Source organism: Lactuca virosa, chromosome 5 (genome assembly GCF_052849685.1).
Source record: "Lactuca virosa cultivar CGN04683 chromosome 5, Lactuca_virosa_CGN04683_v6, whole genome shotgun sequence".
Classification (NCBI taxonomy): Eukaryota; Viridiplantae; Streptophyta; class Magnoliopsida; order Asterales; family Asteraceae; genus Lactuca; species Lactuca virosa.
Window position 1 is genome coordinate 61,196,965 of NC_136430.1, and position 72,089 is coordinate 61,269,053.

The window sequence follows — 72,089 nt, forward strand, 5'->3', positions numbered from 1 at the left end:
TCCAACAATATAAAGAGTAACCAATGAAATTTTAACCTGAAAGAAGGCCTTCGCAATAACCACATATGATTCCTCTTTAAATCAACCACATCTGATTCCTCTTTAAATCACACAATTGATTACGCATACTGTGATTCTAGTTGCAGACCCGGTTGAATCGTTTTCCAAGATCTGCTTCTAACCGACACCTCCATATATCAAGATCAGCTTCTTCCTCCGATTTCATCATCAAGATCGTCATCTTACAACAATTGAAATAAGACCTAAAAGTGACAAAATCAAACAAAAAATTGCTTCCAAATCGATTAAACAAATAAAACAAAATTAAAGAACATAACCTTTCCTGGGGTTTCAAAAATCAAAACCTAATTTCAGCCAATTTTCTTTGATATGAAACCATAGAGAGGATCTTTTGATTTTTTTGATATTCACAAAGATGATGCAGTGAAATAGGGCTCAGACATGATCGTTCGAAGAAAAAATAAGGTTCAAATTAGAAGAATGAATATGGTAAGCAATTAATTCATTCCAAACGATAAATATGGAATCAAATCAAATTAAAATAGGATATCAGTTATAGATATCACATGAGCTGGAGATGTAATCGACAGTGTTATATGACGGCGGGGCAAAATGGAATTTTACATTGAATGAAAATCGATGCTGCAAGTGACACGTAGCATAAAGAAATCTATTATTATTATTATTATTATTAAGATAGGTAGATTTGTGGTGTCACTGCTTGCTGATTTAGTTATTATGTGTGGTTAAATTTTTTCTATGCATTGGAAGATTTGGTTTATTTGTAGTGTAATTGCTTGCTGATTTAGCTATTAAGTGTGGTTAATTCTTTTCTATACATTTGAAGATTTGGTTACTTGATGTTTGGTAGGGGTGTTCATGTAGCGGTTTTGATTGAATAGTAATAAAATTGTGAACCGTGATAATGAGACGGATACCTTGCTAGTACTAATCGTAACTGAACCGAATTGCTAAAAAAACCGAACCGAACCGAACTGGATAAAGACGGATAACCACGGTTCGGTTCACGGGTATCTGTTAAATATAAAAAATAGAAATCAATCAAAACTACAAATTACATTTCAACAAAAAAATTTCTGAAAATAAAAAACTAACAAAAAAAATCAATGCTTGCTAATATACACATACATTTAGATTTACGCATGAAAATGTATTATATTTAAACCACAATAATTTTTTTATATTTAAGATACAATCAAATCTATGTACGGTTTAATGATCGAGAAACTACTTCAATTCAAAGGAATCAATAATATATATATATATATATATATATATATATATATACTAATTTATAAAAGAAATCCTATTATTTTTATAAATAGATCCAATAAAATAATAATAATTTTTAAGACCTTCGAGTCTCTAAACATAAAGTACAACTAATCGTGAATAAAATAATATTATAATTTGAATGAGATTTTTACTTAGTCAATCAAAGCCTCATTTCTCGGTTCTCTCCATCTCCAGATTTTGAGCTGTACCTCTCAACGCCTTTCTCCGGTATATCCAACTTCCTCCCACCTGACTTTCACTCTCCCTTTCTTCTCTCTACAAACCCTAAGCTGCCTCCACCACTGCCAACATCGATCGCCTCATCCGCCACCACCTTTACGTCTTACCGCAGTCACCCACCTCACGACCACCTACTCCACCATTTCCGTCGTCGTACTACCGTAGAAATCTTCTTTCCCTGCTAAGTGGTCGTCTTCTCCTTCTCACAAACCACCGACCTCCAGATGCGTCGTACCATCTCTAGCCACTTGAATCAGCATGCTCCCGACGATTCCCTTTCTCCCCCTTAATAGAAACCCTAATCGTTCGAAACCTAGATCCGGAGGTTAATGGCCGATGAGTTTCTGTATCAGAGCTACCTCAATCTGGAGGTTGAAGACCCAAAAGCAAAGCAATCTATTAACACCACTATCCGCCACATCTATTATTATCATTAGACAGCACCATCGGCAACACCAACCATCATAATTGTGACCATCATTAAAGATCGCTGCACCAACAACATTATACCACCTATAGTCTCCTTGTCGAAACCATCACCACCAACACAACTCTTCCCATCTCTATATCGCTAAAAAATCAGGATGAGAACCACCATTACTCACAACAACCTTCAACTGTCACCACAATCCACCGGTGTCGCCTTTACCGATTCCACCACGCCTCCCTCTATGTCTTCTTCTATATATAAACGTATGTAACTTATCCAATGCTCACCATTTATTTGACGCTCTCTTTCTGTACTCTAGAAATTAGAAAGATACATGTGAAAGACACAAACCGCCATCGCCACCGCTGCAGAATACATCATCTCGCGATTATATATCTTCCCAGTCGATCTACACAAGTAAGTTATACATCTATTTTTTTTCCTTCCTTAATGAAGACAGAGACAGTTTAGGATTTTTATGTTTTTCTTATTTGGTTCATGTTTATTGAATGTATTTCGTGTTTCTCTAGGGGATTTTGAGTTTTTAGATTCAAATCGAACAGGGGATTGTCGTTTCTAACATTCAAATCGAACAGGTTCATATTTCAAGTTTCCCTAATCCACAGACTCTGAACGAGAAAAAAGATAACAAAAGGCTTCCTTTTGTTTTATGTAGAATCGCAGACGGAGGAAAGAAAAGAAACTTGGTGACCAAACATAAAGCCTAACCGTTAGGTTTTGCTTTTGATTTCTCTATTTCTTTTTGCTTTTTTGGTGACAAAGTTGGGTGAAGACATATCAGGAGGAGGTGGATCTGTGAGATGAATTGAAGGGTTGTTTTATTTTTAATCTTTTCATCTGTATGAATTTTCAAATCAGAACCCATGGAATTTTTGTTGTTCGTTTTGTGATTTTCCAGGTAGTGACAAAACTGTATAAGGAACTGGTGTTCTCTTTGGGGAAAATGCACAACCATGGTATATATTGAACTACACATAATGAGTTACAATATATGAATTTAAACCCTTTTTCAGTTTGATTGTTTTGTGTATGTGTACAGGATCTGTTGATTAGGTCGCTGGCAAATTATAGGGTCACGGTTCAGAGGCTACTAAAAAACACAATGCTGCTAAATAATCTTGTCAACTAAGGTCAGCTATTTTGAATTACAATATGTTTTTAGGAATGGTAGCCGGTTCATGATTTTATCTAAATTATAGACTACTATCTATTTTATTTTATAATTGGTCTTCAGTTCTTAATAGGTGTTTGTGTTAAAGGAATTGAAGATTTTGAAACAAAAGAAGCATAAGGATTATAAAAACCTTTTTCTTTATCTAATTTGAAGGCAGTTATTATGAGTAAAATGTATATTGTTATTAACCATTAACTTACTATTACTAACAAATTGGCTCCTGTTTCTTTTGTAGTTATCATTAAATGCGATTTGTTTGTTTGTTGGTGCTATATTAATGGTAGTTTCTCCATTCCTTTATTTCTACTGATAAACTTCGCTCTTTTGTGATTGATTTTTTTAAAACTGTAGATGTCTCAAAACATAGAAACGAATCTTTCAAAGTAAGTAGTTCTTAGGATTAATACTATACATACATTTTGTAAATCATTTTCTTATCTTAACCCAACTTTGCTGTCAAACATATATTTAATCTTCAGTTCCACAGTTTTAGCGGGACAAGGTGGAAGGCTTATGGAAAATAGAATAGATGATGTATTTGTTTTATAGAAAAATAGTAGATGGTGAAAATTGGCAAATGATGGTATTGAAAATGTACATTTTTAGGAGAGAGATAGATACAGGTGATGTATAATCATGGGCTGCTTGTACATATGGTTCTAAAATAAACACAAGGGTGAAATTTGTATATTATATACGGTTAAATGTCAACATTTACGTGCTGAATGCTTGATTTCCTCTTGTGAGTTAAATACAGAGTATGTTGCTATGAAATTGTGATGATAGTTTTATCTTTTGAAGCATTTATTTACTTATTGTGAGTTCGATACGAAGTATGTTGCTAAGAAATTGTGATGATAATTTTATCTTTTGAAGCATTTGTTTACTTAGGTGGAATGCTATCAGTTTTATAACGACTGCCATTGGTGAGATTTTTAAATTTTAAAAATCATATAAATATCAAAGCAACTAAATGACTTATTGATCCTTATAATAATTAGATTACACCCTTCCTTTTGTCATCATCTCTTTACTAAGATCTATTATTTTATTATAAAACTATTCTTATAATATTAAAAAAAATCATATTATCGTATTTAGTATAAAGTGGAAAATAAAAACAATACATTGATTTTTATAAATAATTAACGATATAACAATCCCAGTTGTGCTTAATTATTATAGATCTACAAGTGAATATTTAAAATTAAAACTAAAATATAAATCATTGTTTTTTTGTAATAAAATTTGATTAAAAATGTATCGGATAAGTTATAATTTTATAATATGAACTTAAAACTAATGAAAAATATAAATAATTACATTTCAAAATATACAAAATAATAATATTTTATTATAGTTATTGATACAAAGATAATGTCATCAGTTCATCAACTTACACTTTTTACAAACCCATAAAATAAACATATTTTTAAGTTTTTCGTGGATTTCAAACAAAATTGTGAATTCACGTAGTGAATAATAGTGAATTATTATGAGTTACGTAAACAAATCCATTAATTTTAATAGTTTCAAAATTATGAGTAAAATAGTACATATTATTGATGTTTTCCAATGAGCTAAAATTACTGTAAAAAGGATTTTAAAATTTTTTATAATCTCTAAAGTATGATACCTAAAATAAACCAAAACAACAGTTTTAAGGTGTAAAAGATAATTATTCTCCGAAATAAAACTGATCATCAACAACCGCATTGCATATTATTTAAAATATGACATGTTTTCCATATAGAACTAAACGACGGAAAAAACATTCCTCGAAAAAAAAACTATTCATCGAAAAAAATTAACCGAGGAAATAACTACAAAGTTATCCAAGGAGATGAAACCTGCATTGCATGTTCTTTGGTGCATTACATGTTTTCAAAATGAATTTAATCACCACAAATGAATTTTCACCAAAAAAAGTTAAGATGTTATGGTTATTTGGAGTTATCATTATGTCTGATTAATTGCAGTCTGCAACGAAGTGACATAATAATGGATTTATCAGCGTTTGAGAATTTTAATAACTAAAGAATTATTAATATTTTAAACTTGGTTAATACGTAATGTTTTTATGGTTTGTTTTGATAACCGCAAAGAAACTATTCACCAAAATAAATTAATCACCGTTGTATATTATTCGTCGCCGCCGCTTTGCGCGGGTACACGACTAGTATATATATATATATATATATATATATATATATATATATATATATATATATATATATATATATATGACGGTTTGGTTCGGGTATCCGCGGATATCTAAATATCCAAACCGAAACCGACCCATAGGTACCTAATTTTTTCGTTTTCGGTTTTTTTCGGTTTTGGGTTGACTAGATCGGCTCGGTTTTTCGGTTTTTTTTCACACCCCTAATGTTTGGTGATGATGTAGTATACAGTGAATTTCAAATTCCAAAAGGAGTTTGGTTGAATAATAGTAAATTGGTTCGTTTAATAAAGTTTTTTTTTTTTTGTTGAATAAAGAGTTTGGAAAGGGTGTTAGATCCATTGTACAACATCTTTTGGTCCAAAGTGATTCACCATCCTTATTAAGCATGCTTATGGTCTCCACCAAGTTGGAAAACATAGATGATGTGGGGGATGTTTGTTAGTATTCAATTCTTATTAATTAAGTTAAATATAATCAAATTACATTTTGTGAACTCTTTTTTATTTATTACCTAAATTTTTTATGTGTCTCAAGTAGGTCCTTAAATACATCATACCAACAACACCTATCATTTTGTTGTTTTTTTAATGGTAAACATCATACCAACAATACCTGTCATTTTGTTGTTTTTTTTTAAATGGTAAACATCATCAACTTCGATAATGTTTGTGCATAAATGTAATTTGTTTTTTGAATGTTTGAGAATTTGTCACAATTTGTATTCTTTTTGATGTTTTTGCTAAGTGTATGTTTGAAAAGAAAAAAAAAATTGTAATGGTACATCTACCCTTACTAATAAAACAATTGTTTCAATAGTACACATGAGCCTTCCACATCAGCATATGCCACTTGTCATCCCATGAGCCATTTCCTACAAAATCGGTTTGCATTTGATAAGCCACTAAATTTAAAATTGAATTGATACCGATTTCAAAATCTTTTTAAATTGGAAACTATACAATTATCCATTCAATTCAGGAAAAAGATATCATTAACTTATTTTGAATTTGAAATCGGTATAATATTAGCCAATAAGTTAGGAACTATTGTTATCTTCTCAAAAAATTAATACCGATACCCTATCTGATTCCTTTCTTTCTTCGAGGTACCAGACTCCAAAATTGCTATCGCTTTCCACATCTGTGAGGTAGCAGTAGCAGGTTTAATACGGATTCTGCATTGATTCAATTGATTAATTCTCCATCAGGCAATGTATTAATGTTTTAGTTAATCATTTATATATATATATATATATATATATATATATATATATATATATATATATATATATATATATATATATATATATATATAAAGTGTAATATGTGTTTTGATTAATCGTTTCTGGGAAACATAAACTCTTCATCTTATAAATGTATCAAGAAGTTCGCACCATGTACATATTCCGATTCATTCAGCGTACTGCTGCACTGAATACAAAAAAGAATCAATCAAATCGAGCATGGTAGTAGTACTTTGAGATTTAAAGTTTTAAAGACATGATTAATGGAAACCAGTATATACAACACGGTTTAAGGAAACACGTTGCTAAGAATTGATCAGTTGGAATGTATATAGTTATTACATGAAACCAAGAATAATATTATTTGTGCACAATTGGTCTAATCATAAACTTGAAATTTGTGGCTCATTGCTACTACTTAATGGTTTGAAAGTGAAAGTGAAGAAGAAACTATAATAGAAATTAGGCTAAATACTGAATGGGATCTGTTAAAACCATGTAACATCTCCGTTTTTATAATTTAACTCCATGTAACCTCCTTCCCTTTAATAGCGTTTATTTGGGCCTAAATACAACATTTTATATCACCCTACTTTCCAGAAAAATATCATTTTATAGCATCTTACTATAAAAAGCGTAAACCATCAATAGAGATAGCATGTTACATTTAAATAAGTTACTGTTAAGCTTATTCTATAAGTTCAATCAAATTTTATGCAATTGCAACATTCTACTTTCATTTCCCTTTTAAAAGATCTACACATTACACCAATTACAAAATTCTATTTATGTCAACAAGTAATTCGAATATGGGTTTGGAATGGTTATTGTTCAAAACTGTTAATAGCATTCTATTTTTGAGTTACCTGTGGGGTGTTTGTTTGTGACTGTTGTTTCTTTGTTTGTGACTGTTGTTTCTGTATGAGCAGGGGCAGATGGTCATTTTTTGTTAACTTTAAACTTTTTGTATTTCAATATTACTGTACCTGCCATAATGATGAAGCATAAAAAGTTGTTAATGAAATACTATTGGTCATTTAGTTAATACATGTTAGTTTGTGAATGAGCAGAGGCATATTGGTCATTTATACAGTTTGTATGTGTGTGTGTTTTCCAAATTTACAAAAATGGTCCCATTTTAATTATTTACCATAATAGTCCCTGTTTTTACACTTTTACACATTTGTTCCATGTTTGACATATTTACGTTAAGGGTCATTGATTTTACATTTTTACACGTTTGGTCCCTTTTTGACATTTTAAAAGAATGGTTTGTGTCTCTTTTTGACAGATTTACAACAAAGGTTCCTTTTTTTACTTGTTTACTAGATTGGTCCCTGATTTGACAGTTTTACACATTTGATCCATATTGTAAATAATTACATGAATGGCCCCTCTTATCGGCAGAAAAATAACATATTTGGTCCATTTTTGTCGTATTTACAAAAATGGTCATGTTTGATTCATAAATTTAAAACTACAGAATGTATTTCACTAAAATATTATCCATTTTAATTTCTTGAGTATATACAATCAACAAAATTGGCCTAATTTTTAGCATTTTTGCATTTCATGAATTTGAAATTATTTTTTTCTGAAAATTTTAAAAGTACCTTATGATTTCTTGAAGCAACCAGTCTTTAAGATACCGTGTCCGGAGAAATTGCAAGCTATCATCTTCAAAGAGATTGGTCCTGCATATTTAACATGTAATGTTTGATCCCGTAAACACTTTTATGTTCATAATATCAAGAAAAAAAAGGAAAAATTACTATGAGCTGGGTTGAATCTTACCTTCGTCGAAGCCATAAAACTTTCAATTTCAAAATCTCCGTCCTCAATTCCAACTGACGCCAAACGTTTTCTCTGTGTTTTTAATTTTATATGTACTGTACCACCCCAATTTTCATATATAGATTATATAACAAATAATCGTTCCAACATCTCCCAAGATCAATTAAGAACTTACTTATAGACTAAACTACAGCGGAAACAAAATAAAATAAAATAAAATATAGTCTTCAACTGAACAGCTTCGGGTGTTACGTCTTTGCGGAACTCCTTTGTCGTCTTGTTGATCAATCCTTCTCCCTAGCCTTCTTACTGCCACTTTTTAAATAGTTTCCTGGATTGCGCACATTTAAAGTTTCTAAAAGGGTAAGCCTACGGCCTAGTGAGTTCGTGTTGCACATACATGTCCATCACTTAATAAAAACAAATAGTTTTATCATATATCTTCAATAAATCATACAACAAATATATCACCGGATGACCTAATTTAGGGGAAAGATTAATTATCCAGAGAAAGAACCAAAGGTTCATTTCCCTTCTCTTTGAGACAACTCATCATCCATTGTACTCAAGTTTTTAAATATCCAAGGAAATGAGTATGATTCTCAATTCCCATCCCCGCCGATCACACACATCCGTCATGCTCACGGCGATTAAACACCCACCCATTCCCGCTAAACATGCCATCCAAAAACACACTCAGTAGATAACATATCCAAAATTAACATTTACATGCAACCATACTTATCGTAAAACATATTGTAATAAATAAATAAATAATGCATAATAAACCACATGATAAACATTTATGTGCGAGCAACCACAGAACAAGCAAAAAAACTCACCTTGTTGGTGTTAGTCTTAACCGGATGTCGTCACGTTACCCGCAGACATGCACCCTACGTTTAACCAACATTTATTTTCTAAGGCTTAATCCTATAAACATCTTATGTGTTTGTTTTGGTTCCATCACACATATATCTCCTTCGGCCAACCAATAATTATTTCATCATATTAATTAGAATGTTCGTAACAACTTTAATAAAAATATTATTATCTTTTTCTTCATTTTCTTTTCATGTCGACATTCCCATTTAATGAGGTTTTACCCGTAAAAGATTTAATACTCAAATGTCAAAATAACTAAACCTTAAAACAAAGACTTTGTTTGAATAATAACAATAAGTAATATTAACATCAATATAAAATAGCAAATTTAAAATAACAACCATTTATGTAATGGTGTAGAAAACTGAAAATTGCCAAATTATAAAAACTGAAGGGGCTATTTTATATCTTTTGTTATGATACACAAGTAACACATTTGTTACCTATTTGTGAAAACTAAAATTGCCAACTTATCAACAATAGTGGGACCATTTATGTAAATATCATTTTAATCATTTGAAACATCAAGAAAACCGTTTCAACAGAAAGATCCAGATTCTTTTCTTCTTTATCAGAACAATAAAAACGTTTTCGACCATTTTATCACAGTAAAACTTAAAAACTGTTGTCAAATAAAATTTATAAAACCACCATTAATCATCTCCATTTCATACTAACATATTCATATACTAAATCTTGAATAATTTATTATAAAGCAAGTTTAAATTCACCTTTTCTTTTACCAAAATATAACATTTGTTTTTCACCAAATTCGATCATTCCTTGGCCGAAAAGAGACATAGGATTAAACCAAAATACATACTCAAATCCTATAAACCTACTCAAACAACTTGATCAAGCTTAAATCGAAGAGACATACCTTAATTTCTCAAATAGCTCCGAAAACCTTCACGAACTTCAAACCCCGATTTCTATTTTGTTTCTCCAACCTTTCTTGCAATTTTTGTGGGCATTCCACTCTATTTCTCGTGCCTTTTATATTGCCCAAGTTTGTAACCTTTCTAGTTAACCCAAAAGTCCAAATTTATGACTCTAATCAAGTGATGAGTTTTGGAATTAAAATTCCATAATTTCTCTATTTACTCCTAATTAATTTATTAATCATAATTATAATAATATATTTATACCATATATTTATATATTTATTTTAATTTGAGTTATCACAAACTTCCCCCCTTCGAAAAATTCTGTCCTCGGAATTTGAACGAACAACCAAATAAGGGTATTTTGTCTTCTTATCCCATATGTTTCCCCATGTCGTTACTTTCACTACTTTCACCGAGCTTTCATGAGTTGTATCTCCACATTCCTTAACTTCTTGACCAGATAACCCATTTCTCGTTGTAAACTCTTCCAAAATGATGACATGAAACTAAGGTTCTAATCATAAATAGACAATTGAACCATCTTATCAACATACAACTTAACTAACATTTCCATCACGTATATTTCACCCGATGACACAGTTTAAGGGAGCATTTTATATATCCAGAGAAAGAACCAATGGTCCGCTTCCCTTCCCACTTGGCACGACCCGTTCGTTGTGCTCAAGCATTTAAATATCCAAGGAAATGAGTAACGTCTCAATTTCCAATCTCCCGCCGGTCACACCACACCCGTTATGTTCCCGACTATCATACACCCATGTCCTCATTAAATGTGTCATCATATATTAGGAAAACAATTCTAAAAACTTTCCACTTCTCCTCTACCGAGGATTCTTTCCGACTCTTCTTCAGTCCACCCATTACACCGAAGGTTACATCAATCCTCATCAAATAAATCTTACTTGGTTCCTTCCTTACATACGACTTAGTGAATAAGTGACAACGTTAATCTTCCATAATTTGTAACTATCTTACACCTTCTTTGACTCTTGGTAATCCATGTGCATATATATCGTCCCCTCTTTTGTTTTTCTAGACGAACACTACTAGTGCACCCCATGGTGATGTACTATGTCGAATAAAACCTTATCAAGCATATCTTGCAACTACTATTAAATTCTTTCATCCTTGTTGGTGTACTCTCTCACTGTCACATTTCCTTGTTCCAGCCTCAAGAATTCTTCCTTCAATTGCTTGATCGTCGTTCGAGGACAAAACATCTCTCTAAAGATTCTTGCACACTCATCCCATGACATCCTATTGATTGTATCTGACACCCTAACTGCTTTTACCCTCCCCATCAGTATAAAGCCTCATTTTTAAACATCATCACGAAATAAACCATATTGTCCTTATTTGCACAATTATCGGAATCAAATGTTTCCTCTATCTCTATTATCCACGTTGATGATAGGATAGGATCAACGTCCCTGCGACACGTTCGTGGTTTACAAGTCATGAACGTCTTGTAACAATTACCTCATCATTTGTCGTTTACATCTTTCTGTGATCGTAGTTCAACACTAGGGTCATAAATTGAAACCGGCATACCATATCCATAGCCTTCCTCTTCATCAACCCTGTTACAACCGTTCACATTCTATAGTGCATCTCGGTTCTGAACATTTACATTCGACAATGTAGCTTGTATATCCTGGGCAATCTCGTCGATTAATTATTCTCGAGTAACCATATTTGTTGCACGACCTTGTCCGCAATCTTAACCCCGACCACGACCTCGATTGGAGTTAGAGCTCAGTTTCACCAATTGTGCTTGTACCGGTGCTATGATGACTCCTAGACCTCTTCCCCTACACCTACCTCTATCTCGACCCTAACCGCGCTAACAACTGGAAGTAGGGTTTACAAGAGTCTCTAGTACTTCTTCGGGTGCAGCAACATCGACTCCAAATTGGAATGTCTTCCCGCTCTAGTGTTACCTTAGTAAGCCTCCCTAATATCCTTGAGGACACGATGCCTACTAGTAAGATATGGTCTAAATTAGTTGCTAGGTTACCTCTCGCTCCTTCCGTCTAAGCTTAAGTGTTTACGGAAACACCTAATCTGCTTAAACAACGCTCTGATACCAACTTGTAACACCCCAATTTTCATATATAGATTATATAACAAATAATTGTTCCAACATCTCCCAAGATCGATTAAGAACTTACTTATAGACTAAACTACAGCGGAAGCAAAATAAAATAAAATAAAATAAAATATAGTCTTCAACCGAAGAGCTTCAGGTGTTACGTCTTTGCGGAACTCCTTTGTCGTCTTGTTGATCAATCCTTCTCCCTAGCCTTCTTATTGCCACTTTTTAAATAGTTTCCTGGGTTGCGTACATTTAAAGTTTCTAAAAGGGTAAGCCTAGGGCCTAGTGAGTTCGTGTTGCACATACATGTCCATCACTTAAAAAAAACAAATAGTTTTATCATATATCTTCAATAAATCATACAACAAATATATCACCGGATGACCTAATTTAGGGGAAAGATTAATTATCCAGAGAAAGAACCAAAGGTTCATTTCCCTTCTCTTTGAGACAACTCATCATCTATTGTACTTAAGTTTTTAAATATCCAAGGAAATGAGTATGATTCTCAATTCTCATCCCCGCCGATCACACACATCCGTCATGCTCACGACGATTAAACACCCACCCATTCCCGCTAAACATGTCATCCAAAAACACACCCAGTAGATAACATATCCAAAATTAACATTTACATGCAACCATACTTATCGTAAAACATATTGTAATAAATAAATAAATAATGCATAATAAACCACATGATAAACATTTATGTGCGAGCAACCACAGAACAAGCAAAAAAAACTCACCTTGTTGGTGTTAGTCTTAACCGGATGTCGTCACGTTACCCGCAGACATGCACCCTACGTTTAACCAACATTTATTTTCTAAGGCTTAATCCTATAAACATCTTATGTGTTTGTTTTGGTTCCATCACACATATGTCTCCTTCGGCCAACCAATAATTATTTCATCATATTAATTAGAATGTTCGTAACAACTTTAATAAAAATATTATTATCTTTTTCTTCATTTTCTTTTCATGTCGTCATTCCCATTTAATGAGGTTACCCGTAAAAGATTTAATACTCAAATGTCAAAATAACTAAACCTTAAAACAAAGACTTTGTTTGAATAATAACAATAAGTAATATTAACATCAATATAAAGCAGCAAATTTAAAATAACAACCATTTATGTAATGGTGTAGAAAACTGAAAATTGCCAAATTATAAAAACTGAAGGGCTATTTTATATCTTTTGTTATGATACACAAGTAACACATTTGTTACCTATTTGTGAAAACTAAAATTGCCAACTTATCAACAATAGTGGGACCATTTATGTAAATATCATTTTAATCATTTGAAACATCAAGAAAACCGTTTCAAAAAGATCCAAATTCTTTCTTCTTTACCAGAACAATAAAAACTTTTTCGACCATTTTATCACAGTAAAACTTAAAAACTGTTGTCAAATAAAATTTATAAAACCACCATTAATCATCTCCATTTCATACTAACATATTCATATACTAAATCTTGAATAATTTATTATAAAGCAAGTTTAAATTCACCTTTTCTTTTACCAAAACATAACATTTGTTTTTCACCAAATTCGATCATTCCTTGGCCGAAAAGAGACATAGGATTAAACCAAAATACATACTCAAATCCTATAAACCTACTCAAACAACTTGATCAAGCTTAAATCGAAGAGACATACCTTAATTTTTCAAATAGTTCTGAAAACCTTCACGAACTTCAAACCCCGATTTCTATTTTGTTTCTCCAACCTTTCTTGCAATTTTGTGGGCATTCCACTCTATTTCTCGTGCCTTTTATATTGCCCAAGTTTGTAACCTTTCTAGTCAACCCAAAAGTCCAAATTTATAGATTATATAACAAATAATCGTTCCAACATCTCCCAAGATCAATTAAGAACTTACTTATAGACTAAACTACAGCGGAAGCAAAATAAAATAAAATAAAATATATTCTTCAACTGAAGAGCTTCGGGTGTTACGTCTTTGCGGAACTCCTTTGTCGTCTTGTTGATCAATCCTTCTCCCTAGCCTTCTTACTGCCACTTTTTAAATAGTTTCCTGGATTGCGCACATTTAAAGTTTCTAAAAGGGTAAGCGTAGGGCCTAGTGAGTTCGTGTTGCACATAAATGTCCATCACTTAAAAAAACAAATAGTTTTATCATATATCTTCAATAAATCATACAACAAATATATCACCGGATGGCCTAATTTAGGGAAAGATTAATTATCCAGAGAAAGAACCAAATGTTCATTTCCCTTCTCTTTGAGACAACTCATCATCCATTGTACTCAAGTTTTTAAATATCCAAGGAAATGAGTATGATTCTCAATTCCCATCCCCGCCGATCACACACATCCGTCATGCTCACGGCGATTAAACACTTACCCATTCCCGCTAAACATGTCATCCAAAAACACACCCAGTAGATAACAAATCCAAAATTAACATTTACATGCAACCATACTTATCGTAAAACATATTGTAATAAATAAATAAATAATGCATAATAAACCACATGATAAACATTTATGTGCGAGCAACCACAGAACACGAAAAAAAAACTCACCTTGTTGGTGTTAGTCTTAACCGGATGTCGTCACGTTACCCGCATACATGCACCCTACGTTTAACCAACATTTATTTTCTAAGGCTTAATCCTATAAACATCTTATGTGTTTGTTTTGGTTCCATCACACATATGTCTCCTTCGGCCAACCAATAATTATTTCATCATATTAATTAGAATGTGCGTAACAACTTTAATAAAAATATTATTATCTTTTTCTTCATTTTCTTTTCATGTCGCCATTCCCATTTAATGAGGTTTTACCCGTAAAAGATTTAATACTCAAATGTCAAAATAACTAAACCTTAAAACAAAGACTTTGTTTGAATAATAACAATAAGTAATATTAACATCAATATAAAGTAGCAAATTTAAAATAACAACCATTTATGTAATGGTGTAGAAAACTGAAAATTGCCAAATTATAAAAACTGAAGGGGCTATTTTATATCTTTTGTTATGATACACAAGTAACACATTTGTTACCTATTTGTGAAAACTAAAATTGCCAACTTATCAACAATAGTGGGACCATTTATGTAAATATCATTTTAATCATTTGAAACATCAAGAAAACCGTTTCAACAGAAAGATCCAGATTCTTTTCTTCTTTATCAGAACAATAAAAACGTTTTCGACCATTTTATCACAGTAAAACTTAAAAACTGTTGTCAAATAAAATTTATAAAACCACCATTAATCATCTCCATTTCATACTAACATATTCATATACTAAATCTTGAATAATTTATTATAAAGCAAGTTTAAATTCACCTTTTCTTTTACCAAAACATAACATTTGTTTTTCACCAAATTCGATCATTCCTTGGCCGAAAAGAGACATAGGATTAAACCAAAATACATACTCAAATCCTATAAACCTACTCAAACAACTTGATCAAGCTTAAATCGAAGAGACATACCTTAATTTCTCAAATAGCTCCGAAAACCTTCACGAACTTCAAACCCCGATTTCTATTTTGTTTCTCCAACCTTTCTTGTAATTTTTATAGGCATTCCACTCTATTTCCCGTACCTTTTATATTGCACAAGTTTGTAACATTTCTAGTTAACCCAAAAGTCCAAATTTATGACTCTAATCAAGTGATGGGTTTTGGAATTAAAATTCCATAATTTCTCTGTTTACTCCTAATTAATTTATTAATCATAATTATAATAATATATTTATACCATATATTTATATATTTTGTTTAATTTGAGTTATCACATTTACGAAATAGAATCCAATCATTCCAAGATGTTGATCTTTAATCGAAGAATGTTGAGATTGATTGTAGTTTAAGAATGTTCATCGATCATTTGTATCCGGTGGTACAGTACAAAGAAATTGCCGATAGGGTTATGATGTATAAGATAGTGCAACAATTTGGGGGTATAGGATACTACTTCTAATTTTGACAAAATCAATCAATAAATAAATATGGATGTTTTATTTTATTATTTAATTTTTAATTTTTATAAATATATAAAATGACTAATTATTATAATGTCAATATTTGTTAATAAATTTTGTGTAACTGATTGAAGATGGTCACTAGTTGTGGTGGTTCATCATATTTTTTTTAATTTTCTTTACGCATGAATAGTATCCTATATATTATAAAAATAAGTTCACATATTTATTTTGAAGCGTTCACTATAAACTCATATAACACTCTTAAATCTTAATTAACTTATTTTCTTATACAAACTTATAAACTAACATGGATTCTATTTATGCTAAAAAGCGGCGAAAAAAGGAAATTATATTTAGATAACCGAAAAGTGAAAAATAAAACTATCGTATTAAAGAGTCAAAGTTCATCTAATTAACTCACAAATAAAAAATGTCTAATATATCTTGAAAAATAATTTTATATATTTATTTGAGTCAATAATTATAATTTTACATAAATAAAAAGAAACCCAAATATTCTAATTAACAGTTTATTTAAAACAATTAATTAAAAATTATGAGTTATTCTTATAAAAATTTAATTATAAATATCAACCTGATTTTCATGGGCTATAACATTGTAAATAAATATTTATCTAAATAGTTGTCTCATTTTCTCCTAAAAGCTATTTAAATTAGCATTTGTATTACAATTTTTTTTATAAAATAATTTCTTTACCTTGTATTTACAAACAATTTTTTTTTTATTTTGATTTTTCTTTTGTTAAGAGCTAAAATTAAAAGCTTCTAAACATTTTGACAAACTTATTTTTAAACATGTTTATATCTACTCTAATAAATGAAAGTTTTTACGTATGTTATATATCTACTCTAATAAATGAAAGTTTTTTTTGTCACATATCACACTGTCATTCAATTTGTCAAATGTTATTTTTTGGTTATTTTGAATTAATTTCTTTTCCACATGTCATTTCATAGGTTTTTCTATTTTAATAAATTCTACATAATACTTTAATGTAATAAATACGATAAATATAGTAATAAATGAATATCAATTTCATTAATGTGTTTACCTTTTTATTTCAAAATTCACAAATTAAAGTTCATTAGTTTATTTTGTTTATTTATTTAAATTTAAAAGATAAAAAAAATTATAATAATTCATTATTTTTCTTATATTTTTATAAATGCAAAGTTCTTAAATATTAAGACTTTTATATTTAATTTTTTTTAATTAACTCATGTAATACATGAGTCTTATACCTAGTTAAGAAATAAAATATTGAAAACTTTAACACCCGAAAAATAATGAATATTTATCTAAATAGTTGACTATTTTAGTATTTAGATTGATGATTTATGTATAGAGCTTTTTTTTTTTTTTTTTTGAAAATTTAAGAATTACAAAATATAAAGCTTCATGTAGGAACTTGTTATACAAAAGAGACTTGTTAAAAAAACAGAAACTTATCGCAAAGATGACGGTTACAATGTACAATGTTCACTCCTAAAGCTTCAATCTTTTGCTTCCCAAATATCCACCACCTTTAATTTACGATACAATCTTTTGCTTCCCAAAAATCCACCGCCTTTAATTTACGAACTAGATGTATTTCAAGAAAGTCATGAGTATAACTTTACTACTAAGTGTAAGTGTGTGTATGGTTCGTGCCTTCATGGATTCCAAAATTCCAAAGGCAGGGTAAATGCCATAAAAGCTTTAAGTTATCGGTTTTGGTTTATTTTACTAAAATCCTAATTTAGGTCAATTAATGCCACAAATTTGTAACATGCTTTTTTTTAATTTTATTATTTTTGCAAATTTATCCGGTAAAATTGAATTTTTTTTGTCAAACTTGACGACTTTAATGAACCAGAAAACCAAATTTAAGGACTTTTATTACCAGATAAAACCAAACATTTCTGCCAAACATAAGGGTTTTAATAACCTATATGTTAAATTGAAAAAAAAAAGTTGCAAATATCCGATTTTAACGAACTTAAAATTTGCAAAAAGGTAAAACCGACAAAAACTTAAAAACCTAAGTATTTTTAGATCATTATCCCTCAAAGAAACTTGGAGTATCTAAAATGCAAATTCTAGTAAAATTTAAAGGAATTGAAATTCTTATAATTCCATTAAATTCCATGTCGAAAAGAATTGACATTCTTTGACAAGGTACATAGATTATAAATTCCATTCCTTATATTTATTATGAATACAAAAACACCCTCCAACCATCTTTTTATTTTTATTTTAATAATGATTCATCAAACCAAAAAATAAAATGAATACGCTAAAAAAGTGTTTGTGTATTTAAAAAGCGTTTTTTTAAAAGAGCTTTTTAGATAGAAAAAAATAAAGCTTTTAAAAAGCTGGAAAATCCTAACTTTTAAAAAGCTGGAAAATAATTGATTTTTAGCTTTTTAGTCATTTTACTCTTAAAAAACAACTTTTCTTATCCAAACACTTTTTAAAAACGGTTTTTCCTAAAAATCATAAGCTAATAAGCATTTTTTTCTTAAAAATCACTTTTGTGATAAAAAAGCTAACCTAAACATATTCTAAATTCCATGTGGGAAGGATTTTTTTTGTTTTAGTCATTATTCCGAACCAAAAAATTAAAAGAATTAGAATTCTTATAATTCCATTAAATTTTATGTAGAAAGGAATCGACATTCTTTGGCAAAAGATAAAGATTTTTTAAATTATATTCCTTATATTTATTATAAAGATATAAATACCCTTCCATCTCATTTTTATTTTAGTCACGCTACATCAAACCAAAATTATTAGAACAAATTATTGGAATCCTCTTTGTGATTTGCCAAAATTTTGTGTTTGGACCATAGCCTTTTTTTGCACTCGGACTATCTCTATGGTTTCGTTTTGTTGTGTGGTTTTTTTCAATTTTTCTTTTTTATTTTGTAATATTTATTAATTATAGAAAACATATTAAATGATTTAGAATAATTGGGATCCACCACTATCACCACCTTACTAAAGGAAGCGGTAACCGCCACCCTTTTCCCTCCAATTGTAACGCCCCAAATTTCAAATATAAATGTAACTTAACATAGTCCCAAAATTTCCAAAAATCAAGATTCAAATACAAATGTAATTATTAATAATAATAGCGGAAGCAAATAGAAATTTAATTAAACACTTGGTGCGCTACGTCTTCCTCAAAACTTGTCGCCTTCTTCAAGTCTGAACTTTATCCTTTCCATTCCCGCTGCCACTTGCTACGTTATTTCCTGGGTTGCGTGCATTTAAAGATTCTAATGGGTAAGCCTTGGGCCTAGTGAGTTCGTGGTTTTCATGCATACCGACGTCAATAAAATAAAAATAATGCAACAATTTATCAATATAATTCTTTTCATTTCTTTCCACCCTTGATGACACATTAGGGAACTACTGTCATTTTCAGGGAACAAGTCCCTCCGCCGGGCACAACAAATATGCTTACGGCTAGATAAACAGAGCGTAAACTCTCCGCCGCGTACTAACACCCTATACGACGACTAATAATAAGACCGTGTAAATACACCTGTTCCCTATATGTCACCCACAATTTCCACCCTTTTATATGAAATAAATCACAAAATTTCACACAAATATTCATAGCAATAACAACAGTAACATATAATTGCAAATAATTTAGAATCAACTTTTCATGCAAGCAACCACAAAATTCACACGAAACTCACCTTGTTGGCGTTTAGGTCTTAACCAAAGCTTGACACGCTACAAGCACCCTACATTCCACCAACAAATTTTCCTAAGGCAACAATCCTAGAAAAACATCCTATGCGATCATTTTGGTTCCGATATTCACGTGTTTCGTTCGACCAAAATAGTGATTGTTATTTAAATATGTTGAATACGATGTTTATAATAACCTTATCGAAATATATATATAATTAAATAACAAGGTTTCACCTTTAATCGTTAATATTGGAAAATACTTAATATAACAATAAATAATGTATTTCTTCGAAAAAATGGTATTTCCATAATCTTAACGCATTTGAACAAAAGAAAAGAAAACATATGGTAAACATCTTTTGTACGTTCCAAATTAACCATTTGTAAGTTGGAAATAAAGAAATGGCAAGTCATAAGAAAACAAAGGACCACATATGTAATATGTAGTTTCGAAGAATGAGTCAGGTGAGAGACTTTGACCAACTAAGTTTGACACTCTTTATGCATTTTTTATTATTATTTCTTTTTTTTTCTTAATGTTATACCAACAAGCAGCCCGACGTCTTCTTCTTCTTAACCCGTTCACTGTTTCTTTTCCACCATTTTTACAGAAAAACTGAAGCTTTTGATTTAACCCAATATAATGGCAAATAAATATGTAAAATCACTTCTAATTATCTCCATATCGTATAAACATATACCCATAAACAATTTTCAGTAATTCACCAAGGTAAGGCATTATTCATTTTTTTTCAAGAACTTAACATTCTAATTTTTTTTATCAATTGAATCACTATTGGCCCCAACAGAAACGTGATATGGAACCAAAACACATAATAGAATCAGACAAACCTAATCAAGCAACTTAATCAAGCTTAAATCGAGTGGTCATACCTTAATTTCAAGAAGAACTCCAAAAATCTTTAACAACTTCCACACCCGATTTCTCCTTCGAATCTCAGTCGTTTCTTGCAATTCCAGTGGGGTTTCCACTCTACTTTTCGAGCTATATATAATGCCTAAGTCTAAAACCGACGAAACCCTTTCATTTGCTCGTATTTAACTGGCCCAATCAAGGTGACGGTTTTGATCATTAAGCCTCATAATTTGTATATAATTAACCCATTAATTGTGAACTAATCCTCTTTCTTTTAAATTGATATAATCAGATTATATATATTACATATATTTTTTGACACAAGTTATTACAAACTTCCCCCCTTAGAAAAATTTCGTCCTCGGAATTTTGAATTAAGCAAATAACTGAGGGTATTTAGTCTTCATATCTCGCTCGGTTTCCCATGTCGCATCCGAACCTTTATGATACTTCCACTGAACTTTCACCAATGGTATCTCAACATTTCTTAACTTTCTGACCTTTCGATCTATAATTGTGACAGGTTCTTCTGTATATCGCAGCTTCTCATCAACCTTAATTTCTTGAAGTGGCACTTCCATGGCGGCATCCGCCAAACACTTCTTTAGATTAGAGACATGGAACGTGCTATGAATGCCCTGCATTTCCCTTGGTAGCTCCAATCGATAGGCTACTTCTCCAACTCGTTCCTTTATTATAAAGGGTCCAACGTAGCGAGGACTTAACTTCCCCCGCTTACCAAAACGAACAACGCCCTTCCATGGGGACACCTTTAACATAACTTTATCACCAACCTGAAACACTATTGGCTTTCTCCGCTTATCTGCATAACTTTTCTGCCGATCCTAAGCAACCTTAATGTTATCCCTAATCACTTGGATTTTGTCGGTAGTTTGCTGAACAAGTTCAGGTCCAGCCAACTGTTTCTCCCCCACCTCATTCCAACATAATGGAGTTCTACACTTCCTGCCATATAGAGCCTCATATGGTGCGACTTTTATACTTGCATGATAGCTATTGTTGTAGGCAAACTCAATTAACGGAAAATGAGTTTCCCACGACCCTCCAAAATCAATAACACAAGACCTTAACATGTCTTCCAAGGTCTGTATTGTCCGTTCACTTTGCCCATCTGTTTGCGGGTGGTATGTCGTGCTCAATTTTACTCGAGTACCCATTTCTCGTTGGAAGCTACCCCAAAATGTCGACGTAAAACGACTATCCCGATCCGAAATAATAGACAGTGGAACTCCATGCAGTTTCACTATCTCGTCAACGTACAATTTAGCTAACCTTTCCAACGGGTATGTCTCCTTAATCGGAAGGAAGTGCGCCGATTTAGTTAATCTATCCACAACTACCCAAATCGCGTCATAACCTTTCGGTGTCCTTGGTAACTTAGTTACAAAGTCCATCGTGATGTGATCCCATTTCCACACTGGAATCTCCATCGACTGTAACTGTCCATAAGGCCTTTGGTGCTCAGCCTTCACCTTCAAGCACGTCACACACCTTTCAACAAAATGTGCTATATCCTTTTTCATCCCTGGCCACCAGTAAGATTTTCGTAGGTCTTGATACATCTTGTTTGTTCCCGGATGGATTGAGTACTTCGACAGGTGCGCTTCCTTGAGAAGTAGGTTACGCACTTCACCCACTCGTGGTACCCAAACCCTTCCTTGGAAACACTTCAAGCCACGACTATCCTTTTCCAATGACTGTAGTACTCCCACCACTCCTTCACTTTTCCACTTCTCTTCCCTTGATGCCTCCTCCTGACTCTTCCTCAAATCATCTAGTAAGCTGGTGGTTACGTTCATTTTCATCATTCGAATCTTAGGTGGTTCTCTTCTTTCCTTACGACTTAATGCATCAGCTACCACATTTTCCTTCCCTGGATGGTACAATATCTCACAATCATAATCTTTTAATAGCTCCATCCACCGTTGTTGTCTCATGTTCAAATCTTTCTGATCAAACAAGTATTTCAGACTCTTATGATCAGTGAAGATCTGACACCTTGTCCCATACAAATAGTGTCTCCAAATCTTTAAAGCGAACACTACTGCAGCCAACTCCATATCATGCGTTGGGTATTTACGCTCGTGAGCCTTTAACTGTCGTGAGGCATAAGCAATCACCTTACCGTTTTGCATCAAAACACACCCCAAGCCTAACTTTGATGCATCACTATAAACAACAAAGCCATCATTGCCTTCTGGTAAAGATAATACTGGTGCACTGCTAAGCTTTTCCTTTAAGACGTTAAAGGCATTATCTTGCTCTGGCTTCCATTCGAACTTCACATTTTTCCTTGTCAGAGTAGTTAGCGGTGCAGCTATGCGCGAGAAGTCTTGTATAAACCTTCGATAGTATCCTGCCAACCCAAGAAAACTTCGAACTTCTGATGGGGTTCTTGGTGGTTCCCACTTCTCAATCTTTACTGGGTCCACCTTGATACCATGTTCGTTTACAACATGTCCCAAAAACTGGACTTCCCGAAGCCAAAACTCGCACTTCGAAAATTTGGCAAATAATTTTTCTTTCCTCAATAAACTAAGTGTTAGCCGCAGATGTTGCTCATGGTCTGCCTTACTTTTAGAGTATATCAATACGTCATCGATAAATACAATTACAAACTTGTCTAGGTATGGCTTGCACACCTGGTTCATCAGATCCATGAATGCAGCTGGTGCATTGGTCAAACCAAATGGCATTACTAAAAACTCGTAATGACCATACCTAGTTCGAAAGGCTGTCTTCGACACATCTTCTTCTCTGACTTTCAGCTGGTGATACCCCGACCGCAAATCGATCTTTGAGAAGTAACTTGCCCCCTGGAGTTGATCGAATAGGTCATCAATTCTCGGTAATGGATACCGGTTCTTTATAGTCACCTTGTTTAACTCCCTGTAGTCAATGCACATTCGCATTGTCCCATCCTTCTTCTTGACGAATAGTACTGGTGCACCCCACGGTGAGGTACTGGGCCGAATAAAACCCTTGTCGAGCAAATCTTGCAACTGAGCCATCAACTCCTTCATTTCGGTTGGTGCTAACCGATAGGGCGCACGAGCTATCGGTGCTACTCCTGGGGTAAGATCGATTCGAAACTCCACTTGCCTATCCGGTGGCAAGCTAGTTAGGTCATCAGGGAACACATCTTGGAACTCGCGTACAACTGGTATATGTGTTATTTCAGGCTTGTCCTGCTTGGCATCGAGAACATATGCCCAATAACTTTGACACCCTTTCTTTAGATAACGAGTTGCCTTAGTCACTGATATCAAAATAGAGTCCTTAACTCGCCGATCACCGTAAATCTTTACCATTCCTTTTTCTGGCACCCAAACTTGAACAATCCTATTTTCACAATCTATAATCGCTTGGTTTTTCGACAACCAATCCATCCCTATAACAATATCAAAATCACCTAGGGCTATAGGTAATAATTTTAACGGTAGCACACTACCTTCTATTTCGATAGAGCAATCATCATATTCCTCTCTTACTACTACCCAATGATCGTCAGCAGTTTCAATTTCTAAGGTATGTTCTAGAGTCTTTGCATTTCTACCCAGGTTTTTGCAAAAAGTAGTAGACACAAAAGATCTATTTGCACCAGAATCAAATAACACCCTAGCATGAATTGAGTTTACTAGGAAAGTACCTGTCACCACATCCGGGGTCTCCTGAGCCTCCTGAGCCGTCATGCGAAAAGCTCTAGCTTTTGGTCTACCGGTGTCAGCCTTTTTATCCGCCGACCGATTGTCTGTTATTCTGCCTTGATTGTTGTTACCTTTACTCTTGGGACATTCCGACTTAATGTGGTTAGGGGATCCACACCCGTAACATACCCTTCCTGTCTTACATTCTGTGGCTATGTGCCCTGGCTTCCCACACTTGTAGCAAACTTTCTGATTCATGTTACACTCCCCCTTATGATAACGGTTGCATTTCGGACATTGCTTTACTCCAGAGCTTTGATCAACCTTACGTTCTTGTCCTGAAGTCTTGCCTTTCTTCGGATCATTATTCGTACCATCCCATTTTCTTTTCCCCAAAGCCCTGTCTTCACCTTGACGATTCTTCTCACGTTCGCGACCTTCTGCAGCATCAACTGCAGACTGGAAAGTACCCGGTTTTTGAATTTGCACAAATTCACGGATAGCTGTTCTCAATCCCCATATATAGCGTTCCACCCTTCTTTCTTCTGTAGAAACGTAAAATTCGGCAAACCTAGCTTTCTCTGTGAACTTAGTGGTGTACTCTCGCACAGTCATATTCCCCTGTTCCAACCTCAAGAATTCTTCCTCCAACTGTTTAACCGCTGTACGAGGGCAAAACTTTTCTTTAAAAATTCTTAGGAACTCATCCCATGACATATTCTTGGCCGCCTCACGCCCCCTAACCTCCTTCACCATTCCCCACCAATGTATTGCCTCCCCCTTTAGCATTGTCGCAGCATAAATCACCTTGTCCTCATCCGCACACTTGCTAGTATCGAACGTTCCCTCAATCTCCATGATCCATGTTGATGACAAAACGGGATCAATTTCTCCGTTAAAAATGGGTGGCTTGCAGTTCATGAACGTCTTGTAACTACAACCCCGCCGATCGTGGTTGCCATGATGCCTTGTGGGTTGTGCAATACTTGGTTCACGACTCATATTTGGTGTACTGTACTCGTAGTCCTCTTCACCTCTTCCCAAGTTACCTTCATACTCACCCATTATTGCTTCTCGTGCCTGAGCAATTACATCTGGTAAGGTGTCTCGAATTGCTCGAGCAATCTCATCAGCCAACTCCTCTCTAGTGATCGTGTTTGCCGCACGACCCCTTCCACGACCTCGACCTCGACCGCGGTGGGATCCAGAGCTACCATGGGCCGATTGTACAGGTATCGGTGCTGTAACAGCCCCTCGGCCTCTTCCTCTACCCCTACCTCTTCCTTGGCCCCGTCCACGACTAGCGTTTGGGTTCAGTGGGGTTTCTGGAACATCTCCTGGTGCTCTAACATAAGCTCCAATTGGGATGCGTTCTTCCTCCGGAGTGACCCTAGTGAACCTCCCAGATCTTCATGAAGACATATCAACTACATATTTATGTTTATAACACAATAAGTATAACAAACATAAATTTTATTCCAAATTATTAAAACTTCAAAAATAGACATATGTCTTGTTCACATCAAGTCACTCAAGCCAACAACCAAGAGAAATAATAAAAAAAAAGACAAATCATTGCACTCCTACTTTCTAATTTTTAAAAACGATGTCATCATATTTCAATATCCTCTTTCCCTCCTTCAAGTACCTCCTTATCTTTTTAGCTTTTCGATCTCCGGGACCACTTTGAATGACCAGCACCTCGGCCTGAGGTGGTTCTCTTCCAACCACCTTATCTAGGAATCCGTAAGTCGCGGCCTTGGCTTGTTTTGCCCGAGCCACAAACCCTTCCCACAACTTAGTGATAGTGGGTTTCCTTAGCTCCAACACCTCCTGTTCCAACCTTCGTATCTTGCGTTTACTTTTCTCAACAGCATCAACCCTTATTTGGTTCTCCTGTACGAGCCTTGACCTATGTTCATCTATCCCTTCAATCTTTCTTTTCAAACTATGAATCTCGAGTTGTGCCTGTGGCATTTCATCTTTATAAAGTCACTCCCAATAGGTACCAGGACTAGTTGGCGTGTACTCCACATAGGGCATATGGAACGTTTCGTATCTTTGTTCCACATGGTACTCCACGTGATTTCCCTCGGGTTCCTCTTCGGGGTCTTCTTCGGGTTCCTCATCAGGGTCTTCTTCGGGCTCCTCCTCAGGATCTTCTTCGGGCTCCACCTCGGATTCCACATCCTCGTCTTCTTCATCCCGTTCAGAGAGGCTGAGTGGAGTCGTTGGTTCCAGACTGCCTTCCGAATCAGAGAGCTCTAACTCGGCCTTCAACTTCTCGTGGGGAAGTAACCCACTAGTACCCTCAACTGACACCCCACCATCGACGATTGCCTTTCCACGATCCATAGTACCTACAAACGAGACGCATTCCAGATTAGGCGATGTACCGCTCCTCCCGTTTAAGCTTAGGCGTCAATTCAACGACTAATCTGCTTAAACAACTCTCTGATACCAACTTGTAACGCCCCAAATTTCAAATATAAATGTAACTTAACATAGTCCCAAAATTTCCAAAAATCAAGATTCAAATACAAATGTAATTATTAATAATAATAGCGGAAGCAAATAGAAATTTAATTAAACACTTGGTGCGCTACGTCTTCCTCAAAACTTGTCGCCTTCTTCAAGTCTGAACTTTATCCTTTCCATTCCCGCTGCCACTTGCTACGTTATTTCCTGGGTTGCGTGCATTTAAAGATTCTAATGGGTAAGCCTTGGGCCTAGTGAGTTCGTGGTTTTCATGCATACTGACGTCAATAAAATAAAAATAATGCAACAATTTATCAATATAATTCTTTTCATTTCTTTCCACCCTTGATGACACATTAGGGAACTACTGTCATTTTCAGGGAACAAGTCCCTCCGCCGGGCACAACAAATATGCTTACGGCTAGATAAACAGAGCGTAAGCTCTCCGCCGCGTACTAACACCCTGTACGACGACTAATAATAAGACCGTGTAAATACACCTGTTCCCTATATGTCACCCACCATTTCCACCATTTTATATGAAATAAATCACAAAATTTCACACAAATATTCATAGCAATAACAACAGTAACATATAATTGCAAATAATTTAGAATCAACTTTTCATGCAAGCAACCACAAAATTCACACGAAACTCACCTTGTTGGCGTTTAGGTCTTAACCAAAGCTTGACACGCTACAAGCACCCTACATTCCACCAATAAATTTTCCTAAGGCAACAATCCTAGAAAAACATCCTATGCGATCATTTTGGTTCCGATATCCACGTGTTTCGTTCGACCAAAATAGTGATTGTTATTTAAATATGTTGAATACGATGTTTATAATAACCTTCTCGAAATATATATATAATTAAATAACAAGGTTTCACCTTTAATCGTTAATATTGGAAAATACTTAATATAACAATAAATAATGTATTTCTTCGAAAAAATGGTATTTCCATAATCTTAACGCATTTGAACAAAAGAAAAGAAAACATATGGTAAACATCTTTTGTACGTTCCAAATTAACCATTTGTAAGTTGGAAATAAAGAAATGACAAGTCATAAGAAAACAAAGGACCACATATGTAATATGTAGTTTCGAAGAATGAGTCAGGTGAGAGACTTTGACCAACTACGTTTGACACTCTTTATGCATTTTTTATTATTATTTCTTTTTTTTCTTAATGTTATACCAACAAGCAGCCCGACGTCTTCTTCTTCTTAACCCGTTCACTGTTTCTTTTCCACCATTTTTACAGAAAAACTGAAGCTTTTGATTTAACCCAATATAATGGCAAATAAATATGTAAAATCACTTCTAATTATCTCCATATCGTATAAACATATACCCATAAACAATTTTCAGTAATTCACCAAGGTAAGGCATTATTCATTTTTTTTCAAGAACTTAACATTCTAATTTTTTTTATCAATTGAATCACTATTGGCCCCAACAGAAATGTGATATGGAACCAAAACACATAATAGAATCAGACAAACCTAATCAAGCAACTTAATCAAGCTTAAATCGAGTGGTCATACCTTAATTTCAAGAAGAACTCCGAAAATCTTTAACAACTTCCACACCCGATTTCTCCTTCGAATCTCAGTCGTTTCTTGCAATTCCAGTGGGGTTTCCACTCTACTTTTCGAGCTATATATAATGTCTAAGTCTAAAACCGACGAAACCCTTTCATTTGCTCGTATTTAACTGGCCCAATCAAGGTGACGGTTTTGATCATTAAGCCTCATAATTTGTATATAATTAACCCATTAATTGTGAACTAATCCTCTTTCTTTTAAATTCATATAATCAGATTATATATATTACATATATTTTTTGACACAAGTTATTACACCAATAACCACCACCCTTTTTCCTTTTGGCAACCACCACCCTTCACCTCAGGAACTCACCATATGTGTTCCTATTTCGAATTTTAGAAATAACCAAACACCATAATCATAAACAAACCAAACCACCCAAATCAAACATCAAACACCAAACCTGTGTTCCAGAAATTGAAATTGATATCAAAACCAAACTTGTTTCCTTATTCGAATTTTAGAAATCAAAACAAACACCACAATAAAAAACAAACCAACCAAACACCAAACATCAGTTATAGAAATGAAAATCGAAATCAATTGTGTCCTTATTTCGAATTTTTGAAATCAAAATCAAACCTAGGATCGATCTACATAGCTAGGGATGTACACACATGGGGTTGTGAGGCGGAGTAGATGCAAATCAGAGTAGATAATGGTGGTTGTCACTAACATTTCCAACGAGAGAAGGAGGATTCAGAAAAGCTTTGGGTTGCACACATAAAATCATCCAACCTCAAACCTGGAAATCAAATAACCCTTCTGGTATGATGACGACTTGAGGTACATTGTGACATCCCCATTTTCGAGGCCAGAAAAGACCGATTTTGTTTATGCTTTATAAAAATCAGAGTACTTGTTTTAATAAAAATGTTGCGGAATTTGTTCCCAGTAAAACATGATAAATACGTTATCAAAGCATTTCCGAAGAAATGTATTTTTTTTATTCATTTTAAAACACTTGGGATGTCTTGGTCAATACAGAAACATAAGCATAAACATAACTTACATTCATTTTCACTAGTGATTTATATCTCCTTAATCTCTCAGTGTATTGTAACTTCGTATCGACACCTGTGATACAAATAAGCTTGAGTGGGTCAGGTTGGGAAACCTGGTGAGTACATAGGGATTTCAATCCCACAATGTTATATCATATAATTTAGAACTCACAAAATATACAATTTCACCATATATATACATAAGCAACTCTTACCCCACCCCGTTAATCCTTACAACGAAACTATCCATACTCTCAGACCTTAAATTTTACCTCTTACTTAACCCATACTCTCGGATCTAATTCATGCTCTCGGATAAATAATTGTGCCCATTCCATACTCTCGGATTAGGGACAAGTGTCTATGTGAAATCCATTCTCCCGGATTAACGACGGATGACTATGTCCTATCCATACTCCCGGACTGAGGACGACTGACTGTGTCTTAATCCATACTCCCGGACTAAGGACAACTGACTATGTCTTAATCCATACTCCCAGATTAATGACAGTTGGCTATGTCCAATCCATACTCTCGGACTAGGGACAATGACTATGTCTAATCCATGCTCCCGGATCAATGACATATACTAAAGTTCTATTCTCTGAGTATAACTCACTCGTACTCGTAAGAAAATACTACCAAATATTCCTCATAATTAATTTAGGTTTACTCTTTATCCTAAATCATCATATATAATCAGGTATGATCTTTAACACGTATTTCAGGCAACATCAAATAACTCATACATAAACATATATTTAATACTTCAATCAATACTTGTATTAAAATTATGTTCATGAAAGGGACTATGCACTCACCTGATAAGGTGGTGACTCGGTACTCGGACGACACTTCGTTTACTTTAAACAACTCCTTTGACAGAACCTAGTATCATTACCACTAGAGTTTAGTCTAATGCTCGACGAGACTAATTAATAGTCTAACTATTATTACTATTATATAAGCGTTAACACAATACTTTTCACTCACTATGTACAGGTAGGGGCCAGACATGGAACATCGGAGGGCAGGATCATTTTGGCATATAGCACTTCTGAAATCCAGCAACCCAAGCGGCCCTCCAAACCAGATTCCCCGTACCGCGAGTGGTTAATTAGATATTATAACGACACTTATATAACTCATAATAATAGCCCAAATATTTATTATAAGGTCCTAATAACATTACTATATTTAAATAAAAACTATATTTAAAATAGTGTAGACTTATCTTACCTATGAGGAGGTTTGGATAGAAGCTGAGCTCTGCAGGGGCAGAACTTCCTAGCCGAAAGCTCTTCTTCTCGAAGCCGTCGAGCGCTCCGGGGCTTTCTTCTAGCGCTAGGGGAGTTTTGGGAGGTTTAGAGAGAGAGAGAGAGAGAGAGAGAGAGAGAGAGAGAGAGAGAGTAGAGAGAGAAGGGTGGAGGTGTGAAGAAATGAGGGTGGAAGGGGTTGTATTTATAGGGTGAAGTATGGCTGAAGTTGGTGCCACATGTCACCATCTTGTGGCAAGCCTTGGGGAGAAAACAATGGCCAAGATTGTGCCACGTCACCCCTTTTGCCGCAGCACCCTGCCGACTTCTAAACCCCGTAACTTTTGCATACGAGCTCCGTTTCCGACGTTCTTTATATCCACGCGTAGGTAAAAAAAGATCTACAACTTTACTTTTGACTCCGTCGGCTAATTCCCAACTGATCTTAAATTTAACAGTATGAGGAGATTATACTGTTAAATGACTGCGGAAAATTCGTAACTCTTTCATACAGACTCCGTTTTCATCTGTCTTTTTATCGTTGACTTCCTATTAATGAGATATGCAACTCTCATGTAGGTCACGTAGGCCAAAAACCGCTCGATCTAAAATTCGAGTTTCGGGCCGTGCACTGCCATGCCAAATCTTAGAAAATTCATAACTTCCTCATACGAAGTCAGATTTGGGCGTTCTTTTTATGCACGCTCTCGGTTTAACGTATACTACAACTTTTGTTTAGATCGCTAAGGCCAAAAAGTCCTCTATCGTAAATTCACTATTTACGTCTCCCGGTGCCGTGCCGGTTTTGCCGTAAAACTTCAACGGGCCATAACTTCTTCGTTATAACTCGGATTTCTGCGTTCTTTATATATACGGAACCCTTGTAACATATACTACCACTTGGTTAAGATTAATCCTTCTAATAATATTCCATCAATAACTCATTTTTGATGCTTATTGTCTCTAAATTGACTAGCCCGAATCTACGGGCGTTACATACATGTTCGATGTCAGATTTAGAGGTGTAGGTGCTTCGGTGGCAAGGGAAGAAACCTGGAAATGGATGGTGAAAAATCGATGGTGTGCATCTGGGTTCCCAAAATCCTTGAGCAAAAAATGAAATTGTTGTAGCTGATGTATATGAATGAAATTTTTGTGGGCGACGTGCAGAGGTGGAGAAGAACAACATAGTTGCAGATTTCGACGACTTTAGAGTTGCAGGTTTCCGGTGGATTTAGGGGTGTAGGCTTCCAATGGTGGTGTTTACATGCTCGCTGATGGTGGTGACTTTAGAATCGCATGTTTCTGGCGGCGGCTCCGACAAGGACTTCAGGGTAGATCGGTGCTTTACGGTTGAGTTTAGAGGGAGAGATATGGTGAGCTTACAAGTTACAATCGATGGCTTCAAATCTAGAAGGGAAGGGGTGGGTTGGGGGTTTGGAGATGCGTGGGGCCCAAGTTTTTTTAATAATATCTAAAATAATTTTATGAAATAATCTTTAATTTTAAATATATAAAAAATCCGATAAGGATATAATAGTCATTCCATGTCTATCAGGGACGAAAATCGCACCAAAAAGAAACTATAGGGACGGTCTGAATGCAAAAAAAAATAGAGACTAAACACGTAATTTGGCCAAACCATTGTGACGATTTTAGTAATTTGTTCAAATTATTATCATCATTTCTCTGACACCCACCCATCCACCAACCCTTACACCAATGTCGCCCTATAACCGCACCTCACACCTATACCCACAAGCTCACCTCATCCTAACACCCAAACTCATAAACATACACCCTACTCACATCCACCCACCTACACTTCATCCCTACACCCATCCAGGCATCCAACTCTCACACCCACCCCCACCTCCCCACCCCATTTTACCTATATAATACACCACCTTCAACCTCACCCTACCTAAATGGCCACACCCACCCACTCTTAAACACACATTGCCCTCACCCAACTTTAACGTCTACATCCATACATACACTCCTTCCCCGTCAACCGCCAACCCTCACCCTCCCTCATATCCACCCTAAACCTACACTCACACTTACTCGTTTACTTCCACAAGCTCACATAAGTTTGAACGGATAAAAGTTTATTTAATGAAAGTTTATAATTTATTAAAATAAATATAAATTATAAAAAATTAAGAAACGAACATGTCGGTCATATTACAACATTGACTTTCTAATTCTTTTGACAAATCCGCAAATCAAACAAAAAAAAAACAGATTTTATTCCATATCAGTGGTTACATATTTCAATTCCTTCAAATTTTGTGAGAATCTCTCTGACACCAACCTTTGTTTATACAAACATAAGAATAATAGTCCTTTTGTATATGTTTATAAATTAAACTACTCAAAAGCTATATGCAATAGAGTTAAGACACTTTATATATATACCATGCCTAAATGTCATTTGGTTCTAGAAGGAAATGCATTTTTGTCATTTTTCTTATATCGCTTAGACAAAATTGCAAATATGGTTCATGTCGTTTGTTATTTTCTTTGAGGTAAGGTATAAAGCTATTTAAAATTGTAGAGATAGTCTAGTTTAATTGTGGATTTAGTCCCTATTAAAATTAAAAAGACTAGATTGGATGGTGATTGGCGATCCCACCGAAAGCGTTGACGCCGTTAGAAGGGTTTTTGTAGTTTTTGTATATTTCCGATGTTAATAGATAATATAAATTTATAGTGTTATTTTTAGGTAGCAGGTGAAATCCCAAGTATCCCTGGGTTTATAATGAACAAAAATAAAGAATGCGAAGTGAATGGCAAGGTTGTTGGTGCTAATTCAAAATAGAGTGTGTTATACATGTGCTTTAGTCAACATGTTTTGACATACAACTGGAATTCAGATTGTATATTTAAATATCATTTTTCATGTTATCGGTTTGCATCATTGGAGTCCGGTTTTACATTTACGGTAAATATTTTGTAACAACTATATGATAGAATTATGATGTAAAATCATAATAAACATGAAGATTCTTATGGAAGCCTTTTATATCTTTATTCTTTATGATGATACTGGAACTCTTCTTCGCGTATGAATACTAGCTTGATTAATAAAATAAAATCTATGAAATCCTTTTTTCAAGACACTCTCATCCTTTATGTTCTCTACAAGTTTATAATCACATTTCTAGGATTGATGAGGGATACTCGCATAATAGTATAATACATTCATGCAGATTTAGGTATGTGTGAATAATAAACACAAATCGTAAATTTCACATGTTTTACGTTGAAACTAAAAGTTGAGCAAATTATAAAAAAAAAATGAAAATTAGGAGAATATATGATAAATGACAGACGTACACGATGGGTTTTGGCCCCACGCTGAGCTCGTTTTGTCTAATTTTATTCAGAGTTAAAAGTTGTTGGAATAACTCGATATCTGGAAGAGAGATCAGATGGCAGAAGTAATTGAACATACTTTGAAACTCGACCAAAAAGTATCCATAATCACCGGCGGAGCAAGCGGAATCGGAGAAGCGACAGCGCGTCTCTTCGCCAAACACGGCGCACTTATCGTAATCGCCGACATCCAAGACGAACAAGGTCAACAAGTAGCCGATTCCATCGGTTCAGAACGATGCACCTATTTCCACTGTGACGTCGCCGATGAACAGCAAGTGATCGCCGTCGTTAATTTCACCGTTAATTCATACGGTAGACTAGACATCATGTTCAGCAACGCCGGAATTCTCAGCACCTCCAAACAGACGGTTTTAGATCTCGATCTAACACAATTCGACCGCCTTTACGCCGTCAACGCCCGTGGAACTGCCGCATGCGTGAAGCATGCAGCGCGTGCAATGGTGGAGAAACGCGTGAGAGGAAACATCATCTGCACGGCGAGCGTCGCCGCCTCAAGAGGAGGGAGTTCACGGACGGACTACGTGATGGCGAAGCATGCGGTGGTTGGATTGGTGCGATCGGCGAGCAAGCAGCTCGGTGTGCACGGAATAAGAGTGAATTGCGTTTCGCCGTCAGCTGTTGTGACGTCGCTGTCGAAGAGATCGCCGGAGGCTGCGAAGAAGACAATGGAGCTATATGAGACATTGTCGAGCTTGAAAGGGATCGAATTGACTGTAGATCGTGTAGCGGAAGCTGTGTTGTTTCTGGCCTCAGAAAGTTCATCCTATATCACCGGCCACGATCTAGCGGTGGACGGTGGCCTGACAAAACTTCCGGACGCAGATGATCTGAATTGATCATGTACAAAATTTGATGCGGAGCGTACTTAGTACTTACGTGTCGTAGCTCTTTACTAATAAAAATATAATTACTAAAGATATTCTTAGTTACGATTATTAATTTATTATTCACATTGATGTTTGAAGCGAGGGGTTAACATCGAGAAAATAGAAAATAATACAATTATTTGTCACGTCAAAGTAAAAAATTCGGGGAATTTTTCAATAAACTTTTAAAATTTTGGCCATTTCAACGAAAAATCATTTGTAAAGTTGTTTTTTTAAACTAAATACAAGACAATTTAAATGCAACAATTTTCGATCAAAATTCGTAACTCAATATGAAAATAAACGGATTTGGGTTGAAAATTTTGACCCGTCAATCCGTTTATTTCATGGATTGGGTGAGTTACCGTTTCGCAGGTCATTCCGTCATCCCGACTATATATATATATATATATATATATATATATATATATATATATATATTAAAAAAACTAAAATTTTATTTATAAATTAAAGGATTATAGTCAATATACGACGTGCCCTAAGTGACTAAGTCTTAAGACTCCTAACCCCAAACCAAATTCTCGATTCAAAGTTCCAGACGTCAGGAAAGTCAAAATTGAAAAAACACATAAATCTGGGTTTCTTGAAGGTCTGGGTGTAGCCATGGATTATAGTCACCGGTTCATTTTATGTAATGAGATTTGTAACACCCTGTTCGGGATCATTTTGTGATTCAGGACCATTGCCCGGAAGTCGATTGTGTAAAGGCTTTGGGCCTTAAAGAGGCGATGTTTAGACCTTTTGGAAGGAGGTAATGATGGTTATGAGATTTAAACATCTGAATTAGGGGTGAGCAAAAACCGAACCGCAAACCGAAAAACCGCAAAACCGAGACCGAAAAACCGAAACCGAAATAAAAACCGACGGTGCGGTTTCTACCTTTGCAAAAACCGAAAGTTTTCGGTGCGGTGCGGTTTCGAGTTTTGAAAAAACCGCAAAAAAACCGAACCGCACCGATATATATATATATATATATATATATATATATATATATATATATGTGTGTGTGTGTGTGTGTGTGTGTGTGTGTGTGTAAAAGAATAAATTTTGTGAAATCATATGTGTGTAAACTAAGAGATCATAAATCTTGTTGTATGTAAAAGAATACAATAAATTAATTATATATAGTGGATTTAAAATAATATATATGTGTAGTGTGTGCAAAATAATAAAAGAAAATGTGTAAAAAAAATGCAACAAACCAATTTATTTTTCGGTTAAAAAACCGAAACCGCACCGAAAGAACCGCAAAACCGCAAGAAAAACCGCAAAACCGCACCGAAACAAAACCGCAAAGTTCGGTTTTTCATTATGTATAACCGCAACTTGCGGTTTGTGGTTCGATTAAGTCCAAAAACCGCACCGAACCGCACGATGCTCACTCCTAATCTGAATTGTGTTTTGGAGTCAAAGGGTAAAACGGAAAAAGTCATAGGCCGGGTTCTTGCATGAAATATGAATTTTTTTCGAGAAGCTTTTGGTCCAAGATATTTAGATGATATTGTAGAGTTCTTCAATACCTTTCCGTGGATATAAAGTTCGTCGAAAACGGAGTTGGAACGAAGAAGTTATGACCGTTTGAAGTTAAGACAGTTTTGGGATGAGCCGCGTATGATGGGCGTACTTAACGTGTATGTTGGGCGTATTAGGGCATCCCTAGTACACTGGGTGTAAATTGAGTACGTTGGGCGTACACGATCAGTGCTCAAACCCTATTTTCGTGGTTTGATCCCTATTTAAACTCCTTAACTCCTCAAACCCATTCCATTCTCAACCTCCACCTCTCCAACACCCTCTCTTGTAACCATAACCCTAGATTGAGCCTTGTGAGCAAAAAGAAAGTGTTTTTAAGTGCTTTGGAATGCTCTTGGTGCACCTTGGAGAAGAAGGAACTCATTGAAGAAGTGTTGGTTGCATTGGAGCTTGTAGATCCAGACTTGCTCACCATGATCTTTCTTCTAGCGGTATAAAGTTTGAATCTTGATGATGAAATTGTTAGATCTAGCTAGTTTTGGGTGTTATGAGCTTTTGGTCACTTTAAGTGCATAAAGTTTAGATCTTTAAAGTTTGTGACCTTGTTATGGATAAAGTTGGAACTTAATCCATCTAAACATCATTTTGATTCAGATATGAAGGTTGGAGACTTGTACTTAATGGATTAAGTTGAAAAAGATGCACTTTTGGATCCCTTTGAGACTTAAAGACTAGATCTTGTTTGTTTGGACCATTCTAATGGATAAAGTTGGAAACTTTATCCATTATGGAGCTATTATGAACCATAAAAATGTGATCTTGGCCCTTCTATCCCTTCCATACAAGAGTTGTGATGTCTTATTGGGTTAAGAACTTATGGTATTGGACATTAAGCACTTTATAGCCATGCAAAAGTCATAAAGTTGGAAACTTTATGACTTAGGACATCATTTTGGGCTTGGATATGAGTTTTAGACGTTACAACTTGGTATCAGAGCCTTGGTTTGAGGGATTCGGACACACTTTTGGGTATGTATGAACTCACACTGAAGAATTGGTAATCTTTTGAAAGAAAATAAGTTTCTAAAAAGATTTTTTGTAAAGAAAATAAGTTTCTGAAAAGATTTTTATAAACAAAAAGGGGGTGTGATGCGTGCAATCAGCCGAGCTCAAGTAAGTGATTCCTAGAATACGCATACATGTTGATATGATATATGATGTTCAAATGCTAGGATAAAGCTAGGGATACTTTCAGGAATTGCATGATAGATCGGCCTGATATGTGATGCCTTGTAGCCTAGGAAGCATTGGATGCTATGATTGGGAATATGTATTGGTAACAACAATCGCTAAGTGTATGCTTTAAAAGTTGTATACGGTTAGGATCATATAGCCCTAGAATGATTGATTTGGCCTTATTTCCTGTTCCTTGTCTGGTTGTGGTCCTAGAGTAGAATCTTTTACTCGATAGTCTATTTGATCCTAGATTGTGTATAATTTGCATGCATAAGGCAAGCGAGAGTAAGATTAGAAGTTCCTAGCATGGTAGTAACAAGTGAGTGTGGGATGCCCTTTGTTTGTTTTATGGCTTGGAGTTTTACTGTACGGATGCTACTTGCTTTGTGCTTTGTGGAACTCTTAGTGATGTTAGTTAATTATTAAGTGAATATGTTCAACCACATGTTGTAAGGGTTAAATTATCTCAGAGCTATGGATTTGACTCTATTGTCAACTCTTGTCTGAGTCCAACCGTTGTAGGGTTGAGTCTTTTACTCGAAGGATTATCTAAGCTTTGTTACATGTGATTGTATTCATGAAGTGGTTAGCTGACATTATTGTGAGTTTTTCAGGAGCTGATGGCAGGGTGAGGTCGGGAACCTAGGAGAGCCTAGGAAGTGCTTTAGCGGGTTGGGTTGCACTGTTTATGTAACACCCGCAGATTTGGGCTAGTCATCTAAAATATAATAAGCGTTAAAAATGATTTTTTTAAAAGACTATATAGGATAAATAATCTTAAACAAAGTAATAGTTATGGTCAACAATTGTAACTAATTTGATTTAATAAAGAAGAATTATATGAATATTATGTGTTTCATGATTATTATAATATGATAAAATAGGAAAAATCAGTCGAATCGTCCGTAAATCGTAAAATAAGTTCGCCAAAACATATATATATATATATATATATATATATATATATATATATCTATATATATATATATATATATATATATATATATATATATATATATATATATATATATATATATATATATATATATAAAGTACACGTCTTCCCGAACCCAAAAATATAAATGTCGTACAAATCCGACTCCGTATGAATTAGATATGATTTTATAATATATAAAACTCAGCCGTGCACAACGAATGTATGACGTAAAAAAGCTACGATAAGAATGATTGACTTTTAGCTAAAGCCACCAAAAAGAAAACCGTAGTACTCTTTAAAATAAGAATTTTAAGAAAAAGAATGTCAAAATCGGAATCCGGACGAGAGAGTTATAATTTTAGCAAAATCATTTAGTTTTATTAAAATATGGACGAAAAAATAATGTCAAAATTAGCCGACGGAGTCTAGACAAAAGTTGTAGATCTCGTTGATAGCTACACATGGATATAAAGAACGTCAAAAACGGAGTTCGTATAAACGAGTTATAATTTATAATAGCATATTTACATATTAAAATAAAGTATAAATCATATATATGTATACATATATATACATATGTATATATCATTAGAAAGGTATTGATGATGTGATCATTATAATACTAGTGTTGAGTACTTTCGACATTAGTTTACTACAAATATCGTTAAATCTATTTAAAATAGTATCATAAAGGGGTGTTTAGTCATTTAAGTAACTATAGATGGTGGTTTTTGAAAATTCAATTACTATAAATAAGAGCCTTTAGGCTCTTATATTTCTTGCACCATTCTCTTGACTCAAGAGTCTTTCTCTTCTTATTCCCCGAGCATTTTAGTCCCTCGTGATTCGACTTATCTTTCTGTAGTTTTAGTATAGTAAGGTGAGCGTTGAAGCGCTGCAATACCTTTTTTAGAAATATTCAACAACGAAGTTCTGCCCCTGCACAACCCGACTCCTAGCTAAAACCCATTTGTAAGTAAGTTATGCTAACCCTACTTTAAGTATAACTTATGTTTAAGTTCATTATCGTTATTATGAACCTATAAACAATATATGTGCTAAGTATTATAAATTATACAAAGTGTTGTTATAATACCTTTTAACTGCTCACGGTACGGGGAATCTCGTTTGAAGGGCCGCATACGGTTGTTGGATTTCAGAACAGCTTAAATGCGAAAATGGTCCTACCATCCGGTGTTTCATGGCTGGCCCCTGTTTGTACACAGTGGTTGAAAAATATTGTTTAACACTTATAAAACAATATCTCTCGTAAATAGTTGCAATAAATATTAGACTAAAATCTAGCGGTAATGATACTAGGTTTCATCGAAGGAAAATAAAATTGTTAGAAGCGAAACGCTGTCCGAGTTTAGAGTGATCACTTTAACAAGTGAGTGCATAGTTACTTTCATCTTACACATAGATATGAAGTATTTAATATTAATATGTGCTATATGTGCTTATTATATGTGTTCCTGATATCTATGCTAGATGAACGATTTATACCTGTTTTACTTGATTTAAAATGTATATGTATTTTTATACATATAAATATATTGGGTAAAGATGGGTAGATGAAAGGCGAGATGAAAGATGATGAGAATACTTGACCTTAACTATGATCCAGTCATCTAGCAGAGTATAAATGACGACACAAACTATTCTAGACAGTCCGGTGGAACGCTAGCAGGCTCGCAACATGTAGGTGTTTTTGAACTATTTGTTCACCAGATGTACTCTAAAAACCCTGGTAGCTATGAACTTAGTGCCTTATGAATGGATGTTGGCAGCTATGGATTTAGTGCCCTATAGATGATCACTGGCAGTTATGGACTTAGTGTCTTACAAATGAACGTTGGCAGCTATGGATTTAGTGCCTAATAGATAACATCGACAACTATGGACTTAGTGCCTATTAGATAAACCCTGGCAGCGATGGACTTCGTGTATATTCCTTAGGACAATCCTTAGGAATAAATATGGAAGAATAAATGATTCTTAGGGTAGATCCTTAAGAATAAAGAAGATAATGGGGATGAGTAATCGTGTTAATTGTTCGACATGAAGTATGTGAAGAAACAAATTAACTATATTATTGTGGGTTGAAAACTTTATGTACTCACCAGGTTTCCCAACCTGACCCACTCAGTTTATTTTTATCACAGGTATTGATGTGAAGATATTACACTAAGAGATTAAATGAGATGTAAATCATTAGTGTAAATGAATGTAAGGTCTGTTTATGCTTATGTTTCTGTATTGACAATGACATCCCAATGTTTTAATATAAATAATATACATTTCTTCGGAAATGCTCTGATAATATATTTATCATGTTTTTCTGGGAACAAATTCCACATTATTGTTCTTCAAAAAGGAGACTCTGATTTTTAAATAAGCATAAATAAAATTTTTAAAATGACCGTGAATTTAGGGATGTCATAGTTGGTATCAAAACATTAGTTTAAGTGAACTAGGAATAAAGATTTATTTCTAGACTTAAACTTAGAATGCTAAGCGATGATTGTGAGGAGTGTGTCTAATATATTTTAGGTAGTATACCTGAATAGACACAAACACTAGCTTATTTAGGGAAGATGCCTAAAATGTTTTTATATGCTAGATGATTTATGATGCTATCGTTGCTCAGATCTATGGTCTGTTGCCGACCGGATCTAGAAATTTTATGTGTTCGGATTTCTAAACGTTTATATACGGTATTAGAACTGGCATGTAATTTTTCAGAGTGATAAGGAGATTTATACGTCTATCATAAATAAAACTTTCCCTATCTTAACTTTCATCACTGCACACTGAACGTCTGATTTGGTGTATAGATCGACATGGTGGGAACTCGAAGCGGATTCAGAAACGCTAATAGGAACGCTAATGCTAATTAACAGCCTGTGATTGAGTGTGCACTAGAGGTAGCAGCTGCACCCGAGCCAATCACGATGGTAGGAGTCCAGACAATGATTCGGGTTATGATGGCCGAGTAAAGGGAGGAGATGAGACAAACGCTGCTTAGTAATAGGGATGAACCTACCGTGCGTGTTGTGCATCCCGAACTGAATGAAGAACTATCAGATGAGGGAAACGACAACCGTACTGTGATTCAAGTTGGACCCCGAGTGGTCTGGAGGAACGACCCGGACAGAGGGATTGTCAGGGATGGGCGTATGTATAATAACTTATTTGGTGCCAAACCACCAAGTCTTTCTGGAAGCCTAAAGCCAGTGGAAATTATGGACTGGATATCCAAGATGGAAAATGGTATTTGAAAGCTGTAACTGCAGCGATAAGCAAAAGACCGTATTTGCAGTCAGATAACTAAAGACCGGAGTTTTAAGTTGGTGGAAGTTGTTGGCAGATACAATGCCGCGGGGAGAAGCCTTGCGGATGTCTTGGGAAGCATTCATGGAGCAGTTGAAAATGCAATACTGCTCAGAGATAGATCTGATAGATCTAAACAACGAGTTTCAGAACCTGAAGAAAGGGAAGATGAGTGCTGATGAGTATGCCACCGCATTCACCGAGAGGATGAAGCTATTCCCCTACTTGGTGCCTACTGAACTCTCCAAGATAGATAGGTCTACTAATGGATTGCCAACAAACTTTGGCCCAACGGTCAAAATGGCAACTACTTTGAAGACAACCGTTAGAGCAGCCAAGAATGTTGAGACCCAGATAGGGAAAAGGGTCTGGAGAGAACTGAAATTGGCGAAAAGAGGAAATTTGAGGAGTCTTCGAGATACGACAAGAAAAATAGGTTCCTGAAGTCTGACCCCAACAACAAAAGGTATGGGGATAGTAATGAAGAAAGTGGTGTGACAAGTGCAGAAGGAAGCACATTGGGAGATGCTCTAAAGAGGTGACCTGCTTCAAATGCGGGAAAATTGGTCACTATGTCGGCGAATGCATGACCAAGAGAGAAGCATGCTTTATGTGTGGCGAAGAAGGACACTTCAAGCAAGATTGCCCAAATAGGGAAGGAGCGACAAAGCCAAACGTACCACCAAAGCAAAAGGTAAGAGCATTCCAAATGATCCTTAATGAGGCAGGTGACAATTATCAGGAGTAAGGATCTATATATCTGAAGACCGATCTATAAATTAGCCATATAGATAGTATCATGTGGTGTAGCCTAATATAAGAGGCATATTATAGGTTGAACTCGAATGTCTATGTAATCGTTTCAAGAAATAATATAAACCTTAGTTGTCCGATGTGTTAAATGACTATGTGAAATACTTGTATGGTGACTTGGAGGAATACGAGACAATACTTGGGACAAGTACGAGTAGGTGTGAAATGTAGTAGAGGCCTATACTACCGGAAGCACAGGACTCACACTTGGATCAGGGAAAGTCACAAGGTTACCAAGGCGCTAGTAATTGATTCCATTTTGTTCATGTTTGTCGTTACCATCGTTTCAGTAATGACTAAGAGGATGATTATTATTTTGAACCTAATGGTTATATCAAACCGAGTTCGGCTACGATAAGTATTGTACGTGGTTCAAAGAACCAAGTTCGATGTAGCATCCGACTAAATCCAGAAGATTGAAGTAAAAGATAATCGAAGCGATTAATAGAAGTATCGTGATCGCCGTTAAAGTAAGAAGCTTATAGCTAGAAGTGCTACATGCTAGAATGTGATTATATCACATTAGAACATGAAGGAAGGTCTTTTCCATTCTAGAATCTGACTTAAAAAGACCCGAGTCTAAGCGTTGCATCATACGATGAGAGGTCATTAGAACAGGGCCCATCGGGCTGTTACCATAATCGAAGTAAAGACCTTATCTTAAGTTAAGTATGTTTAAGAAGAAGCAGGAGTCTCCAATAAGGACCGAGTTTGTAACTCGAAGGTTACGATTGCAAGTACAACATAGGATAAAGAGTAGGTGCAAGATTGCGCACCGCCAGCAGTCAAGGAGTCCTAGAGTTAGATACTCATTTGAAACGACATAAAAATTACGATTACCACCTAGGATGGAAAGGTAACGTACGGAGTCATTATACAAGCCCTGTTTTGTTGATGATTTCGGGATGTAATCATCCTCAGGGGAGATAATTGTAACACCCGCAGATTCGGACTAGTCAATTAAGATATAATAAGCGTTAAAAATGATTTTTTTTAAAAATTATATAAGATAAATAATCTTAACCAAAATAATAGTTATGGTCAACAATTGTAACCTAATTGATTTAATAAAGAAGAATTATGTGAATATTATGTGTTTCATGATTATTATAATATAATAAAATAGGAAAAAATCAATCGAATCGTCCGTAAATCGTAAAAATAAGTTCGCCAAAACACACACACACACACACACACACACACATACATATATATATATATATATATATATATATATATATATATATATATATATATATATATATATATATATATATATAATTTAGAAAGTACACATCTTCCCGATCCCGAAAATATAAATTTCGTATAAATCCGACTCCGTATGAATTAGATATGATTTTTATAAAATATAAAAGTCAGTCGTGCACAACGAATTTTTAACGTAAAAAGCTACGAAAAGAATGATTGACTTTTAGCTAAAGCCACTAAAAATAAAATCATAGTACTCTTTAAAATAAGAATTTTGAGAAAAAGAATGTCAAAAATGGAGTCCGTACGAGAGAGTTATAATTTTAGTAAAATCATTTAGTTTTATAAAAATATGGACGAAAAAATAAAGTTAAAATTAGCCGACAGAGTCTAAACGAAAGTTGTAGATCTCGTCGATAGCTACACATGGATATAAAGAACGTCAAAAATGGAGTTCGTATGAACGAGTTATAATTTATAATAGCATATTTACATATTAAAATAAAGTATAAATCATATATACGTACGTCTATATATATATATATATATATATATATATATATATATATATATATATATATATATCATTAGAAAGGTATTGATGATGCGGTCGTTATAAGACTAGTGTTGAGTACTTTCGACATTAGTTTAGTACAAATATCGTTAAATCTATTTAAAATAGTATTATAAAGGGGTGTTTAGTCATTTAAGTAACTATAGATGGTAGTTTTTGAGAATTCAGTTACTATAAATAAGAGCCTCTAGGCGCTCATATTTCTTGCATCATTCTCTTGATTCAAGAGTCTTTCTCGTCTTATCCCCCAAACATTTCGTACCCTCGTGATTCGAGTTCTTTTTCTATAGTTTTAGTATAGTAAGGTGAGCGTTGAAGCGTTGCAAGAATCTTTTTTAGAAAGATTCAACGATGAAGTTCTGCCCCAGCAGAGCCCGAATTCTAGCTAAAACCCCATTGTAAGTAAGTTATGCTAACCCTACTTTAAGTATAACTTATGTTTAAGTTCATTATCGTTATTATGAACCTATAAACAATATATGTGCTAAGTATTATAAATTATACAAAGTGTTGTTATAATACCTTTTTACTACTCACGGTACGGGGAATTTGGTTTGAAGGGCCGCATAGGGTTGTTGGATTTCAGAATAGCTTAAATGCAAAAATGGTCCTGCCCTCCGGTGTTTCATGGCTGACCCCTGTCTGTACATAGTGGTTGAAAAGTATTGTTTAACACTTATAAAACAATATCTCTCATAAATAGTCACAATAAATATTAGACTAAAATCTAGCGGTAATGGTACTAGGTTTTGTTGAAGGAAAATAAAATTGTTAGAAGCGAAGCGCTGCCCGAGTTTGGAGTCATCACTTTAACAAGTGAGTGCATAGTTACTTTCATATTACACATAGATATGAAGTATTTAGTATTAATACGTGCTATATGTGCTTATTATCTGTGTTCCTGATATCTATGCTAGAGGAACGATTTATACATGTTTTACGTGATTTAAAATGTATATGTATTTTTATACCTATAAATTTATTGGGTAAAGATGGGTAGATGAAAAATGAGATGAATGATGAGAGATGAAAGATGATATAGATGATGATAGGTGAAAGATGATGAGAAGCCTTGACTTTAACGATGATCTAGTCATCTAGCAGTGTATAGATGACGACCATAGACTATTCTAGACAGTCTAGTGGAACGCTAGCAGGCTCGCAACCTGTAGGTGTTTTTGAACTATGTGTTCACCAGATGTACTCTAAGAACCCTGGCAGCTATTGACTTAGTGCCTTATGAATGGACGTTGGCAGCTATGGATTTAGTGCCCTATAGATGGTCATTGGTAGTTGTGGACTTAGTGCCTTACAAATAAATGTTGGCAGCTATGGATTTAGTGCCTAATAGATAACATCGGAAACTATGGACTTATTGCCTGTTAGATAAACCCTGGCAGCGATGGACTTCGTGCCTATTCCTTAGGACAATCCTTAGGAATAAATATGGAAGAATAGATGATTCTTTGGTTAGATCCTTAAGAATGGAGAAGATAATGGGGATGGGTAATCGGTTTAATTGTTCGACATGAAGTAGGTGAAGAAACAAATTAACTATATTATTATGGGTTGAAAACCCTATGTACTCACCAGGTTTCCCAACCTGACCCACTCAGTTTTTTTATCACAGATATTGATGTGAAGATACATTACACCGAGAGATTAAAGGAGATGTAAATCATTAGTGTAAATGAATGTAAGGTCTGTTTATGCTTATATTTCTGTATTGACGATAGCATCCCAATGTTTTAATATAAATAAAATACATTTCTTCGGAAATGCTTTGATAATATATTTATCATGTTTTATTGGGAACAAATTCCGCATTATTGTTCTTCAAAAAGGATGCTCTGATTTTTAAATAAGCGTAAATAAAAATTTTAAAATGACCGTGAATTTGGTGATGTCACAGTTTAGCAAGTACTTGGAGTATCGATTTGAGAAGGTGACTAGGAGGATTCAGGATAAATCTTGAGGAAATTTGGGTAGGTATGGAAGGTAGTATTGGGCTCGTACTACTAAAAGCACAGGATTCATACTCGAATCGAGGGGAGTCACGGAGAATCTAGGAAGCCTGTGGGAAGAGGATTTTCTTAGTATGTTCTGATTATTGTATGGTTGCTTTTCAGTATGGTGATGAGCACTCGTGGAGGAGGTTCAGGCTCTGGTTCAGGCTCAGGTGATGTGATAGGATTAAATCCTTAATGATCGAATAAATTAAAAACAGGTAAACAAGAACACGATGTGATCAAACTGGTGCTGAATGATTAACCGTCACGCCTCAGAAGAACTCGATGAAGAATTGCTTATGTAGTGGAGTAAAATAGGGTTACAAAGATAATTATGAAAGTTAACTAAAATACGTAGCATGCATGCACCTTAAATACTATAACCCTAGCAGCAAATACGAGTGGACAGGCCCAACTTGTTTATACAAAATGGACTAATCAAAACAGGCCCAATGACGCAACATTAAATCTTCAACAATCTCCCCTTTTGCGTTAATTGAGACTATAGCCATTTAGTTTTTGATTCGCTTCTGCACTTCGTAGACTTTGGGAATGAAGATCAACAACACCTTGCGAACTTGAATATACCATGTGATCACATCCGTGAAACACTTCACGTCATCCTTGTGGTTGCCCTTAAACTTCGCAACCAGCTCCAAAATAAACTTTAGACAAGTAGTAGTAAACAAGTGTTTGTCTTCGAGATGAAAGTATAACTTGCGTCGATCTACTCCTGGTTGATCTCTAGACGTGTATACCACAAACCATCCTTCCTTGTAAATTTTTCCTGGCTTGAGCTTCTCGAAGTTTTTCGGAGCTTCCTTTGGCACAACACTTGGTTTCTGCCTCAAAACAGTGGCAATATCCACATCCATCATTCCAACTTCCTGAATATATGACTTGATCAAAAGTTGAAGATGGGATATCACAGGCTCGTACTTCTCCTTCTGTCTTAACAGAATATTATATATCACCATCCAGTCATGGGGGTTCAAGCAAGGCAGGTCTGCGAGAGTGAATTCGTAGGCTTGACGTGCTGATCCTCTCGCAACTTTAAACTTCACATTAGGGAAGCTTTCGGTCTGGATCGGCCAAGTGACCTTCACAGCAACAATCTTGCTCGCACTCCAAGTTTCGAACTGGGGCTTCATGTGCTTCAGGTAGAAGGCAAACAACACTTGATCCACAGTGCTGTCTGTGAAAGGTACATTAGCAACCTTTACAAAGGCACGAAACCTGAATGCCTTTGGTGTGATTGGTAGGTCCAATTGCGAATGATGTGTATTTTGGATTTCAAAAGAAGCAATTGGATCCAACCAATACTGGCTTGGCATATCCACGACTTGGTTTTGAAGGCGCTTTAGGGTCCACTTAGGAAATAATAGCATTTTGCTTTTAAGAGTGGCCTGAGCTTCCTTTTCAGCTCTTTCTTTCTCTTCTGCCTCTCTGACAATGCGAGCATGTTCGTCTATCTCTGCCTCACGAGCCTTCTGCCTTTTGATCTCAACTTCATCAGGCTCTTCATCTTCGCTATCATCAATAATGGGTTCATCGCTGAATAGCTTTGCTTTTTTCTTTGGTTCTTGCTTGATGACAGGAGGTTTAATTGGAGCTTTGGGGGTTTCATTCGTTTGATCTCTGGAGCCATCTTCTCCCCCTTGTTTTGTAAAAGACATCGGCGTCGAAACACCCTCCAAATGGTGTAACATAGCAAAAACCGGTCTTAGCTTTTCAGCCAAATGCTGCCTTACTGTTATTGAGATCATGGGATCACGAGTCTCAAGGATATCAGAGAGCAGTCCAGTATAGTCAGAGATACAACTTATCGTGACTGCCTTCTCTGCTAGCAAATCATCGACCTGATTTTCAGTGTAGTGAAGCTTGGTTTCCAACACTTTACACTTTTCCTCCTTGATGGTGAGAGCATCCATTATCTTGTTTTCTGTTGCCAGATCCTCCTGAAGCTTTGTGATTTTCGCAGCAATAGAAGACTGGAATGCTTCATGATCAGACTGAAAATGCCTTGCGAAGTTCAACAAAGTTCGCCTTTTCCGCTTGGAACATGGCACCAACATTCTGAATAGCCTTGTTCGCAGTCACTGTGTTGGCGTTGTAGGTATTCTTGTAATCCTCCATGAATTCCATTGTGTTAGCAATTAGTTTATCGACTTTTTCGGTCGTTGTCTTGCAGACACCAGTAGAGTCAGAAACTACCTTGGACAAAGTAGAGACATTAACAGTATGTTCCTTCAACTCGCTCAAGGATTGACTCAACAGCGGCTTTGGAGTAAGCCTAAGAAGTTGAGACTTTGGATGCGAGAATCAGCTGGTCAATCTTCTAATGAAGAGATTTGAGTTCCCCTTTCGTAGTAGAGACTTCATCTTCACTATCAATCCTTATTTGAAAGGGTCTTTAAGTGAATCCATCCATATCATCATCTTCATCATCTCTGAAAATCATTTCCGGGTCATCGGTGAAAATGGGAGAGATGGGTGGTGTAACATGGCTTGAAAAACCTGAAGTTTTAGCCCCCGCATCAGATACGTTGACTGAACTTGCAGGTGCAGCAGAGGTGTGGAGCGAAGTGGTGGATTCTGTGAGAATAGGGATTGAGACTGGAATAGTTGTGGGTGGTTGAGATGATACTGGTGGAGGCAGAGGTGCGATGGTGATTGGGATAGAAGGAGTTGTTTTTGGTGAGGGAGGTGGAGAAGGAACAAAATCATTAAGTGGTGGAGTTACCTCACGATTCAGAGATGTGGCCTCAGTGCGAACATGTGGTTCGTTGTGAATCTGTTCTCCTCCTCATTGCGAACATGTGGTTCGTTGTGAATCTGTTCTCCCTCCTCATTGTGAACATGTCCTTGATCTTCAGTGCGAACGAGCTCATCTTCTGCATTACGAACAGAGGGATCCTCCTCAATGCGAATCTCTGACTTAGAATCGGATTCAGACTTTTCTCCTTCACTCTGAGATGGAGTAGGAGTGGGAGACTTTTGCCTTTTAGCGGGTTGCTTCCTTCGCTTCGGTGCAGCAGTAAAAGCATCATGAGCCTTTCGCTTTTTAGAGGGAGGTTTCGCAGCCTCAGAAGGTCCTTCTTTCGCAGTGTCTTTCTTGGTAGCTTTCTTTGAACCTCTTCCCCCTTTCTTGGCTTTATCCGCCTCAACCAAAATTGCTGGGAATTCTTCATTCAATGGACGAGGTCCTGAAGGAGTAAGAGAGCGATAACACTCTAGAATTTTACTGGAGGGAGGAACATCACGAAATATAGCTTCCGAAATCAAGCCGATGAAGGAAAACTTCGACCTATCAGCCATAATGATACCGGTTGTATGGAGTGTTGCAATAGAAGCCATCAGTGCATCAGACATCACTAGAATTTTGAGCTGCTTAATTGCTCTGTTAACGACGATGGTCCAGAATCTCGCACAGGAGATCTCACCGTGACGAGTAACATAATGAGTGCTCTGGATAAGTTGAGCCCAGAGGATAGAACCATAGTCAACATTTTGACCAGTATAAAGACCAAACATCAGACCCATGAAGAGCTTGCTCGCACAGTTGTTGCCAGTGACCCTTTCAGAAAAAGCCTTGAACAAGATGGTGAATAGGGCATTCCATGTAGGTGGAAGATTGGGTTTCTTGAACTTGGAAATAGCATTGAGAGTTTCCTTGTACCCCATTTGATAAAACATGTCCAAGATAGCAGCGTTGGAAATGGTTTCCGGGTTGACCATGTTTTCAGACTGAGGAAACCCTAACAGATTGCAGAAACGGGTTTTAGAAATTGAGGTTGGATGATTATGGATGTCGAAGTATATCCGTTGTTCTTCCTTGACATAGTTGGCCATTGTGTATGCTTTGGAGAGAATCGATATTGGAACATTCTCAACTTGAGACAAAGCAATGGTGAGAGGGGAGTATTTCAGGCACTCAATAAGAGGTAGTAGAAAGGGATCATATTTAATTGGATCCAGATCGACGATGAGGTTTTTGTTGGAATAGTGTCCAAGGTCATTAACTATTGGTAATATTTCTAATAATAGCAGGGTCCTTTTGGGTTGCCCTCAAGACCCAAATTGAGTAGAATAAATAAAGGAGAAATTGGTTTATTAATTATTATGATTAATAATTAATTAGAAACTAATTGGAAATATATTTTGGGAATTAATTAACAGTTTAATTAATTAAAGGGTTGAATGTTCCTTAATCGATAGTTGGTTAATCAGGAATGTTGCAGAACCCTTATGGAATTAGGGTTGGATGAAAATCACTCCATCCCACATGGGAAAGGAGTGATATTTCGTGGTTAGGCCTCCATCCCACATGGGAAGGAGTATTAAACCCTAGGAGGCATACAAGGCTATAAATAGGGCCTTAGGGATTTCATTCCTCCTTGCTCCTTGGCTTGAAGTATTCGCCAAGCCTTCTTCCTTCTCCCACAGGGACGATTTCTAACCCCTTTGGGTTTGTGAAATTGACCCTTCTCCTAGTTATTTTTTATTTCACTCTTTGGTGTCATTGGGTGTGATACCATTAGAGGGATTCTGGTTTGGGTCCTTTCATCCAAGCAACATCATGGAGGTTCAAGATCTCAAGCATGGAGATCAAGGGCTACATAAGAGGTATGTTTTCTTACTAATGTTTTAGTTTTCTAGGGTTGATGTAATTAGCATGAAGCCATAGATCCATAGGATGCATGTACACATAGGTATATCGTTGTTTCGATTTTTCCGTTGCCTAGTTTTAGAGTGTATTTGATGCATAGAAAACCCAACAGTGGTATCAGAGCCATTGGTTCATGGTTACTTTCACCCTAGGTCCATATTTTCTGTAAAAACTTGTTTGAAACTGAATGAAGGAAGATTAGATGAAAAATTTGTAATTGATAAAAACCCTAGTCGTAGCTCACGACGTGAACAAGGAGGTCACGACGTGAGCTAGGCAGAAATTAGGGTTTCAGATTTTTTTGCCATTTTTCGAATATGAAGCTTTATAAAATATGGATAAATACCTAATTTAAATTGTTTTTGAATCTGGAAAATTAATAAATATTATTTAAATGTGTTTATTTGAATTTGAATATTTATTTGATAATGGATAAATATTATTTAAATATGTTTATTTGAATTTGAATATTTGTTGATTGATATATATTATTTGAATGTGTTTATTTGAATTTGAATATTTATTTGTTATTTAAATAGTGAATTTAAATATTTAATATTATTTGTAATAGAGATTTATAAATTTGAATATTACCCCTCATGATTTATTAATTGTTAAATTACGTCCTCGCAATTAATTAGAATTAATAATAGACAACCAAATTTAAAGAGTTTTAAATTTACCCCTTATATTTATAAATATTAGAATTGTGTCTATAATGTGTATAAGAAAGTTACAACATGCGCCATCGCGTGTTTAAGTATTGACATTGTCAGTCTTACCTCGACTAGACTCACCCGTTCTAATGTAGGGGTTTAAGGAGGTCTCTTTGATTCCTAATGAGGTCGGTTTTTAATATGCTTCGCGCTTACCACCCTCACCGCCCTATTGCATTTTGGGAATGGAGTTACCGAAAGGGTTTGATAGTGATAATGGTCAATCTAAAAGTATTCTAAATACAAGTATAAAATAAAATCCTGTTTTATTAATAGAATGTGAGTTTAAATCATCCATGAAAATTGCACATTCTCTTTATATTCTGTTGGTGGAGCCCGTATGGTTTACCGGCACATCAATCTAGAATATAGGTGAGAATGATATGGAACTCGCGAATCTCAAGTGTAACTTGAGCCGGGGACCATGCGATTTTGCAAGGTTAATTCTCAATCTATTTAATGTGAATCTTATGTTATCCATAAAAGTTGCACATTCTCTTTATAACTTGTTGATGGAGCTCGCGTGGTTAACCGACACGTCAATTTGAGAGCATATGTAGAGAATGATGTGGAACTCGCGAATCTCAAGCGTAACTCGAGCCGGGGACCATGCAATTTTGTATGGTCGATTCACCATCTGTTCAATGATCTGCGGCGACACCGTCATTGAATTTGAGATGAACATAATCTGATATTAACATGCCATTGATAGTCAATGAATCTCAAAGATCTAGGAATTTCGTGGTGATCGAAATTGGCAAAGGGCTTTGCCTACCTAAATAACTTTATGGTGTGTTTACGACATCCCTTTACACATCATAGAGCCAAATATGGATCCTAGCCTTCTAAAATAATTTTATTTAGGGTGATTATTTTCTAAGAATAAGTAAAACAAACTATAATGGAATTTTATTGAATGGTGTCTATAACCTTATCCACTAAAATCTACTGCTATAAAACCTTTGAAAGGATTAGCTATGAGGATGATCAATCTTGTCAAATTCGTAGTTTGGGAATATTTCTCTTAAACGAAAGGAAAGATCATGCCTTTGTTAAAGCTCTTCCTAGGTTACTTCAAACATTACATTCTAAATTGTTAGAAAGAGCAATTATTAAATGTACGTTGTAAATTGACATATTGAAGTAAAATGGAATTTCCTTGAGTTAGAAGTTGACTAGGGTTACTCAACTAGCTGACATGTACATATGATCAATTCATTTTGATTTTGATATGAACAACTTGGAATGACCATGAAGGAGTTGTGTTGCATGTTGAAGTTTCCTTCTGGAAAATAACATGGCAATCATAGAAACTCATACTTCAAAACACTCCCATATTTTACTATCATGAACATAAGTGTCAAGAAGAAGAAATCCAATTGCCTATGGTTTAAAAGGCGATTAGTATTGGTATATCTAATCTAGGCCCTAATACCTAGGACAAAGGAAGGCTTATTCCGAGACATGTTCTGTTAGCTATTTGTTTCCATAACAAGAAAAGGACTAAGAAAGCAAACTTGCCCAAATGTATATTTGAGGTGAAAGGACTGGAACATGAAGAAGTTAAATTTGATCATGGATCACGAGCCCGTGCTACTTTCCATTGGATCAAAAGATAACCAGTTCTTCCACGTTTGGTATTTAATCAAATATATGGATTTAAAATGCTATCGAAACATTACTTCTAAACCTTGAGTATTTTACTAAGGATTAGTACTGACATTTACAAGAATGTGCAGTTACTAAAATGAAGTAAGAAGACTAAACATGGACAAGATAATTTGATCATGAATGCCAAGCCCTTGCTACATTCATAGGATCGAAAGACAACTCTTTTCAAAATGTGTAGTCTATGGTGTTATAATTTGAAATTGTTTATACTATGAAACTAGTATAGTAACAATAGTTCAAAGGTTGATTCAAATATTTGAATAAGGTGTATTATTGTGAATGGATCGTTCAGATTAGTCACAATATGTACTAATTTAAATACATCCAAAGGTTTGGGTGAAATGTATTTGTGGCATCATAGTCTTGGATACATAAAAGAGAAATACATTACCAGATATACAGTTGGATCGGATTTTGGATATCATTTGGCCTCGAGTCTTATGATAAATGTAAATCTTGTTTATCAAGATAGATCATGAATACATCACTGGGTGATGTGATGTCACACCCCCAAACCAGAATGGCGGGAACATTCGGGGGTGGATGACTTCATGTAGTATCATAACAGTTGAATATTTGTAAAGAAAGTAAACACAACCATCATAAATATAATTAAAAGTTACATTGTTGCATGTGATACATGTATCAAAATAAATTACAATATGATGATTTAATAAGTTTGAAAACTGACGCCTTAGCGTCCCTTCTCCAACAGCTGAGGTTTTACCTGTATTACTGAATCCCTGAGAAATACAAGTAGTTTTGAAAAAGTGTCAACAATTAAGTTGGTGAGTTCATAAGCGTTTTTGTATGAGAATAGTATGCCCTTTTTGTATAAAGAAATTTGAGTTTATTCTTAGAAAATCCAAAATTTTCCATAAGAGAGTGGTGGTTTTAAAAGTTCCAACAGCCGGAATGCATTAGTATTTTCCATACCGAAAATAGTATGAGTAGATTTATATATGTATATATAATCACTAAGGCGTTTAACAGCCCCGTAAACCAAGATGTGTTAATACTCCATGTGAGTTTTTATAACCATGCTATTAACCCAGACTGCCTGTAACAACGTTCTTCAGAAGTTGGAATGATATGACGTTTGTCACCCCAGGCGTGTCGGTCTAACTGTAGCTAACAGTTTAGGTGAGGGATTGTCAGTCCCATATAGATCTATACACAAATATCACGCTATCCCTACAAGAGTTATGGCTTATAAAACAGGACTTAATCTGCGAACTGAAAGGTTCGGTGAAGCCAGATATCTCACAAAATTTAGTATCAACAGGTTTACGTATGAAAAGTCCATTTTGTTTGTGAATATAAATATTTCCTCTTTTTAGTATCTATTATGTGTAAAAACATCATGAATAACTCGTGAACTATACCTATTATAGCTTTCAAAAGGGGTGTTCCGTGAGGATGAAAAACCTTGGAGTATTACCAACTTTATGTGTAAAGTAGACTATAACTTTAGTAGTAACGTTATTTTACGTATTTAACATTTATACATAAGTTGTAAGTAAAACAGTATAACTTATATGTAACGATTTGTATTTTAACATAAGTTTTTCTTGTGTTTCACTTGTATTCCCCCCCCCTAAAACATGGAAAGGACGTGAAAATATAGGGGTATGAACTCACCTGGAAAGTGTGATGATTTGATGAAAACGAGACTTTTCTCTGGCAGCACTTCGACCGGAAAGTGGTAAATTTTTCGGGAATCTCGGAGCTTTGGAGCTTCGTCGGAACTTGGATACGGAACCGGGGCGTCGGGGTATCTTCGAAAGGCTCGAAAGTGACAAAGTGGGAGAGAAATGGTGTAAATTAGCAAAAGAATCCGGAACTATCGCATCTTATTTATAGGGGGGCTGCCTGGTCTCGTACGCTGGGCGTACTCCGAAGTACGCGGGGCGTACCACGTACGCGGAGCGTACGTCAGCGATGACGTCATCGGTCGCCGGTCTTCGGATGTGACGGGAGTAGAGGGCATAGGGGCGACGTGGCCGAACCGAGGCCTTGGATTGGGTACGCTGGGCGTACTCCGAAGTACGCGGGGCGTAACCCTTCGGCTAAGCCTTGAAGTGTGTGCCCAAATCTTCAAAAATGCGTACCTTTCGCATACGAGCTCCGTTTTTGACGTTCTTTATATCCACGCGTAGGTGAGAATATAGTCTACAACTCTTGTTTAGACTTCGTCGGCAAATTTTGACTTTATTTTTAATTATATAATTTTAATAGGCCGGGACAGGAAAAATCCGTTAAAAATTCATAAATTCTTCATCCGATGTCCGTTATCGTATGTCTTTTTACCGTTGTACTACTATTGTCGAGATCTTCAATTCTCTTTTAGGTTGTGTCGGCTAAAAATCGTTCGATCTTTATTTAGAGTTTTTAGTTGTCTACTGCTGTTCTGAAACTTAGAAAAATCATAACTTCCTCATACGAAATCAGATTTGGACGTTCTTTTCATGTACGCTCACAGTTTGTTATTATCTACGACTTTCGTTTTGATACTTAAGGTTAAAAAGTCTTTTATTGAAATTTCACTTTTTACGCTTAACAATGTTTTACCGGTTTTGTCGCGAATCTTTGATTGGTCATAACTTCTTCGTTATAACTCGGATTTTTGTGTTCTTTATAATTCTGAAAACCTTGATACGATATCTAACAATTTATGTGACCCAGTTGAGACTCTTGAACATTTCATTTTTGACGCTATTTTTATTATATCAAAAATAGATTACAATACTTGACTTTAGAACATTACATTGTCTTGAAATATCGGGTCATCCCCCCGTTAGATGGAATTTCGTCCCGAAATTAATTCTATATTAAGTATTTATGGACTAAGGAAAAGATGCGGGTATTTTTGTTTCATCTGATCTTCACGCTCCCAGGTGTATTCAGGTCCTTGCTTGGCATTCCAACGGACCTTCACAATGGGTATGCGACTTCGTTTTGTTCTTTTAATTTTCCTATCCATGATTTCTATTGGTTCTTCTACGAAGTGGAGATTCTCGTTGATTTCAACTTCGTCCAGAGGGATGACGAGGGTCTCATTGGACAAGTACTTCCTTAAGTTGGACACATGAAAGGTAGGATGTACGTTATTGAGTTCCTGTGGTAATCAAAGTTTGTATGCTACCGGGCCAATCTCGGCAAGGATCTCGAATGGTCCGATATACCTTGGGTTTAGTTTCCCATGTTTTTCCAAAACCTATTAATCCCTTCCAGGGTGAGACTTTGAATAGTACTCGATCTCCAACCTGGAATTCCAAGGGTTTCCGTCTTTTGTCCGCATAACTCTTTTGTTATTCTCTTGAAGCCTTTAATCGTTCTCGGATTTGGACAATCTTCTCAGTAGTTTCCCTTATGATTTACGGGCCAGTGAGAGTGCTGTCAGGTACTTGTCGTCTAGCTAGTTGCGTGTCACCCACTTCAGCCCAGCACAGAGGTGATATGCACTTACGACCATAGAGGGCTTCGAATGGAGCAACCTTGATGCTAGTGTGATAGCTATTGTTGTACGAGAACTCAACCAATGGTAAATGGGTATCCCAAGCCTTACCAAAATCGATTACACAAGCTCTTATCATATCTTATAAAGTTTGAATGGTTCCCTCACTCTGTCCGTCGGTTTGTGGGTGGTAGGCGGTACTCATGTCTAGTCTCGTTCCTAAGGATTTTTGTAGTGACTGCCAGAACCTCGAGGTGAATCTACTATCTCGGTCCAAGATAATGGATATTGGAACACCGTGCAATCGCATAATCTCCCTGATGTATGTTCTAGTTAGCGTCTCCAGCTTGTCTGTTTCCTTTGTTGGTAGGAAGTGTGCGGGTTTGGTTAACCTGTCGACGATCACCCAAAATGGCATCAACTCCACCTGTTGCTTAGGTAACTAGATTTTTAAGCCCATTGAAATCCGCTACTACTCCCACTCAGGTATCTCTGGTTGTTATAGTAAGCATGTGGGATTTTTCTCTGAAGTTCATGATAAGACTCATCCTTGGCTCATCCATCCTCACCTCGTGTATACGAGTTGTATATAATTTAAATCGACGAAACGTTCGGTTGGGTGACTCTGCCCCAAGTCCACAACCAGACAAGGAACAGGAAGTGCGGCGGAATCACACATCCTAAATCTTGTTGAGTCTAAATTATATGTCACTCTTGCATATACACCTAGCAGCGATAGATTAACCTAATGAGTTCTTCTACTCTATTCTTGAACTTGACCTGCAGTACAAGTGGTCTTCCTCGGAGATCTCTTGGGTATACAACGGGTGGTTCTTGACTTTTGAGACTTCTTTGGTGCTTTCTGTTTCAAGCTTTCTATCTATTGAGCAGGCTAGAAGGTGTGGTACCCCTCGCATGGGTACTTCTGAAGTTTTGAAGTGAGAGATGATATAAAGGTTTGCGTTATGGATTGGAAGAATTTAATCTGACAGTTGATTAAGGAAAAAGTTCTTTTACACGGCATAAAAAAATTTGCATGGTAAGGATCAAGCCAAACCATGTCGGATGAGGATGTCGGAGCTCCTCAACGAAGTAGATATTAAGTTATTCTGGAAGAGATGATTACTAGGATGATGAACAATTCTATATACATAAGTTTTCAGCGCCTTCGGTTTTATTCTGTTATTTTGCTACGAATCCCCTTTATAATTCAAAATTAGCGGATACTACTAATACGAGGGTTCTGATAATTTGAAACTATGACCTTTCACGAAATGATTCTTACTAGGTCACTTTATCATCGCTTGCAAGTCATGTATAATTAGGATTGGTAAGACAGTTGACTGAGCAACCCTGCCCTAAATCCACAACCAAACAAGGAACAGGAAATGAGGCGGGATCACTCACCTTAAATCTACAAATCTTAATTATAAATGACCCTAATGTATACACTAATCCATCATAGCTTACCTGATAGGGTTCTCCGTTTTATATGAGTGATGTGATTTGGTTCGAATGAAAGAGTAATTATAATTATAAATAAATTATTGGGGTTTGGAAGCGTACCAAAATATAGCAGGGTTCTTTGATGCTTCCCCATTCTCTGGGGTCAAACTCTTCCTGCTCCCCCGTCGTTCTTCTCTGTTGGACAGTCCCTCTTGTAATGTCCTATTTTACCGCAAAGATGACATGTTGGACTAGTTCCAACGTTGGTAGTCGAAGTGATGAATTCGACAGGAGTCCTACAGAAACGGGCGGTGTGCCTCTTCATGTCGCATCTGTTGCAATGCAGCACTCGGCAGGCCCCATGATGATGGTAGTTGCACTTGCTGCAGTGTGGGAGGTTTCCTAAGTATGGTGTGGTCGGTGTTGGGATAGCATGGCTGATGGAGGTATTGACTGCCCCAACTTGTTGCCCTTCTGTAGGTCCTTGAGTTGAACAACTCCCTTTCTTGTTCTCGAACTTTCGTTTCAGAATATTAGGTTTGAGGTTCGGAGTGCCTTTACAAGTAGGCACTTGTTGCTGAAACTGGTTATCACCACGCTCGGGATTGCCGATCATATTTCCACTAACGTTTGGGTTGTTAGCAATAAGGTGAGCCATGACACCTGCTACGGCTGATGTGACTGCAACTTGAAACGTAGCCACATCTATCTGAAGGATTGGTGTTTTATCGGAGGGTTGGTTACGTTTCTTCGGAGGCATGATTCTGTTACAAAATGAGAAAATGTGCCCGTGAGCGATTATGGTTGGTTTTAGATGTATTCTAATAATTTATATTAATATAAATTTTTCGTTTTGTCATACCGATCTCAAAGATTTGACCTACATCCCTATGATGCAGTCCTGGTAAAAGAGTAGAAGGAAGTTTCTAGAATGGTTACCAGACGAGTGTCATCCGAACGAAGTTATCTTTGGTTGGTGGATACTATGATTCAATTTTCGAAAAGATTTGAAAGTAATTCATAATAGATTCTACAATAAATAGGCTTATGAATTTGAGAAGTAATCACTCTCGATTGAGATTTCGTGATCCGAATTATTGTTATTAGCCAATACAGGAAAAGATGATAAGTTCGAATCCTAATGTGAGTAATGTATTCATTAACTCACTAGGTTGCATCATTTATTAGTTATTACTGTGACGAAAAGGCACACAAACACTTCGCATGTAACACGCGTGGTTCTCCCCTGTTCTCCGTTCTATTCTGGGTGATAATGATTTGTTCTCTCCTGGTATTTATAGGGTGTCCTTCTCCTTCATAGGCATATCAAATTTCTGTGCCGTCTTACTTCCGATTTTTACACTGATCTCCATTACTTCATAATGAAGAGTTCGAATCCCGGAAGTTCATGCGAATCTAAGTTTTTTGTTTTGTTATACTGTTCTCGATGATTCAACCTACATATCTTCTACGCTTCTATGGTGCTGTAAAAGCATTTAAGTTATTAAGACAGAATATTGACGTTAACATCTTAAGTTGGTTCGGTTTTTACGCAGAGGCATCTTTTACTATTAAGATTAAAAGATGAAACGATTGTAAGATATCTGAACATGAATTTGATATCTCATAACTAAAACACTTAGTTCGATAGGGATTTTGTAAGGAATTGGAATTAGAAGTTCAATACAAGTACAACTTGTAACATAATAATGTGAAATTGAGTGGTTATTTTTCAAAATGTAAGAAGTAAATGTCGATTGTATAGGTGTATTAAGTACATAGAGTTTGGAAAACTTGACCTTAAACAGGTCTATAATACACCACAATTCTGGGAAAAACTTCGACATTAAAATGACCTACCGAAAATGGATTTTCGCGGTCGAACTGAAAAAGCATGAAAAATAACTCTAAGACATCTCCGAAGACTTAGACTATAACCAAAAGAGTAAACAGAGGGTGAGTAGAGTATGATCTACTTCCTACTAGATTCAGCCATGGATTTGGCTAACTGGTGTTCTCTTTCGAATATACGCCTATCTTGTACAGCATGATGTTCCTATAATCGTTGCACTTCGGCTTGCGAAGCCGTCAGTTCTCTCTACAAGAAGTTGGTATGATCCCTTGTTGCGTTATGATTGTCTTCCAGGTTGCGAAGACGAACAACGTCGACACCAGTGGTGGCCTCAATCTGCACCACTCGGTTGATGATAGCTCTTCCCTGTTCCGTTTTGCGAGAAAGCGACGAACCAGCACATGAAGTGCTCTATCTGCTGAACCTCCAGCTTCTAGATTGTAGAAGCTTCAGTCTCGTTGGTAGGGGTGACTTTGACCTTGTTCATGACTCCACCTGTCTAGGTTTATGGCCCACAGAGGCGTTAGGCCTTGAAAGTTCCGACGAGGGTTAGGGTTCTGAGCAACTGGAGGTGGATTATAAGCTTCTGATCCGGAGTCGTCGTCTTCGAGAAAGTCTTCAGCAAAATCATCGTCTAGGGGAATTGCAGGCTCATCTTCTGGTTCGGCACTGAGCCAACCAACATTTCATTGATTAAGAAAGTACGGATCTCCGGGAGGATGGAATCCAACCATTTGCTTCTTGATCGAGAACAGAGATAATAGAAATATATATAAAGCTTGAGTGTAAAAAGTAAATTTTACGATAAGACCTACACCGGGTCCTCCTATAACTACCTAGTGTATACGAATTACATACAATCAAGATCGAATAGGCCGTTAGATAAGTTGCTTCACTTTAAGTCCACATCCAAACAAGGAAAAGGACCTAAAGCGAAATCATAAACCCTATGCCTATAAAATCTCAAACATGTGCAAACTTAAAGTATGCATTTTGAAATTATAGACCTGCCAGTAAAGGTTTTTAGTTTTTATAGGTAAGATTCTATTTATTTGACGATTTCTAGATCTAACAAAATATCGAGGTTCACACGTTTATTTCAGTTCTTGTAGTATTATAAAATACTACTATAGTATTTCAAATTTGTAAGTTTGATTCTAGTATTTTCTTTGGTAAGTTTTTGACTTGTTGTTCACTATTACTATTCCTCGACATACGTTGGTCACATCTTGGATAAATATAGTTGATCAGGCTATATTCATCCTTGATCTGATTACATACCCCGAGGCTTAATCGTAGTGTCCAATTTGTCTTAATACTTTTGTATAGTTTTGACTATGATACTTGACCGATGCATGTACTTATACTTTTATAAAACTAGCATTTTTTTATTATTAAAAGTATAGTTTGTAAAAACGTTTTGTCAGAGGGTTTTAGTGCCTTTGCATTTATAGTTTGTATATCTTATGTGGAATGCTCTGATACCAATCTGTCACACCCCCAAACCAGAATGGCGGAAACATTCGGGGGTGGATGACTTCATGTAGTATCATAACAGTTGCATATTTGTAAAGAAAGTAAACACAACCATCATAAATATAATTAAAAGTTACATTGTTGCATGTGATACATGTCTCAAAATAAATTACAATATGATGATTTAATAAGTTTGAAAACTGACGCCTTAGCGTCCCTTCTCCAAAAGCTGAGGTTTTACCTGTATTACCGAATCCTTGAGAAATACAAGTAGTTTTGAAAAAGTGTCAACAATTAAGTTGGTGAGTTCATAAGTGTTTTTGTATGAGAATAGTATGCCCTTTTTGTATAAAGAAATTTGAGTTTATTCCTAGAAAATCCAACATTTTCCATAAGAGAGTGGTGGTTTTAAAAGTTCCAACAGCCGGAATGCATTAGTATTTTCCATACCGAAAATAGTATGAGTAGATTTATATATGTATATATAATCACTAAGGCGTTTAACAGCCCCGTAAACCAAGATGTGTTAATACTCCATGTGAGTTTTTATAACCATGCTATTGACCCAGACTGCCTGTAACAATGTTCTTCAGACGTTGGAATGATATGACATTTGTCACCCCAGACGTGCCGGTCTAACTGTAGCTAACAGTTTAGGTGAGGGATTGTCAGTCCTATATAGATCTATACACAAATATCACGCTCTCCCTACAAGAGATTATGACTTATAAAACAGGACTTAATCTGCGAACTAAAAGGTTCGGTGAAGCCAGATATCTCACAAAATTTAGTATCAACAGGTTTACGTATGAAAAGTCCATTTTTCTTGTGAATATAAGTATTTCCTCTTTTTAGTATCTATTATGTGTAAAAACATCATGAATAACTCGTGAACTATACCTATTATAACTTTCAAAAGGGGTGTTCCGTGAGGATGAAAAACCTTGGAGTATTACCACTTTATGTGTAAAGTAGACTATAACGTTAGTAGTAACGTTATTTTACGTATTTAACATTTATACATAAGATGTAAGTAAAACATTATAACTTATATGTAACGATTTGTATTTTAACATAAGTTTTTCTTGTGTTTCACTTGTATTCCCCCCCCCCCCCTAAAACGTGGAAAAGACGTGAAAATATAGGGGTATGAACTCACCTGGAAAGTGTGATGATTTGATGAAAACGATACTTTTCTCGGGCAACACTTCGACCGGAAAGCGGTAATTTTTTCGGGAATCTCGGAGCTTTGGAGCTTCGTCGGAACTTGGATACGGAACCGGGGCGTCGGGGTATCTTTGAAAGGCTTGAAAGTGAGAAAGTGGGAGAGAAATGGTGTAAATTACCAAAAGAATCTGGAACTCTCGCATCTTATTTATAGGGGGGCTGCCTGGTCTCGTACGCTGCGCGTACTCCGAAGTACGTGAGGTGTACCTCGTACGCGGAACGTACGTCAGCGATGACGTCATCGGTCGCCGGTCTTCGGATGTGACGGGAGTAGAGGGCATAGGGGCGACGTGGCCGAACAGAGGCCTTGGATTGGGTACGCTGGGCGTACTCCGAAGTACGCGGGGCGTAACCCTACGGATAAGCCTCGAAGTGTGTGCCCAAATCTTCAAAAATGCGTAACTTTCGCATACGAGCTCCGTTTTTGACGTTCTTTATATCCACGCGTAGGTGAGAATATACTCTACAACTCTTGCATAGACTTCGTCGGCAAATTTGGACTTTATTTTTAATTATATAATTTTAATAGGCCGAGACAGGAAAAATCCGTTACAAATTCATAACTTCTTCATCCGATGTCCGTTTTCGTCTGTGTTTTTACCGTTGTACTACTATTGTCAAGATCTTCAATTCTCATTTAGGTTGCGTCGGCTAAAAATTGTTCGATCTTTATTTCGAGTTTTTAGCTGTCTACTGCTGTTCTGAAACTTAGAAAAATCATAACTTCCTCATACGAAGTCAGATTTGGACGTTCTTTTCATGTACGCTCATGGTTTGTTATTATATACGACTTTCGTTTTGATACTTAAGGCTAAAAAGTCTTTTATTGAAATTTCACTTATTACGCTTAACAATGTTTTACCGGTTTTGTCGCGAATCTTTGATTGGTCATAACTTCTTCGTTATAACTCGGATTTTTGTGTTCTTTATATTTCTGAAAACCTTGATACGATATCTAACATTTTATGTAACCCAATTGAGACTCTTGAACATTTCATTTTTGACGCTATTTTTATTATATCAAAAATAGATTACAATACTTGACTTTAGAACATTACATTGTCTTGAAATATCGGGTTGCCACATGTGAGTATCTGTTGGAATTAGTTCACTCTAATAGACCGTTCAGATTAACCATGATACATGGTGAGACCAACTTCGTATGAATGTGAGTCTGAAATCTTTCAGGTGTTTAGAGCTCTCATAAAGTGAAGTTGAGAATCAATTGGGCAATAGGATGAGACACTTATAGTGAGAATCTCAGTCCAAACTTTATCGATCATCTAAGTAATTGTGAAAGAGTTTCACGCTCTGTCTCCACCCAAAACACTGCAACTAGGAAGTGTTAGTTAGATAGAGAAACAAATCATTAATTGATTTTGTGCTAGATGAGCCGCGCTATGTTTTCTAACAATTCATGGATTGTACCATGAATAATGTTACAAGAAGTCCTTTGGTCTTGTGCCAACTAAGTAGGTTCTTGAAACACTCTATGATATGTGAAGTGGGATTCTATCCTGCCTGCCATATATGGAAGTCTACGATTATGAGACTTACGCTTGTCGTGAAGCGCTCGACAATCTAGGACTTTGATTAAAGATGTGTTATCTCGTTGGAGAGCCCATCAAGCATTTTGGATAATTGTTTAACAACCTTCTGAGAACAAAGTGTATGTTGCTCAAAGGGCAGTCTTTCAAGAGAGGGAGCTGATTTCCAAAAGGGCTAGTGGGAGCTACATTTATCTTGATAAGATTCAAGAGTCAACCAACGAAGAGCATAAAGTTGGACATAGCATTCAATTTGGAATTGAAAGAGCTATTAAGGAAACTGACATATTTCCATTTTTCCTTATAGATCTGATAGAAGACGTCATGGATCTAGTTATATAAGAGTTTATATTGCTAAGGTATTTGAGTCACTGGTAGATAGCAATCAGAGTGTACCAGCTATCGGAAGATATGGTAGGCCCTAAAGGCTACAACATGGAAGGAGGAATTGGAAAGCAAAATTCAATCCATGTATGTTGTTATTTGGTAGATCTAGCACTTGACCTTAACCCTTAGGTGCAAATGGATCTTCAAGTAGAGACAATCATGGATAGGAATAAACACATAATTAAACCAAGATAGGTTTTGAAGGATGTGTAAGATTAATAAGTTCATTTATGGACCGAAATAAGCATCTCGCAAGATGGATCATTATTTCAGTGAGAAAGTTCAAAGAGTTTGAATTTCGAGAAATAAAGATAAGCCATATATATGTCAAAGATAGTGGGAGTAATTGGATTCTTTGTTTCAATGAGAATGTTCAAGGAGTTTGAATTTTGAGAAACATAGATAAGCCATATATATGTCAGTGCTAGTGGGAGCACTATAGTCATCCTTGTGTTGTACATAGATAATGTACGATTCATAAGAAACTATATTATAACTTAGCAAGTGTAAAAGCTTGTCTTGGTGTGAGAATTGTTTCGCTATGATATACATGGGAAATACAAAACACGTACATAATAAGGATCTATGGAGATAGATCAAAGTGATTCATTGGATTAAGCCAAAGTACATTGAATGTTGAGGAAACTCGACATGCAAAACTCAAAAAGGAGTTTAGGCTGGCATGACATTGAGCAATGCTAATGTCCTAGTTCTACTATTGAGCTAAAGCAAATGAGTCGTGTCCCACATGCTTCTGCTATGGGATAGATCATAAATGCCATGACATGTACTAGATCTAATGACTCGTATGCCTTGAGCATGACAAGTTTGATTAAATTAATTTGGCAAGAATCAATGAATCAAGATCAACAACATTCTTTAGTGTCCTTGTAGGACAGAAGAGATGATCTTGATAGTATGGACGAGATCATTGTAAGAGTTACATTGATGCTAAGTTCCGCACTAATAAAGGCAATTCCGTTCGCAGTCGGAATTCGTGCTTTTACTGAATGGTTAAATTGCAAAGTGGACAATGTGACTGAAAGAGATTCATTAGTGACATCTTTGTTGAAATTCAATCATTGATGGTCCTTATGAAGTTTCTTGTGACTTTGGGTGAACTTACCTCGAGTATGGATCCCAAGTCACACGAGCTCACATGAAACATACTCAGTAAGTACCAACACATTTGATTGTGAGTCAAATGTAAAGACATCATAGTCAATGATTCATATCGAAAGATAATCTTGTCGATCCATTCCATAAGCCGATGTCATTGACCATGTCTGATAGTCAGACAAAGTCGAGAGGCATTAGATTTGTAAATGAATTGGCTTAAACACTCTTAGTTTGGTTTGTTTTCAAAACCCGAGAACTTTAAGCGGTATAAGTTTTAATTTGATTTGGCGATTATTAAGTGGTGATCTTAATATATGATGGATTTCGGTCATTTCAATTAGCCTATCACCGTGTTCTTACTTTTGCATGTTTGGAACACACTTTCCGGGTATTAATTTACTCAAACGTCCACAGTCGGTCATACTCTTGGAAGTAAGTAGTGATTCAAGACTGTCGTGAGTATTAGTGGATTGTCCATATTGATTGGACATAGCATAGAGATTGCGCTTATACTCATGAGTGCTTAATATATATTTAAATATTGGACCAACCCACGCTTAGAGATTACTTCATGGATTCAGTCACGAGTAATTCTAAGACGATAATATCTTCTATTCTGTTATGCATTGGACTACTCCAACGCTAACCGTAACTGGTAGTTATAAAGGGCATGTCCATGTGTGACATGATGAAATAGACAGAAACTATGTAGTCGAAGTTTATTCGTTCCTTCTGCCTTAATAGGAGAAGCGATATCTATGGGCCCCTCAATGATTTGATGCTGACATCTAAAGTGCTTGGTCGAGCCCTAACTGGAATTGATGTGTTCAATTTAGTGATCAGAGCCGTCATCACAAATATATATCGGGAAACATAATCTTGAATTCTTGAGATTGACCATTATCCATGTCTCGAATTCATACAGATATCATAGAACGAAGGGATAGTTGATCACTTATCTAAGGGTTGAATCTTGATTAGATCAAGAGGTCGGTAGTTGCATTTGATGGCTAACTCTCTGTTGATTAATGGAGAAATATTGGTCCTTATATAGTTGATGACTTGTCCAAGTGGGAGACTATTGGAATAGTGTCCAAGGTCATTAACTATTGGTAATATTTCTAATAATAGCAGGGTCCTTTTGGGTTGCCCTCAAGACCCAAATTGAGTAGAATAAATAAAGGAGAAATTGGTTTATTAATTATTATGATTAATAATTAATTAGAAACTAATTGGAAATATATTTTGGAAATATATTTTGGGAATTAATTAACAGTTTAATTAATTAAAGGGTTGAATGTTCCTTAATCGATAGTTGGTTAATCAGGAATGTTGCAGAACCCTTATGGAATTAGGGTTGGATGAAAATCACTCCATCCCACATGGGAAAGGAGTGATATTTCGTGGTTAGGCCTCCATCCCACATGGGAAGGAGTATTAAACCCTAGGAGGCATATAAGGCTATAAATAGGGCCTTAGGGATTTCATTCCTCCTTGCTCCTTGGCTTGAAGTATTCGCCAAGCCTTCTTCCTTCTCCCACAGGGACGATTTCTAACCCCTTTGGGTTTGTGAAATTGACCCTTCTCCTAGTTATTTTTTATTTCACTCTTTGGTGTCATTGGGTGTGATACCATTAGAGGGATTCTGGTTTGGGTCCTTTCATCCAAGCAACATCATGGAGGTTCAAGATCTCAAGCATGGAGATCAAGGGCTACATAAGAGGTATGTTTTCTTACTAATGTTTTAGTTTTCTAGGGTTGATGTAATTAGCATGAAGCCATAGATCCATAGGATGCATGTACACATAGGTATATCGTTGTTTCGATTTTTCCGTTGCCTAGTTTTAGAGTGTATTTGATGCATAGAAAACCCAACAGTGGTATCAGAGCCATTGGTTCATGGTTACTTTCACCCTAGGTCCATATTTTCTGTAAAAACTTGTTTGAAACTGAATGAAGGAAGATTAGATGAAAAATTTGTAATTGATAAAAACCCTAGTCGTAGCTCACGACGTGAACAAGGAGGTCACGACGTGAGCTAGGCAGAAATTAGGGTTTCAGATTTTTTTGCCATTTTTCGAATATGAAGCTTTATAAAATATGGATAAATACCTAATTTAAATTGTTTTTGAATCTGGAAAATTAATAAATATTATTTAAATGTGTTTATTTGAATTTGAATATTTATTTGATAATGGATAAATATTATTTAAATATGTTTATTTGAATTTGAATATTTGTTGATTGATATATATTATTTGAATGTGTTTATTTGAATTTGAATATTTATTTGTTATTTAAATAGTGAATTTAAATATTTAATATTATTTGTAATAGAGATTTATAAATTTGAATATTACCCCTCATGATTTATTAATTGTTAAATTGCGTCCTCGCAATTAATTAGAATTAATAATAGACAACCAAATTTAAAGAGTTTTAAATTTACCCCTTATATTTATAAATATTAGAATTGTGTCTATAATGTGTATAAGAAAGTTACAACATGCGCCATCGCGTGTTTAAATATTGACATTGTCAGTCTTACCTCGACTAGACTCACCCGTTCTAATGTAGGGGTTTAAGGAGGTCTCTTTGATTCCTAATGAGGTCGGTTTTTAATATGCTTCGCGCTTACCACCCTCACCGCCCTATTGCATTTTGGGAATGGAGTTACCGAAAGGGTTTGATAGTGATAATGGTCCATTCCACATGGGAAAGGAGTGAAATTTCGTGGTTAGGCCTCCATCCCACATGGGAAGGAGTACTAAACCCTAGGAGGCATACAAGGCTATAAATAGGGCCTTAGGGATTTCATTCCTCCTTGCTCATTGGCTTGAAGTATTCGCCAACCCTTCTTCCTTCTCCCATAGGGACGATTTCTAACCCCTTTGGGTTTGTGAAATTGACCCTTCTCCTAGTTATTTTTTATTCCACTCTTTGGTGTCATTGGGTGTGATACCATTAGAGGGATTCTGGTTTGGGTCCTTTCATCCAAGCAACATCACGGAGGTTCAAGATCTCAAGCATGGAGATCAAGGGCTACATAAGAGGTATGTTTTCTTACTTATGTTTTAGTTTTCTAGGGTTGATGTAATTAGCATGAAGCCATAGATCCATAGGATGCATGTACACTTAGGTATATCGTTGTTTCGATTTTTCCACTGCCTAGTTTAAGAGTGTATTTGATGCATAGAAAACCAACAGTTTTGTTGTTGCTTAATGGCCAGAAGAGTTGAATGAGCAGTTTGATCTTGAACAGAAAGATTCTCAGATGAAGCCGCCATGGATGAAGCTTGAAGAAGAAGATGAACAGTGGAGAGCTTTGTGATCGCCAGAAATCGTTTAAAGATTTTGAAATTGGTAATGAGATATGGAACCGTCAAAACCCTTATATTCGATTTGATTTGGTGAGGAAAATCCGGGGAGAGAGTATCTCGAATACTGAACCGTCGCCAGAAAAAGCGCGATTTGACGGCTATGATAAGTCAGAAGCTTGCGTCACGCGACGTATTAATATCTGTCCGTTCAACTTTGCACGTGCCCGTTTGAATTATTATCTTTTAAAACTTGCCGGTTCAGCTCATCTCCTTTCGCAGTAAAGAAAGTATGTTGAATTCATACACCCCGGACATTCAGTGTCACTAATCATGGGTACAACAGTGAACCTAAAAATTATTTGTAACCACGAACTAGACCTTTGGAAAATCACTTGGATCTTGGTGCAAGAGTGTCAAAGAAAAAGAAATAAAATGAAGTTTATCTGTGGGATGTTGTGATGTCTAACTAGAGACATAAATCTATTGACCCCAAGCAAAGATCTCTTTCTTCATAGTCAAGAGAGACTAAGAAGTGTCTGTGTGGTTTCCTGTTGAATACGATCAAATGTTTGATGAGAAACACTGAAAGGCATCTTTTAATAAGGCTTATAAAGGTACTCGTGTGACCAGTGTAGTCAGTTGAACGAGTAGGTTTGGAATTTATTTAAGTGACTTGGAAAAATATTTGAAATCTCAAAAAAAAATTAAACTGGATCCATTGGAGGAAATGTCTTGGGACAAGAACACTTCATTAGGATCTCTCAAAAGAAAAGAGATTTCTTGGTAATTACCATGAATGTGGACTTTCGTTAATTCTTGGGTGAAAATACTAGAACATTTGATTGTTCAACGTCAACTCATATAGGGTATTGAATTTTGGGTTTCACTCAGTTCGTGGTAGAACGAAACTAAGATCATTAACACAGATGTTTGTGTAACCATAAACCTCAGTGGTAATTTCTGAGAGTCTCGAGGGTTACATGTATGGATGCGAAAGTGATGGAGAAGAGAATAGATGGTTACAAGAAAGTGAAAGTACCTCTACAATGCAAAAGTGACCATGGAGATAACTCTTAACACAATGTGAGAAGAGTAAGGTAACTCATGACTAATGTGAATTCGTAGCCTGATTTGGAAGAATTGATTGGTAGTATCAACTCATTAAGGCTTCACAGTTGAGTCGTTGAGGCTTAGGTCAACATGCATCAGTATGCTTCTAGGGACACTTAGCTAATACATAAGTAACGAGATTTCTACCTGCCCCATCACACGAGTTGATAAACGTTGCGAACATCTTCTTCTATGATCTTGGTGTGAATCTGTAGTTTTTTTTTTTTGGAATTTTTAATGTTTTGTAAAAAGAAAAGAAATAAAAATAGACACAAATTAAAAATATTTTTGTGATTTTGATTTTTCTGAAAAACAATAAAAATAAAACAAATAAATTATTTTTGGTTTTGGAGATTTTCTGAAAATGAAATAAAAATAAAATAAAATTAAAAAAAAAGAAAAATATACAAGTTGAAAATAAAGATAAGCAATGATATACAAAATGTACAAAAGGATATATGAAATACCAAACCACGAATGAACAGTGCTCTGCGAACTACTACGAACGTTCGCATTGATTCACATCGATAAAATAGACTGTGAATGAACAGTTGACTGCGAAAGCCTGCGAACGTTCGCACCGATTCGCAGTGAAGATTTTATGAGTGCGATAGAGGATTTGGTACTGAATCAGCTTCCATCATTCCTAGCCCTTGAAGGATTCTGTGACAACCGTCGATTTTCAGGCTAGTCAAAGTCAAATAAAGTCAATAAGTCGAACCGGTCAACTCATCTAACCTTAGAATATTAGGGTTTACAATATGTTAGCTACTGTACAACTCGCTATTTTAATAAGAAGTTATCACTTGGAAAGTTCGTATGATTGAAGTTCTTAAACCCTAAACGGGATAAGTAAGGTAGCAAAACGATAAAACACTATTGCATACCCTTTAAGGGGTGTGTAAGACCCTTAAACATGGCTTAACGGGGTTTACGAACCTTGAGTTGCAAAGCTAAACACTCAAAAAGGTTACAAATGAAATCTCTCAAAGTATGTCAAATCTCTCCCAAATCTCTCTAAGTATGAGAAATCTCTCCAAGTATGTGAAATCTCTCCCAAATCTCTCCAAGTATGTCAAATCTCTCCCAAATCTCTCTAAGTATGAGAAATCTCTCCAAGTATGTGAAATCTCTCCCAAATCTCTCTCAAAATCTCTCTCAACTTTTTATAATCACTCGGGGCATCCCGACCCTTGAATTAGTCAAAAACAGCTCGAAAACGGAAGTTTGCGCGAAAAACAGTTTTAAGGAGCCGAACCCTCTTAAGGAGCCGAACCTAGCTTAAGGGCCGAAGCTCCTATTAGAACCGAACCTCGGAAGACCGAAGGCCCCTCCGGACCGAACCTC

The 72,089-nt window shown here is 35.8% G+C and overlaps 2 protein-coding genes and 1 long non-coding RNA gene across 7 annotated transcripts; 2 read left to right on the plus strand and 1 right to left on the minus strand.

Annotated features, from left to right (window-relative positions):
* Positions 1 to 1,469: 1,469 nt before the first annotated feature.
* On the plus strand, positions 1,470 to 3,956 carry LOC145116362 (uncharacterized). Of its 5 annotated transcripts, XR_013712039.1 has the most exons (7): positions 1,471 to 2,404; positions 2,518 to 2,583; positions 2,664 to 2,964; positions 3,048 to 3,138; positions 3,418 to 3,462; positions 3,534 to 3,565; positions 3,662 to 3,956. It is a non-coding gene; the product is annotated as an uncharacterized LOC145116362 (long non-coding RNA). The 5 variants fall into 5 exon arrangements; XR_013712038.1 differs by having other exon boundaries at positions 1,470 to 2,404; positions 3,418 to 3,565; XR_013712037.1 differs by lacking the exon at positions 3,418 to 3,462.
* Positions 3,957 to 21,223: 17,267 nt separating this feature from the next.
* LOC145111307 (uncharacterized) lies at positions 21,224 to 26,494 on the minus strand. The gene is made up of 5 exons (XM_079047595.1): positions 26,166 to 26,494; positions 23,813 to 25,925; positions 22,991 to 23,686; positions 21,704 to 22,738; positions 21,224 to 21,619 (listed from the first exon to the last, which is right to left on the minus strand). The coding sequence occupies exons 1-5, from the start codon at positions 26,492 to 26,494 to the stop codon at positions 21,224 to 21,226; spliced, it is 4,569 nt and encodes a 1,522-aa protein (XP_078903721.1).
* A 7,735-nt stretch (positions 26,495 to 34,229) lies between these two features.
* Positions 34,230 to 35,189, plus strand: LOC145116571 ((+)-cis,trans-nepetalactol synthase NEPS1-like). Its single transcript, XM_079052904.1, has one exon. It carries the CDS (start codon positions 34,307 to 34,309, stop codon positions 35,108 to 35,110), a length of 804 nt encoding a protein of 267 aa, XP_078909030.1. The 5' UTR covers positions 34,230 to 34,306; the 3' UTR covers positions 35,111 to 35,189.
* Positions 35,190 to 72,089: the final 36,900 nt, after the last annotated feature.

What these genes read in the sequence shown, in the direction of transcription:
- LOC145111307 (XM_079047595.1), bottom strand. Translation starts at nt 26,494, where the DNA reads ATGCCACAGGCACAACTCGAGATTCATAGTTTGAAAAGAAAGATTGAA. An exon ending in AAAGCTAAAAAGATAAGGAG is followed by an intron (nt 25,926 to 26,165) that starts GTACTTGAAGGA and finishes GTCTTCATGAAG; the next exon opens with ATCTGGGAGGTTCACTAGGG. An exon ending in CCTCACCGTGGGGTGCACCA is followed by an intron (nt 23,687 to 23,812) that starts GTACTATTCGTC and finishes GATCAACTCCAG; the next exon opens with GGGGCAAGTTACTTCTCAAA.
- LOC145116571 (XM_079052904.1), top strand. Translation starts at nt 34,307, where the DNA reads ATGGCAGAAGTAATTGAACATACTTTGAAACTCGACCAAAAAGTATCC.